The sequence below is a fragment of the Elephas maximus genome, chromosome 1, assembly GCF_024166365.1.
Source record: "Elephas maximus indicus isolate mEleMax1 chromosome 1, mEleMax1 primary haplotype, whole genome shotgun sequence".
NCBI classification, from domain to species: domain Eukaryota; kingdom Metazoa; phylum Chordata; class Mammalia; order Proboscidea; family Elephantidae; genus Elephas; species Elephas maximus.
Window position 1 is genome coordinate 189,608,691 of NC_064819.1, and position 72,089 is coordinate 189,680,779.

A 72,089-nucleotide genomic window follows, 5' to 3' on the forward strand; every position below is an offset into this window, starting at 1 on the left:
TGGTAACCAAACAGTGGAGGGAACTAATAGATACGAAGCAATAAGAGAATAATAAGAGGTAACACAACAAAACAGTAAATTATCTTTAGTTAATATAATTTAAGTGAATTCTTATTTGAGGATAAAAACCAAATATCACATAAAAATACTTCCACTCTCATTTTTTTGTTGTTTGTTTACCTTAGATAGGTATTAATTTCTAGACTGGAAAAACTGTCAGTGTTTCGTTGCTATTACAAATGACTGATGATGTCTCTTAGTAACAAGTTCCATTTCATGAAGTAGACTTTTTATCATATAGAATGAATCTATCTGATCCCTCAATCTATTATGATGATAGGGTGTGTTTTTCAATTATTATTGCTTGCCCTAAATTCTATAGTTAGCATTATATTTCTTCATTGGTGTATACCCATATATCACTGAATAATTTCAGGGCTGCTGAATTTTTATTGCCTAGCTCCAGACAAGATTAAAGTGGAAAAACATTCAAACAAATCTTTGATCACTGTAAGGGCTCTATTTAGTGTAATAAACTATGTTCTGCTTCTTGTTATCAAAAGCTTATTTTCTCAAGTCTCTTTAAACTCAATTCAGGGTGCCTCAAGCCATTGTAGGAAAGGAAACAGAGTTTAAACAAACATGAATAAAAATAAGCTCATTTCATATAAAGAGAATCCTCAAATTAATAACTTTAAATATTTATTTATTTACAAGAGAGAAATAAAAAAAATGAATTCAAAGGAACGGAAAACTACAGAATAATACTGAGCTGTAGTGCCTGGGAAGGTGTTGAGGAATATGTTCCCAGATTATAAAGCCTTGGGATTTGTAACATGTGACTGAGAATGCTCACACAGACATGCACGCACACACACACCACTTATTTCCGGTGAATAGTTAAAACTGATTCCTTACAAACAACTTCCACAGGTATGCATAACCACTCTAAAAATGAAAGAAATCTACAGTCACTGAATGATAAAATTAGCTGTCAGATTCCAAAAGCATTAGCTTCTGCCTCCACAATAAATAATATACTTTGACAAGTCTGTGTGCTATGTGGGCTTAAACACATCAAGGATTTAGAAATTGTAAATCATTAAACAAAGCCAAAACATATTCTTATTAAATTATCTGAGGATAAACATTCCAAGAGATCAAATTTCTCTCCTATTGCAAGCGCCTTTATAAAAACAAAAGGGAAGATACATGCAGAACATATTTGGGGTTGGAGGAAACCCCAAATGGTTTAAAACCACTTTGAAACACTTCAAACCAAAGCCCAACCAGCCAAGCTAGAAACCAAGGCAATGAAAGACATCTCTGAAAGAGCCACCATTGTCAAATTCCCTCAGCTGACTCTTAGAAATCGAGTCAAAGGGGTCTGAAATAAAAGGAAAGACTGAAAAAGATGATTGAACATTAGAGATTCCAACCTTGAACTCTTTTTAACCATGTGACAAAATTCTTTTGAAAAAAACATCAAACCTAAACTTTGAGCAGCCTAATTATTAGGATATTTCTGTTCACTCCGAAAAGAATCCTGTCCAGCAATAATGTAATAGGAGACTAAGGGTATGATGATTTAAGGATACCAGGAAATGGTAAAAAAAAAAAAAAAAAAAAAAAATGAAATAAAGAACTGATGATTTTAAAATAAATTGGTTATATAAGCCACTGGATGAGAATTTCTTTAATATAAAATAGAAATAGAGCAGAAAGGGATCAGCAGGCCAAACCAAAACCCACCAAAAAGACATCTGCAATTGTTACAAGTAAGAAAAAGAAAAACCCACTCCTACTTCATGAGCTATAAAATATAGAAAGCTTCATCTGAAATAAGTGAGAAAAAACAAAACTCTGAAAATAATCCCAACCTAATTATCCTTAACCCCCCCAAAAAACCCAGTGCCGTCGCTTAAGTACATAATATTATCATAGGAAAAACTGAAGTCATTAGTATTTGGCTAAAAATTTAAACACCAAATAACATTAAAATTTATCCCACTAATCCAGCTAATTTTCAATCTAAGTGTGAAAAATATACTACAAAGTGAAATTCTAGAATACAGGCTCAAGTTCCAATATTTTGAGTAAATTTTACAAGAAACTAAAACTTTTGTGCAAAATAAGATAGAATATTAAAAACAATATATTTGCATAATTATGGTAGTTTGAAATATTAAGATACATTTTTGGCAGGCTCTTTCATTCCTCGGTTAGTTTTAAAGGTTCTAAAGATAATTTTGAAACTATACCACTCTCCTGAAAGTAGAGTTTACTTTTAATATTGAAATTGCTTTATTACAAAATGTAAGAGAGAACAGTTTTAATAATCTACAATATAAAATTGGAAAAGCTTACCAGTTACCAAAACTTGATAATTAGGACATTATATTTTATTAACTAAGGAGAATACTGGTAATTACATTATATGTTTTTTGGTGTCTGAATAAGACAGGTGTGAATAAAACATATTTTAACTTCCAAACCTTTAGCATTCTAGTTAGGAAGACAGAATTGTACATAAACCCATCACTGTTGAGTTGATTCTGACTTATAGGGACCCTATAGGACAGAGTAGAACTGCCCTATAGGGTTTCCAAGGCTGTAAATCTTTATGGAAGCAGACTGCCACATCTTTCTCCCAGTGAACAGTTGGTGGGTTCAAACCATCCACCTTTAGGTTAGCAGCCAAATACTTCAACCACTGAACCACCAGGGCTCCTCAGTTGTACATGGAGGACTACAACAGCAACATTACCCACCAGCCTTGACTGGGCCCTCCATCTTGGCCATGTTTAATATTCCCCACTGTCTTCAAACCTCCAAAATTTCCTATAACCTACCCCAAATCTCCCATTTCATTTTCAGCAAGTGCTTGCCTACCTGGCAAATAAAGAACAACCCTGGGACAGGTACTATATTAACTGCCCGTTAAAAAAAAAAAAATCCCAAACCCATTGTCATTGAGTGGATTCCGACTTATAACCCATTACTTGCTTGTATCTGTACCAGTCTTTTCCTCCTTCCCTACTGATAATTTAAGGAAGACATCTTTCCTCTTATCTAATCATGTATTAATTATGAAATGAAAATAGTAACTGTACAGTGAAGAAAATGAAAACACCTCAGCCATGTGATCACACCTAATATTCCCCAATAGGGAACTAACAGACTCATTCATGTGCCTCAGGAAATAATGTCCTGAACTAGACACATCACTTATGTGGTATTCCAGCCAAAACTGTATAACCTGAATCTAATCATGAGCACACATCAGACAATTCCAAACTGATGAAAATGCTACAACACAACTGACCTGTGTTCTAAAGAACTATCCATGTCACGGAAGACAATAAAGACAAAGAAAGTGTACCAGACTACCAGACTGAGAAAGTGTACCAGACTAAATAAGGCTAAAGAGATATGACAACTAAAGGCAACATGTGATCCTAGACTGGATTCTAGACTGGAAAAAATTGGTATAAATGATATTACTGGGGGCCTAAAGAGGCAGAGCCAAGATGGTAGAATAGAAAGATGCTTCCAGTGAGCTATCTTTACAACAAAGACCTGAAAACACAAGTGAAACCAGTATATTTATGACAAACCAAGAGTCCTGAATATCAAAGGCAAGCTTAGAAAAGGAACTGAGGGGTAGGCGGAGGAAGAGATGGTTCAGAAGCGGAGAGAAGTTACTGGACCTCAATTGTGAGGAGCCCTCAGGCACCATTCCCTGAGTGGCAGCGGTGGGCTGGTACGAGCATTCAGCCGCAGTTTCCTCAGGGCGAAGCAGTCAGCCACACAGCCTACTCACACCTCCGGAACCAGTGAAGACCAGTGCTCTCGGGGAAAAGCTAAGTACTTGCGTTATTTTACTGCAGCCCCCCCCACTCCACCCCCCAACCCCCGTCCCCGCTCATATGCAAGCTACAGCAGCTGACTTCCCTGGGCCTGAGAAAGCCCCTGTTCAGTACCCAGAGCCATCCTCCTGGCCTTGGAGAAGGAATAAACTTGCAACTGGGGGAAAAAGATAATTTGCCAGCTCCACTAACCTGCAGAGCTCAGGACAGAAGCAGTTCCTGTCCAGGCATAAACGGTCCATGGACTCTGAGTAACTTTCCCCTCTGCATGGACCTGTGTGGGCCTATTTCAGGAGAATAGGCCCTTGTTAGCAGACTCCAACCATTCCAGCTGTGCAGCGGAGAGGTGGGTGTTTGATGTTGACATTGCATTGCCTATTAAATAGGGTCCTCATCTACCCACATCAGGGGCCTAAGGACTGGTAGCTCCACTCAGGTCACCCAGCCACCCACAACAGGGGTCCAAGGATAACTGGTACATCCCAGTCCTTACACCCAAAAACCCTGGGTGCCCATGGTCCTTATGCAGAACCCACCCACCTTTACACTCTAGGGAACAGGGACACACTTTCCTCAGAGATACGTGGGGGACGATTCTCAGGCCCCTGCCTTGTTCAGAGTGTGACCCTCTGCTGCAAACAGATGCCGGTACCTACACCAATCACCCCTGCCCCTCTAAGAGTGTAGGACAGGGCCTGTACCACACACTTGATGATCAGCTACCTGGACACCTGAGCTGAATTCATACAAGAAAAGTGAAAGGACTCCTAAACTGATATACCTGATAACAGCTCTAGCCATATGGGGACAGGATGTCAGAGTTCCAAAGGTGAAAATAATCAAGCTAGCTCACTCAAGCAACCCATCTGGGCATATCAAAACAAAACAAAGAAAGAAGCTATGACAGAGTAAGCAAACATAAAATGAACTAATACAATAACTTATAGGTGGCTTGGAGACAACAGTCAATATCAAGTCACATAAAGAAACAGACCATGATTGCCTCAACGAGCTCTCAAAACAAGGAATCCAGGGATCTTCTAGATGAAAGTGCATTCTTGGAATTACCAGAGTCAGAATACAAAAGATTAATATACAGAACCCTTCAAGACATCAGGAAGGCAATGAGGCAATATGCAGAACCACCCAAGGAACACACAGATAAAGCAACTGAAGACAATAAAAAGGTTATTTAGGTACATAATAAAAAATTTGATAAGCTGGAAAAATCCATAGACACACATCAGATAGAAATTCAGAAGATTAAGAATAAAATAACAGAAGTACACAACTTAACAGAAAGTCAGAGAAGCAGATTTCAACAAGTGGAAGGCAGAATTTCTGAACTTGAAGATAAAGCACTTGGCACTAATATATTGGAAGAAAAATCAGATGAAAGAATTAAAAAAAATGGAGAAACCTCAAGATTCATGTGGGACTCTATCAAGAGACATAACCTACGACTGATTATAGTACCAGAACAGGGAGGGGTAACAGAAAATACAGAGAGAATTGTTGAAGATTTGGTGGCACAAAACTTCCCCGATATCATGAAAGGTGGGAAGATATCTATCCACGATGCTCATCGAACACCACATAAGGTAGATCTTAAAAGAAAGTCACCAAGACATATTATAACCAAACTTGCCAAAACCAAAGATAAAGAGAGAATTTTAAAAGCAGCTATGGATAAACGGAAAGTCACCTACAATGGACAGCCAATAAGAATAAGCTCAGAATACTGGGCAGAAACCATGCAGGCAAGAAGGCAATGGGATGACATATAAAAATTGAAGGAAAAAAATTGCCAACCAAGAATCATATATCCAGCAAAACTGTCTCTGAAATATGAAGGTGAAATTAGGACATTTCCAGATAAACAGTTTAGGGAATTCGTAAAAACCAAACCAAAACTACAAGGAATACTAAAGGGAGTTCTTTGGTTAGAAAATCAATAATATCAGGTATCAACCTAAGATTAGAACACTAGGCAGAGGAATCAGAAGTCAACCCAGACAGGGAAATCAAAAAAAATAAATCAAGATTAAAAAAAAAACCCTCAAAACAGGGTAGCAGCAATATTATTACGTAAAAGAAGACAATATTAAAACAATAAACAGGGACTAAGAAATGTAGTCATACATCTTCCATATGGAGAGGAAGAAAAGGCAATAAACAGAAATAAAAGTTAGGCTTAAATTTAGAAAAATAGGGGTAGATAATAAGGTAACCACAAAGGATACAAACTATCCTACACATCAAAATAAAATACAAGAAAAAAATAGAGACTCAGCAGGAACAAAATCAACAACAATGAATATGAGGAAAAGACAACGTATAAAGATAATCTATTCAGCACGAAAAATTAAGTGGGAAAAAGAAACTGTCAACAACACATAAAAAAGGGCATCAAAATGACAGCACTAAATTCATACCTATCCATAATTACCCTGAATGTAAATGGACTAAATCTACCAATAAAGAGACAGAGAGTGGAGGAATGGATTAAAAAACAAGATCTGTCTATATGCTGCCTACAAGAGACACACCTTAGACTTAGAGGTGCAAACAAACTAAAACATATGGAAAAAAATAGATCAAGCAAACAACAATCAAAAAAGAGCAGGAGTGGCCATATTAATTTCTGACAAAATAGACTTTAAAGTTAAATCCACCATAAAGGATAAAGAAGGGCACTATATAATGATTAAAGGGACAATATACCAAGAAGATATACCCATATTAAATACTTATGCACCCAATGACAAGGCTGCAAGATACATAAAACAAACTCTATCAGCATTGAAAAGTGAGATAGACAGCTCCACAACAATACTAGGAGACTTCAACACAAGACTTTTGGTGAAGGAAAGGACATCCAGAAAGAAGCTCAATAAAGACACAGAAGATCTAAAGGCCACAATCAACCAACCTGACCTCACAGACATATACAGAACACTCCACCCAAAAGCAACCAAGTATACTTTCTTTTCTAGTGCACATGGAACATTCTCTAGACTGGACCATATATTGGGTCATAAAGCAAGGCTTAGCAGAATCCAAAACACTGAAATATTACAAAGCATCTTCTCTGACCATAAGGCTATAAGAGTGGAAGTCAATAACAGAAAAAGCAGGGAAAAGAAATCAAACGCTTGGAAACTGAACAATACCCTACTCAAAAATGACTGGATTATAGAAGACATTAAGGATGGAATAAAGAAATTCATAGAATCCAATGAAAATGAAGACACTTCCTATCAGAACCTTTGGGAAACAGTGAAAGCAGTGCTCAGAGATCAATTTAGATCAATAAATACAAACATTCAAAAAGAAGAATGGGCCAAAATCAAAGAATTATCCCTACAACTTGAACAAACAGAAAGAGAGCAACAAAAGGACCCCTCAAGCACCAGAAGAAAACACATAATAAAAATTAGAGCAGAACTAAATGAAATAGAAAACAGAAAAACAATTGAAAGAATTAACAAGACCAAAGGCTGGTTATTTGAAAAAATCAACAAAAGTGATAAACCCTTGGCCAAACTGACATGAGAAAAACAGGAGAGGAAGCAAATAACCTAAATAAGAAATGAGATGGGTGATATTACAACAGACTCAACTGAAGTTAAAAGAATCATATCAGATTACTATGAAAAATTATACTCTAACAAATTTGCAAACCTAGAAGAAATGGATGAATTCCTAGAAACACACTACCTACCTAAACTAACACAAACAGGGGTAGAACAACTAAATAGACAAAAGAAGAGATTGAAAAGGTAATCAAAAAACTCCCAATAAAAAAAAGCTCTGGCCCGGACAGCTTCACTGCAGAGTTCTACCAAACTTTCAGAGAAGAGTTAACACCACTACTACTAAAGGTATTTCAGAGCATACAAAATGACGGAATACTCCCAAACTCATTCTGTGAAGCCACCATCTCCCTGATACCAAAACCAGGTAAAGACACCACAAAAAAGAAAATTACAGACCTATATCCCTTCATGATCTTAGATGTAAAAATCCTCAACAAAATTCTAGCCGATAAAATTCAACAATATATCAAAAAAAAAAAAAATCACCATGATCAAGTGGGAATAATACCAGGTATACAGGGATGGTTCAACATTAGAAAAACAATTAATGTAATCCATCATATATATATATTTTTATAAATAAAACAAAGGATGAGAATCACATGATTTTATCAATTGATGCAAAAAAAGCATTTGACAAAGTTCAACACCCATTCATGATAAAAACTCTCAGCAAAATAAGAATAGAAGGGAAATTCCTCAACATAATAAAGGGTATTTATAGAAAGCCAATAGCCAACATCATCCTAAATGGAGAAAGCCTGAAAGGATTCCCCTTGAGATCGGGAACCTGACAAAAGGATGCTCTTTATTACTGCCCTTATTCAACATTGTGCTGGAGGCCCTAGCCAGAGCAATGAGGCTAGATAAAGAAATAAAGCACATCCAGATTGGTAAGGAAGAAGTGAAAGTATCTCTATTTGCAGATGACATGATCTTATACACAGAAAACCCTAAGGAATCCTCAAGAAAACTGCTGAAACTAATAGAAGAGTTCAGGAGAGTATCAGTATACAAGATAAACATACAAAAATCAGTTGGATTCCTCTACACCAACAAAAAGAACATTGAAGAGGAAATCACCAAATCAATACCATTTACAGCAGCCCCCAAAAGATAAAATACTTAGGAATAAATCTTACCAGAGATGTAAAAGGCTTATACAAAGAAAACTAGGAAACACTTCTGCAAGAAACCAAAAGAGACTTACATAAGTGGAAAAACATACCTTGCTCTTGGATAGGAAGTCTTAACATTATAAAGATGTCTATTCTACCAAAAGTGATCTATGCATTTAATGCAATTCCGATCCAAATTCCAATGACATTTTTTAATGAGATGGAGAAACAAATCACCAACTTCATATGGAAGGGAAAGGGGCCCCGGATAAGTAAAGCATTACTGAAAAGGAAGAACAAAGTGGGAGACCTTACTCTACCTGATTTTAGAACCTATTATACCGCCACAGTAGTCAAAACAGCCTGGTACTGGTACAACAAGATACATAGACCAACAGAACAAAATTGAGAATCCAGACATAAATCCATCTACATATGAGCATTTGATATTTGACAAAGGCCCCAAAACAGTTAAATGGAGAAAAGACAGTCTTTTTAACAAATGGTGCTGGCATAACTGGATACTCATCTGCAAAAAAATGAAACAAGACCCATACCTCACTCCATGCACAAAAACTAACTTAAAATGGATCAAAGACCTAAATATAAAATCTAAAACGATAAAGATCATGGAAGAAAAAACAGGGACAACGTTAGGAGCCCTAATACATGGCATAAACAGTATACAAAGCATTAGTAACAATGCAGAAGAAAAACTAGGTAACTGGGAGCTCCTAAAAATCAAACACCTATGCTCATCCAAAGACTTCACCAAAAGAGTAAAAAGGTTACCCACAGACTGGGAAAAAGGTTTTAGCTATGACATTTCCGATCAGCGCCTGATCTCTAAAATCCACATGATACTGCAAAAACAACTACAAAAAGACAAATAACCCAATTAAAAATTGGTCAAAACATATAAACAGACACTTCACTAAAGAAGACATTCAGGTAGCTAACAGATACATGAAGAAATGCTCATGATCATTAGCCATTAGAAAAATGCAAATCCAAATTACAATGAGATTCCATCTCACTCCAACAAGACTGGCATTAATCCAAAAAACACAAAATAATAAATGTTGGAGAGGCTATGGAAAGATTGGAACACTTATACACTGCTGGTGGGAATGTAAAATGGTACAACCACTTTGGAAATCGATTTCGCGCTTCCTTAAAAAGCTAGAAATAGAACTATCATATGATCCAGCAATCCCACTCCTCGGAATAGATCCTAGAGAATTAAGAACCTTTACATGAACAGATACATGCACACCCATGTTCACTGCAGCACTGTTTACAATAGCAAAAAGATGGAAGCAACAAAGGTGCCCATAAATGGATGAATGGATAAATAAATTATGGTATATTCACACAGTGGAATACTACTCATCGATAAAGAACAGTGATGAATCTGGGGAACATTTCATAACATGGAGGAATCTGGAAGCATTATGCTGAGTGAAATTAGTTGCAAAAGGACAAATATTGTATAAGACCACTATTATAAGAACTCAAGAAATAGTTTAAACAGAGAAGAAAATATTCTTTGATGGTTACAAGAGGGGGAACGAAGGAAGACTGGGAGAGGAGTATTCACTAATTAGATAGCAGATAAGAACTACTTTAGGTGACTGGGAAGACAACACACAATACAGGTGAGGTCAGCACAACTGGACTAAACCAAAAGCAAAGCAGTTTCCTGAATAAACAGAATGCTTCAAAGGCCAGCATAGCAGGGACAGTGGTTTGTGGACCATGGTTTCAGGGGACATCTAAGTCAATTGGCATAATAAAATCTATTAAGAAAACATTCTGCATCCCACTTTGGAGAGTGGCGTCTGGGGTCTTAAATGCTAGCAAGCGGCCATCTAAGATGCATCAACTCGTCTCAACCCACCTGGAGCAAAGGAGAATGAAGAACACCAAGGACACAAGGTAATTTCGAGTCCAAGAGACAGAAAGGGCCACATAAACCAGAGACTACATCAGCATGGGGCCAGAAGAACTAGATGATGCACGGCTACATTGGATGACTGCCCTGACAGTGAACACAACAGAGAACCCCTGACAGAGCAGGAGAACAATGGGATTCAGATCTGAAATTCTCATAAAAAGACCAGACTTAATGGTCTGACTGAGACTAGAAGGACCCCGATGGTCATGGCCCCCAGACCTTCTGTTGGCCCAGGACAGGAACCATTCCCAAAGCCAAATCTTCAGACAGGGATTGGACTAGACAATGGGTTGGAGAGGGATGCTGGTGAGGAGTGAGCTTCTTGGATCAGGTGGCCAGTTTGGACTATGTTGGGATCTCCTGCCTGTAGGGGAGATGAGAGGGTACAGGGGGTTAGAAGCTGGCAAAACGGGCAATAAAAGACAGATTGGAGGGAGGGAGCGGGCTGTCTCATAGGGGGAGAGCAATTGGGAGTATGTAGCAGCATGTATATTTTTTAGCAGCATGTATATAAGTTTTTGTGTGAGAGACTGACTTGATTTGTAAACTTTCACTTAAAGCACAATAAAAATTTAAAGTAAATAAATAAATGATGTTACTGGGATAATTGAGAAAATTGGAATATGGGCTATAGATTAAGCTATTGCGCTGTTACATTTCCTGAATTTTACAACTCTATCATGTTAATGGAAACCCTGGTGGCGTAGTGGTTAAGTGCTATGGCTGCTAACCAAAGGGTGAGCAGTTTGAATCTGCCAGGCGCTCCTCGGAAACTCTATGGGGCAGTTCTACTCTGTCCTGTGGGGTCGCTATGAGTCAGAATTGACTCGACAGCACTGGGTTTGGTTTTTTTTTTTTTTTTGGTATCATGATCATACAAGAAAATATCTTTATTCTTAAGAAATAGACATTGAAGCATTAAAAGAAGAGGCATGATGTATGCTATATACTATAAAATGGTTTAGAATATACTTTTTCAGAAAAATTGCATGTGTGTGTATACATGCATGCATATACACACACATACACACATATACATATATAAATGTTGTTAGTTGCCGTCAGGTCGATTTCAACTCATGGCGACCCCATGTGTGCAGAGTACAACTGCTTCATAGAGTTTTCAAGGATATGACCTTTTGGAATCAGATAGCTAGGCCCATCACCTGAGGTACCTCTGGATGGGTTCAAACTGCCAACTTTCACTTAGTAGTTGAATGTTTAACCATTTGTGCCACCCAGGAATTTTATGTGTATATACAGAGGAGAGAGAATAAAGCAAATGTGGCAAAATATTAAAAATTGGTAAATTTGAGTAAAGTCCTTCTAGGAATTCTTTGTACTATTATTGCAACTTTCTATAGGTCTTGCCGGGGGCCAGCCTCAGCAATGAACAGGGTTACCAGAGGAGGGGTAGAGTTCGGCGAAAAAGAATGAGAGGTAGTGTGTCTTATATTTTCATTCTGCAGAAAAAGAAGCCTCTCTGCTCTTTATTTTTTACATGGTCTTTTATATCATAAGCTTACAAAAGCATAACATCGCATGATCAACAAAGGGGCAATATAACATCATTTCCCAGAGACATAATTTTCCAAGTGACACATAGTACAGTTCTGCATACGCACACAAAGACAATGAGTTTTTGTTTAGTTGATTTAAAGTAACAATTGACTTCATACTGCTTTACACTTATGCTTAATCTTGCAATACCTTCCACAGTTTTTATAACAATTAATCTTTTTGCAAAACCATTGCCACATAGGCTTTGTCCATCTTGTCCAGGGTGGCCAAGTTCTTGAAGTCCAGCCACTTTGGGTTACGTCATATTGTCCACGATTATGCCAAGGACAATTAGCCCAATCTCTATACCCAAAGACCAGTCAAGCGCAGCAGTGAGCGGGGTAGACGAGAAGGTTGACCTGTAATTGGCTGAGAAATTGGCTGAGAGAACTCACTGCCTTTTGTTTTTCCACTTTTATGGGATCATGTGTGGGTGGTGGTTTAATCACAAAAGGGCCTCGGTAAATACCAGGATTCCACCATCCTGTTTTTGTTTTCCATAGTCGAGCTATTCGTTTTCCCCCTAAGACAACTTCATGTTGATCCTCAGGTAATACACGGGCTGTCCCTGCCCGGGATTTTACCAGGGGATTATGAGTAGGACGCCCCCCTCCAAAGGTCCCTAAATCTATAATGGAATTTTATGCTTATACATTCTGCTATACACAGGCTGAAAATGAAACAGAAACAGAACACAGATGACAGAGATATTCCTGACTTTTCAGGAATTCTTCGATGTTTATGCTAGGGGCAGTGGGTGCAGAGGGGCCGCCCTTGCAGCCTGGCTCCTCCTGACTTTTCAGGAATTCTTCGATGTTTATGCTGGGGGCAGTGGGTGCAGAGAGGCTGCCCTTGCAGCCTGGCTCCTCCTGACTTTTCAGGGATTCTTTGATGTTTATGCTGGGGGCAGTGGGTGCAGAGGGGCCGCCCTTGCAGCCTGGCTCCCAGCAAGGTCTGATATTGTTTCAAAATAAAAAGTTAAAAAATGTTGAATACATAAATTGGAGTTTTATTAAATAATGCTTTCATGTTTCCTTTATCTAATCATTTTCAATTTTCAAAACATGGTCACACACATTATTTTTTTCATTCTTACAGCAATCTCACAGAAAGAATATGCATGACTATTGTTTTCACCGCATAGACAAGCAACAATGATCAGGGAGGCTAGGTCACTTGCCCTTGGCCTCATAGCTATGACAAAGACTAGGGTAGAACCTATGTATTTTCACTCATTTTACAACGTTATTTCTACCACATTATTCTTTAATATATGACTAAATAAAGGAAATATTCAGAACTACCTCTAACATATAAATAGATTAAATTTTTTGGATAAAAAAATATGAAAAAGCATCCAGTAAAAGCAAACACCTCTTTACTTCAGAGTGTTTCAAAGACCAACATACACACAAAGCTAGGGCAATCATATGTTTAACAAAGATAAATGAAACGCGACCCAGAAACACAGTCTGTGTCACCACCAAGCAATATTCATAATTTTATGAATATTCAATCATGTATATCAGAATTGCAAATTTACCCACATTGTACTCAGATATGCAAAGAAATATACTGTCTCAATTTCTCAATTTCTCAAATATACTCTTCTCAGCCCCTTTTGGGTAACAGGGAAACTTAAAATTGTTGATTAACACAATCTCAGTCTCTTCTACATTAAACAGTCTCCTTCATTTAATACTTGGCCTATTTAAAGTTCAGCTCTGTATCTCGTGTGGTTTTAATAACTCCTTTGGATGACTCAGTCTCCCTAGGAAAACATTCAGTCTTCTAAAGTTTGGGCCCTTTATGTTCCTGTCCCCAGATGACATCTAAGTGGATGATGGAACGTGTAGTGTCTCCATGATCATCTGGTGGTAGACATTGGTGTAGCAGAAAGAGATCTTGGCCCCTTACCTGATCTCTGCTGGAATGAAGCTACTGCAGCCTGCTTTCTGCACAGTGACTATGATCTGACCTTTGTGGGTTCTCCTATGATCCTGCAGTTCTCCCCTGAGAAAGGATTCACCCTGCCTGGCCTTCCCAGTAATCCCCTATATCTGTCTGGATGTTTCTACAAGTCCCTACCCCATCCTTGAGTATGGCGCTGGAGAGCGGGAGAGTTGGAATTGGGAGAGGACACAACAAAGGTCCTTCCGCCAGAACTTACTAGGGCCTAAAGAGGTGGACTTTTTTTTTCATTTCTTCATATTTTTACCAGAATTTCCCCCTCATCTGCCTTCTCATATTTCAGAGTCATAACTCATCTTCAGGACATGATGCAGTGGAAAAAAAAGAATAAGGGGAAACATAATAGAGGCACACAAAGAGATTATCATACTTATTACAAATACATAAACCTTTGATAAAAGGGAAGTGTGTTTGAGTAAAATCCATGTATATATATTAATATATATAATACAATGTAAATATTAGATGTATATTAAATATACAAATATGAAAATAACACATAAAAAATCCAGGGCCAAGTATGTATACACACCATACACACACACAAACACACATACTTGATGTATGTATCAACCAAACCAAACCAAACCCATTGCCGTCGAGTGGATTCTGACTCATAGTAACCCTATAGGACAGGATAGAAATGCCCAATTCAGTTTTCAAGGAGTGGCTGGTGGAGATTGCAACTGCTGATCTTTTGGTTAACAGCCAAGCTCTTAACCACTAAGCCACCAGAGCTTGATATATATACACTTAGCCCTACATTTTTTTAACAGCATCATAATTCATTCTATGGTATGATTAACCTGTGCCTAGAAGTGGCCCTTATAACCCCTAGCTAACTGTGAGTCCAGGACTGAGACAGACCTCATTCTGTCCATGTTATTTTCAAAAAACAACTCCTTTACCCTGCTAACATTTGTAAACAGAGGAAAAGCATTTGTTTGGAGTTTTCATGTGAGGATTTGATTTTTAACCATCAAGCTCCACTCAGTAATCAAAAAGATTTAAATTTGGTCAAAACTCAAAGAGAAAAGCAAAAGGAGAGTAAGATCACCCTACTCCCACCATCACTCCATTTTGGCACCTAGAACGTGATCACATGTGATAGTCACAGGCATGGGAAATATTCCTCCTTTCACTGTCCAGGCTACAGCAATTAAATGGTACGAAACATCTTTGGTCCCTGTTGACTCTGCTGTAGCCTAAAGCTTTCATATATTCCTTTATACAAATGAGTTCCATTTGGCATTTTCTACCACATATTTTGAACATGAAATATACACCATCTTCACTAATTACATAATTAGTAATTTATTTGACCATATGCAAATATCCTTACGAAATCAAATTGAGTTGGGTGAGGCCTGATATACCTAAAAAAAAAAAGGAGCAGCATATTATTTCCTTTTTATGTCCTTAATTTCCATCTTTTCTAATGTTCTTTGCTTCCATGTAAACAAATTCCCCACGAAACTATACTTATTATTTCTTAGGTAATTTGGTGAGTCTTCGGAATCAAAAAAGAAGGCAAAATATAAAGTTAAACTTATCATCGTGAAGCCAAATCATACAAAGAATAAAGATCAGGTAAACTAGTGGAAAACTTACTGGACACAAAGAAAGGCATTGCATTAGTGAAAGGCACTATGAAAAAAGGAAAGTTCAGGTAGTTATGAACCTAAATCTTAACATAATCTTTGAATTACCAGGCATAATATTGAGTCTTTATTTAATTAAATATCACAATTCACAATTTGAAAGAGCCTTAACCTTTGAATAGTGGACGTGTGGTTCTGGTGGAAAAAGAAAGCCATGCTACCCTCACCTTTAACTATAAAAGCCATTTTTCATTGTTTTGGTATTAATAGGTTCTGAAAGATAAATTTAAATACAGTATGAATTACCAGTATCTCTTTTTTTTTTTTTTTCTAGGCTATTATTTTATTTGACACTTTTTTTTCCTTTTAGTGACAGACTTTTAAAGTATCTTAAGAAGCTTTCTATTCTAATACATCTTGTGTAAAATTAAGATAAATGCATAATGCAAATTAATCAGCCAATTAAGTCCATTAAGAAGATCTTTAGGAAACTACAATACTGTTTTCTATTTCTGATGCTTCTCTTGTCCAGAAAAAATATAAGTAAATAGTGTCTCCTTCAAAATGATGAAGACTGGAATTATGCAGTCATGTTGAGCCCAAGGTTGAGAAGCAAATGTTCGTAATTTTCTAAGCCTAAAGGATTTGTGCCCAAATGTCTGAGACCATGATCATTAGTTAACAGGTTATTGCTGTTTTATAATTATGAGGTCTTCCCATCTGAAAGTTGAATCTCGAAATATGTGTTTTCTTTTCCTCTGCTGTGTTTTCAATCCAAGGTTTAAATCTAGTTAGTGAGTTTATCTTGACATTTTATCTTAACAACAGGAGTCAGTTTTCCCCACCATGAAGTCCATTGGGTTTTTAGAGATGCCAGTAATCATCAAAGCCACAGAGTCAAGTAATGAACTGGCAGAAAGCTTGTTATAAAATTCTTTTGTCAAATTCACTAATAAAGCAAGACCAATAAAAAATGAATTCACATTCCCCTTCTCTGTTATTCCTACTTTAACTTTCATATCCTCCTTTTGTGCTTTACATTTAGGACTGAACAATAGTAGATATTATTTTTAGGACTTAAAGCTGTTTTCCAAAATATCTGAAACTTACAGCATGTATTTTATCTGTTGTGAGGTGATATCTATTTAGTAGGAGAAACAGACACCAGAAAATAATGTATCTGGTCTTTCTGTCTTATACATGCCAAGCCCTGACTGAAACAGAACAAACTTCCATACCCCATGAATAAATGATTTCTTTGGCATATTTAAAAGCATAGGTAAAAAAGTTAAAAACACATCATAGTGCATCAAATATGAAAGTTCATATATTTTACCAGTTAAGGACACATTCTTCACTGAGGACCTGACTAGGCAAAATTTAAAGTAATATTGATGGAAATTTTGTTATTTTGAAATACTGCTGTGGTGAAATGAATTCTTTACATAGCCTTTTGTCTTGGTTCTTTGGAAAACAGCTTGAGAGGCTTTTCCCCTATGCTGTGAGGAGTTACCTTTTTTCTACCCTAGTTTTCCTCCTCAGAGGGTTTGTTACTTTAGTCCAGGTTGATTGACATTTCCTGGGTAAACTGTAAACAACTTGTGGTTTGATAATTTTTGTTTGGCCTGGGCTGCAACCTCTCCTGTGATTGGTATGCACCTTGCAGAGATTAGTCAATACACTATGCAAAGGAAGTGACTATAGACTATGCAAATGAAGTGACTATATCCTACTATGCAAATGAAGTGCCTGTGACTTACTGAGAGGGAATTGGTCAATTTGTGGCCCTGATGGGAGGACCATGCCTTGAAATTCATGAGGAGTTGGCTTATACATGCAGCCAACACCACAGAGATGGACAGAGAGTGCAGAAGAGAGAAGAGAGAAGGAGCAGAGAGAGAGAAGGTAAGGAACCTCCTAAAGGAGCTGACACAAGTCAAGGGCTGTAACACTGAAGACAGTGACAGGACCAGAAAGGGCACAACAGCAGAGTCAGTGATGTTAGCGGAAACCTGCTCCTAGGAATGCAACTAAAAGAGTTGAACAAAACTGCTACACTGGCTATGAGCTAGTTCAGTTCACAGTGGAGAAGCTGATGTCAGAGAGGACAGGTAGGAAGGCCTGCTCTCAGAGGGCCAAGAGGAATCCTGTCCTGAGGGGACTTGAAAGGAAGCCTGTCCTCAGGGAGCCAAGAGGAAGCTTGTCCTGAAGGGACTGAGAGGAAACCTGTCCTGGGGGGCCCAAGAGAAGGCCTGTTCTGAGGGGGTCAGCAGAAGGCCTGTCCTAGGGGGCCAAGAAAAGGCCTGTACTGCTGAGAGGGGGCATATACAGCAGAGAAAAGGAAGGGCCTGCTTCCTTGCACAGCCAAGAAGAGCTGAGAGAGCTGTCCTGCACTAAAGAAGGGAGGAATGTGCTCTTCTCTTCAGGGGAGTCTTCCAGACTTTGCCTGTGTGCTTCTTGATCCTGATCCTGACTTACACCCTGTTGCTTCCTTAATAAATCACAACCATAAGTATGGTCTATGAGTTCTGTGTGGTGATTTCAATGGATTATTGAACCCAGCAGAGAAGTAGAGAATGCCATGGAAGGGAGGGCTGGTGCCAGAATTGGTTAAAGAGTTGGAAAGTTGAGGTATGTTTGACCTCTACCTCAAAGGGATCAGCCTTGGACTAATCTTGAGTTGAACTATATCCTCCCTGAAGTTAGGTAGGTTCTGACACTACTACTATTTCACAACTTCACTTGATTGTCCATAAAAATGGAGAACAAATGTGAAAAGTTTTAAAAATCCCACAGTTAGCCTTCCAAAGAGAATTCTCTCCACTTTTTTTTTTTTGCCTATTTTTTAAAACTACATCTTAAAAAAAAAATCTGGAATATCAGATTTAGCTTTCTATTTACCTGCAACCATACATCTTCTGACGGTGCACTAACAAGCATTGTCACTGTAAAACAGAGAGGAAGAAAAAGGATTCATATGATAAGTTCTGTCTAATTGATCTGGCTCTCTTAGTCATCCAATAGAGGATGGCAAATAGGAATAGTAAAAAAGTAAGGACATGGAAAGAGTTAAAAAGTCAAAACTATCTTCATGGAAAAAAATCCAGTGTTAGTCTGTTGTTTCACCATTGATGAGTCAAGTATTTTTTCCAGGAGAGCTCTTCATTTGATTTTATTTTGTTTTATTATCTTTCCTTAAGCATATTATAGATAAATGAGAATTTGAGAAACAAAATTATGGTTGTATCTATCTTTTCAATAAAGAAAGGATAGTGTAAAAACCAGTTATCAATAAAAAAAAATACGGATGATCTATTAAATTATGGATCCACATTCAATACATAAGGACTGGACAAGTATATTTTGAACTGTCCAAAATATATATATAGTTAAAATAATTACTATAGCAGTTTAATTTGGCAAGTCAGTTGAAAACAAATGAAGTAGTAGTTAATTGATAATATTGCAATTATATTTATACAGTAAAAATTTTGAAAAAGAAAATTCTGTTTCTCTGTACTACAATAACAAACCATAAGAATATTATCCAGTCAGGGACAATATAGACCAGTGGTTAGCAAATTTTTTCTGTAAACATCCAGATAATAAACATTTCAGGCTTTGTAAGCCACATACAGTCTGTCTCTCCCACTTCCCTGCCTCCTCCTCTTTCTTCTTCTTGTAACCACCCAAACCGGGCTAGGACTGGGTCAGGTTCAGATGCCTGCTCAACGCAGCCTGTCTGAACAGAAACAGACATGGCTGTTAAGGTAAAATGAAAGCATTTATTTAGCTGGCCAAGTAAAGGAGCGTGCCAGGACTCAAGTCACCAATGCAGCTCCCCAAAACTGGGCAGGGGTCAGCTTTTATGAGGTCATAGTAAGCAGAATCAGGAAGTTATACATATTTATGATTTTTGCTGATTATTCATTGTGCGGCAGAGCTAGGAATTGATACAGAAGTAACTGACAGACATTTTGCTTCTGAAATGGGCTTGGCTACTGCATATGACACTAGTATTACTGTTTTCCAATCATCATAACCTTACTATTCATTTTTTACTTTTATGCCTTTAAACTTGCTATTCTCCTCACCTAGACTGGCTTATCTCTTTTTTTGGATAATTTAAATCATACTATTACAGTCTATAATGGTGGAGGGGTAAAACAGTGCAAACATGCAGGGACCACTGAAAGCTAAAGATGAAACAAGAGCACTTATTACAAATTCTCAGGCTGCACTCTTAGCACAAGGTACCAACATCCCACCACTACAGGAATTTAAACACTTTGGTGCATGAAGATTTAGAAACAATCAAACCCAAATCCAGCTGAAGTATACACAATATCATTTCAATCCCCATTCTAACAACCTGACATCCTAATAGACACACAGAAGGAATGTGTCTATTTCTAAGAGTAAATAATTTTTACCTCAGTTTCTATTGTTCTACACACAATATTTGGCATTCAGTCAAAAAATATGAGAAATACAAAAAAGCAAGGGAAAATACTCATTCTCAAGATATAAATGTATCAACAATATCAGAGTCAGCAAAGTCCCATATGTTGGATCTATCAGACAAGGACTGTACTGGATTGAATAGCGTACCCAAAATTTTATGCCCATCCATAACCTGTGAATGTGACCTTATTTGGAAATATGGTCTTCGCAGATATAACGAAATTGAGATAAGGTCATAATGGATTAGGGTATAACCTAATCCAATATAACTGGTGTATTTAGAAGAAGAGAGAAACTTCATCACATAGACACACAGGAAGAATGTCATATGACAATGGGGGAAGAGATTGGAATAATGTATCTATAAGTCAAAAACCAAAAAACGAACCACTGCCATCGAGCTGACTCTGACTCATAATGACCCTATAGGACAAGGTAGAACTGCCCCATAGGGTTTCCAAGGCTGTAATCTTTACAAAAGCAGATTACCATATCTTTCTCATGTGGAGTAGCTGGTGCGTTCAAACCATTAACCTTTGGGTTAGCAGCTGAGTTACAAGCCAAGGTATGCCAAAACTGCCAACAACTACCAGAAGCTAGGAAGAGGCAAGAAAGGTGTCCTCCCTAGAGCCTTCACAGGGTGCATGGCCCTGCCAACGTGATTTTGGACTCATAACCCCCGGAACTGCAAAGGAATACATTTAGGTTATTTTAAGTCACCCAGTTTGTGGTACTTCGCTACTGCAGTCCTAAGAAACTCATATGGGGCCTTTGCAAAAAACCATGAATAACATATTAAGGGATCTAGTAGGAAAGATGGACTATATACTAGAACAGATGAGAAATTTCATTGGTGAAACTGAAACTATAAAACAAGAGTATATAGTGATCCACTATTATAACCTAATCATTGATCAGTTGTTCGAATGAATATAGCATGTTCTCAATTTTGGTGTTTTGGGTTTCTCTTTTTTTCTTAAAAGGTGTCATAACTTTTTTTTTTAGAGGCATTTTTTGGAATTAAGATATCTGGAATAAAAATATACTTATTCCTATCTGACAATTTCTTAAATTTCTCTTTAATTCTTTTACTATAGCTTAATCAAAATAAGAGTAATTACTTTTTTTAGAAATAGAATTTATATTATCATCTATTTTTTAAAGTTATTCTCATTTATATTTCTTTTCCTCAATGAAACTAGCTGTTTCATCTAATTATATAAATAATATTAATTCAATGTAAAAATTTCAAAAGATATACACAAACAAAGAAAGCAAAAGTCACCTGTATTTTACCATCCTAGGAAAGCCATCATCAATATTTTAGAAGCTGATGATCAAGCCTTACTTCTGATGCACCCCTGGGTGCTAAACCATTTGTACCACCCAGGGATCCATGTGGAGCATATATATACACACACATACATATACATATAAAATAGATATGCAATTATTTATCCACTTTATCAGTTATGTTTAGATATTAACTGTAGGTGTCTTTTGGTGTTCTCTTATAAAGGCACTTGGGGATAAAACTGAACTGAGTTAGTTTTAATAAAAAATTTAAGCACTATAAACATTTTGTTTATTATATCAATATATGAGGGGAATTTGTCCACAAAATCTGTTATTTATAGCTTTCATTGAAATTAAGTAAAGCTTATCGGTGCTACTTATGCATTTCTTAGAATTACAAGACATACGTAAATGAGGTAGAATAATATTAATGTCAATTATTATTCTCTATTTTTATTTTGACATAAAAATAAATCACTGAGTTAAAAATCAAAACAGTTGAGATAAAACATTTGGTATTCAGAAAAATGCTGCTTACAGCAGTGATTTTCAAAAGGCAGGCAAAAAGATCAGAATCATTTCTGGAAAAATTCAATGTACATCTTCTCTACACACAAAGAGATTTTAACCGGAGCCATAAATTAGAGCAAGACCTTTGCAGAGAAACAGATCTGTCTTTTAATTTTAACCTTGTGCCTTACTAGCAATGTAGCCTTTGACAATTTGCTCTAAGCTGGGATCACAAACTTAAAAGGCTACAGTGCCTGCCAAACTTAATGAGGCTGGCAGGTTGGGAATTTGATGATCGGGAGTGTGTGCACTTCATCAAAATTGGATGCCAACTGTTTGTATGCCAGGTCCAATGTTGCCAGATATTTTGGTTTCTCAAAGGAAGGTGGATCTCTGGATTTCTGTGTTCAACCCTAGTGTTTAAAAGTTGGTAAGTAATTAAAACATTTTAAAATATCTCCTCCTGGACTGGAATTCAGCCAGTGGGCCCCAGATGGTGACTTCTACAATAAATTTCTAAAATTGATTTCTCATTGTCATTTCTGCAATGAGATATCTTCAAAGTTCCTGATATGTTACAGGTGTTTTAAAGGTTAGTTCCCACTGTTCTTTCCTATTCAGTGTTCAACTTCACTTCCTCTTGTCAGTAGAAATAGTCAATAAGAGCTGGATCTTCTATACAGCTTGTAGCTTTTGTATTTATCAAAAAACATGGATTCAGCTTTTGCATTTATTAAGTCATGTTGTAATTATTTACATCTTTTAAAGAGAGCCTGGGAGCACCTTAAATGGAAAATTACGGAAAGCCTTTTGACACACTGATATTTGAGGTGAAAAATAAGAGAGGCTTTCTAAGTAAAGATCAGGAGGCAGAATGCTCCAGGTAGAGGAAACATGCATTTCATTAGATAGCTGTGAGGATTAAAGGAAATGATACTACAAAGGCTTATCATAGTGGCTGATGTATAGAAAATATTCTAAGGAAAATATTCTCCTAGCAATCATCCCCGTAACATACATATCTTCTCCACGAAACATCTTTGAACATAAACCACTACATAGGCATATAATTTACATCTATTCATTCCTTAATAATCCATACTCTTTTCTTTGTGATAGATTATTAAGGAATGTCATGTATTCTATTAACAGCATTCTTGAAATTCTGACTATTAATTCCAGAAAACAATGTATAAGGAAACTCAATATGACTGGAAAAGACATAACAGTCCAACAGAAAAAGAATTATCAGAGAAAAGAAGAGGAAGATTTGGGGAAATGACTCTAGATTAGAAGAGAGATAGGGAAGAGGGTTTTAGGAGTTGTGGCCAAAAGAAAACCTATGAGCCAGGACGTCTATTTCCAGTTCAACCTCAGGCATGAACTCACTCTATGTGAAAAGAAGAAAGGAAGGCAAGAGATGTGCGTGTGTGTGTGTGTGTGCGTGCACGTGCAAGCATGCACACAGCCTAATATGGCCAGTTATTTTTAGTACAATATCTGATTTATCATTTACAAGAGTACTATTGTAACTATCATTGTGTCTCCACTAAACAACTGAGTTTACATAACTGTATCAAAAAAAAACAAGTTGCTATGGAGTCAATTCCAACCCTATAGGACAGAGTAGAACTGCCCCACAGGGTTTCCAAGGAGCAGCTGGTGGATCCCAACTGCTGACATTTTGGTTAGCAGCCAAGTTCTTAACCACTGGGCAACCAGAGCTCCACATAACTATATGATCTTAAAAAAAATACAGTTGGCATTGAGTCAATTCTGACTCAGAAGAGAGTAGAACTGTGCTCCATAGGGTTTTCAATGGATGATTTTTTGGAATAAATTGCTAGGGCTTTATTACAAGGTGCCTTTATGTGGACTTGAACCTCCAGCTTTTCAGTTATCAGCTGATCACATTAACAGTTTGCACCACTCAGGGACTTCAGATAACACATTTTCCTAACATGTGCAATAGGAATTGACTAGATGATCTCAAAGCTTCCATATAGTTCTAAAAACTCATAATCTGATTACAGGAGAATAAAAGTATCTGTATAAGTATATAAAGATCCTAAATAATAATTGAAACCATGCAGTATTCCCTTGTTCTGTCCAAATAACTGCCTCTTGGTCTATGCACAGGTTCCGCATGAGCACAGTTGGAATTCCCATTCTTTGTGATATTATACATAATTTGTTATGATCCACATAGTTGAATGCCTTTCTTTATACAGTCAATAAAACACAGGCAAACATCTTTCTGGTATTCTCTGCTTTCAGCCAAGATCCATCTGACTTCAGCAATGATATTCTTTGTTCCATGTCTTCTTTTGAATCTGGCTTGAATTTCTGGCAGTTCCCTGTTGATGCACTCCTACAGCCACTTTTGAATGATTTTCAGCAAAATTTTATTTGCATGTGATATTAATGATATTGTTTGATAATTTCCACATTCTGCTGAATCACCTTTCTTTGCAATGGGCAAAACTGACTCTTGTAGCCAGTTGGTCAGGTGGCTATCTTTCAAATGTCTTGGCATAGACAAGTGAGTACTTCCAGCATTGCATCCATTTGTCGAAACATCTCAATCAGTATTTCATCAGTTTCTGGAGCCTTGTTTTTCACCAATTCCTTCATTGCAGTTTGGACTTCTTCCTTCAATACCATTGGTTCTTGGTCATATGCTATCTTCTGAAAAGGCCGAACATCGACTAACATTTTTTTTAGTACAGTGATTCTGTATATTCCTTCCATCTTCTTTTGAAGTGGACTATATGAAGAAGAAAGCGGCATCAGGATTGGAGGAAGACTCATTAACAACCTGCGATATGCAGATGACACAACCTTGCTTGCTGAAAGTGAGGAGGACTTGAAGCACTTACTGATGAAGATCAAAGACCACAGCCTTCAGTACAGATTACACCTCAACATAAAGAAAACAAAAATCCTCATAACTGGACCAATAAGCAATATCGTGATAAATGGAGAAAAGAATGAAGTTGTCAAGGATTTCAGTTTACTTGGATCCACAATCAAAGCCCAGAGACAGCAGTCAAGAAATTAAATAATGCATTACATGGGGAAAATCTGTTGAAAAAGACCTCTTTAAAGCATTAAAAAGGAAATACGTCACTTTGAAGACTAAGGTTCACCTGACCCAAACCATGGTATTTTCAATCACATCATATGCATGTGAAAGCTGGACAATGAATAAGGAAGACCAAGGAAGAGTTGATTCCTTTGAATCATGGTGTTGGTGGAAAATATTGACTATACCATGGACTGACAGAAGAACAAACAAATCTGTCTTGGAAGAAGTACAGCCAGAATGCTCCTTAGAAACAAGGAAGGTGAGACTTCATCTCATATACTTTGGACATGTTATCAGGAGGGACCAGTCCCTGCAAAAGGATCTCATGCTTGGTAAAGGAGAATGTCAGTGAAAAAGAAGAAGACTGTCAATGAGATGAATTGACATAGTGATTGCAACAATGGGCTCAAGCATAGCAATGACTGTAAGGAAGGCTCAGGAACAGGCAATGTTTTATTCTGTTGTACACAGGGTCACTATGAGTTGGAACTGACTTAACAGCACCTAACAACAACAACAACAAATAATAACAATTGGTCATATAACCTACCAGTCTTTGTATAAATAGATTACCAGAATATTAGACTGGGACCTGCAGTCCTAACAACAGGCAACTCAGTTTCTTAGGAGATGAAGAACAACAACAAAAAAGAAATATTCAGACAGGAAAGGCCTGGAAACAGGGCCTCTGAAATCCTGGTGAAAGAATAGCCATCCAAACTAATCAAGGTTTATCCAAACCAAATATCCAGATCTTTTGACGTTTGCCAGTTATTAATCAAAACTCTACTAAGCTCTTAGTATCTCAGGCAGTTTTAAATAACATAAAACCAGCTATCATGTAACATAACAAGTAAAACCAAAGCTAGATTTTGTCTTAGAGCTACATAAACATACAAAAAAATTTGTCTGAGGTAGAGCTTGCCAAGTAAATATTTAACATAATTTTAATTATGCTTATATTATTTTGGAAACCTTGCTGGTGTCTTGGTTAAGAGCTACCGCTGCTAACCAAAAGGTCAGCAGTTCGATTCCACCAGGTGCTCCTTGGAAGCTGTAAGGGACAGTTCTACTCTGTCCTATAGGATAGCTATGAGTCAGACTGACTCGACGGCAATGGGTTTTTTGGCTTTTTGTTTACGTTATTTTACTCTTAAAATCATCCCAGTGATTTTTTAAAAGAATTAAGAAAACCAGCTCTCCATTAAAATGAAATTATTAATGATAATTACTGGAAAATTAATAGCTAAGACTTTGAAATTATTGTCTAATACCCTGTTGTAAATACACTGTAAAAAACTTAAAGATACACTAAGGATGAAACGAAAGCCTTAAATGTCCAAGGTTACTCTTTTACAGGGCTGAGTAGACAAAATTTTTCATTTAAAATGAATTGATACTGCTACGTTGATATTAATGCATTTCATTTTCTTTAAAAAATAAAGTTGTATTATTCAGCTATCAGCATTATCCATTTGCAAATTTTCCCATCATGCTTACAGAAGCTCAGTGTTCCCTAAGCAGTGAAAAAAAAAAAAAAAAAAAGCAGTGAGTTCCTCTAAAGTAGTATCACAATAATATTTTGTCATAACAGAAGCTGTGATATAAATCAGCTTTTTCCAACCATGGTATAAATCAACTTGTTGGGCAATTTTCTTTAAAAAAAATCTTCAGAAATCTCAACAAGACAATGAAAGTATTTAAAAATAACCTTTACATATTTTATTGATTAAATTTAACATGAAATAAGTACATTACAAAAAAAATGCTATTGTCATTCCTTCCTCTTAATCATCTCATTTCTTTCCTTGAAACAAAAGTAATAAAATGCCATAATGAAAAAAAAAAAAAAAAGTTTTACTAAAGGAAAGAAAATCTAGTTTTACTGAAACATACATGTTCTCTTTTTCCTTTCACAAGTTCAATATGCACATTATGTCAAAAAGAGGAAAAAATAAAAGTCTACCCATGCGTGCACGTGTAAACTAACCTAGGAAGGACAAAGCAGGAGTAATTCTGAGGAGATGGTGGCCAGGCCACTGACTTCCTCTCGCTCAAGAGGCACCTACCAGGAAATGGGATCTGGTATAACCCAAAGGCCACTTCTAAGAAACCTCCCAGTCACTTGCTGTTTTATCTTTCTCTTTTAATTCTCTGCATAGCATTTACCCAGTATTTTCTTGCTTATTTAATTATTACTTATTTATTGCTTGGTTGTTTTCTATCTGTACCCACTAGGATGTAAGTTTTGTAAGAGCAAACGCCTTACCTATTTTGTTCACTATATATATCCTCAATGGCTGGCAGATAATTGGTCTTAATTTGGCAGTGAATGAATAACCACCAGCAAAACTGAGAAGCATAAACTTCTAAATATATAAGAGGAAAAGGGTAATAGAGTAAAACTTGATCAAGTCACAAAAAATAAAATAAAAAAACAAAAAATAAATAAAACAAGGGCAAAAGTAAAATGAAATAGAGTAAAAACAAATTTTTCTGGGTTTTTTTTCAATAAAGGTAATAAAGTTTCCTCCTATCAAAAGACAGATATTGAAAATTTTTAAAGCAGCTTTTTGTTGTTTAAAAAAAACCCAAAAAAAGTGATAAAGAAAAGATTATATATTTAACATTAGAAATTAATAATTAGATAAATAAAGTTTGAGAAAAATTAAATTTAAAGTTAATACACTGAAATAGAAGAGGGACATTAAAACATATTGTCAAATAATATAATTCATTTAGATGATGAAACAGTAATAAATACTTAAGCTCCAAAAAAGTAAAAATGTTTTCTTTTAAATTAAGAACTCCTAGAATAAAAAATACATAATTTGATTAAAATGTACATATAGAAAAATATCTTCTCATATTTTTTTCAGAATTTCACAGAGTAGGCCAAACATTACCAAGGATACAGATTATTCTATTAATTAAATTAAATGTGAGCACGTATAGCTAGAAAGATTTATACTACTTTAAAAAAACTACTTTAGGCATTCAAAAAAGAACATTTTTTTATATTTGTAAAATTTAAAAATACATGTCAACTTCATAACACCAACCATTCAAAAATTAATAAATTCTAAAAAGTAGAGATTTCATAGCTCTTATTCTTTAATTGGAAACCCTGGTGGCATAGCGGTTAAGTGCTATGGCTGCTAACCAAAAGGTCTGCAGTTCAAATCCACCAGGCACTCCTTGGAAACTCTATGGGGCAGTTCTACTCTGTTCTATAGGGTACCTATGCAATGGGTATTTTTTAATTATAATCCAATAAAAGTTTACATTAAAGGATAAAAATTTATAAATTAAGAAAATTTTCCTGTGGCTCAAAGAGAAAAACAGAATGCACAATTTTTCAGAAAGTAATTTTAAAATCATATCAAATCATATTGGTCACAGCTAACATAAGACACAGATGACAATTTATAGCTGAAATGAATTTATTGCGAAGTAAAAATAAATGTTCAATGTAAGAAAAAGAGAAAATAACATAAACCAAAACAGACAAAAAGAATGGAATTCATAAAAGAAAAGTTGGAATTACTGACACAGAAAAGGAAAAGGGATAAAACAAAAGCTGCTTCTTTGAAAAGACATATACAATAGATATGTCCCTGAGAAGCCTGAATTATGTTAAAATGAGAAAGGAAGAAAATAGAGCACAAAGACATAGTTTTACAAAGGAGATGCAACGCTGAAACCAAAGAGATTTTTTAAAAATATGAGAACATGTAAAAAATTACATGGCAATACCTTCAAAAGTCTAAAAGGAATTTTTTTTTAATCAAAATTTTAAAAATTGACCAAAATTGACTTAAGAAAAAGTACAAAGTCTGACCAAACTACCAACCATAGAAAAGATTGGAAGAACAAAAACCTCTACTTGATATTTATTAAAATTATCCCAAACTATGGAAAAAGAAAAAATTTCCTTAGTACATTTTATTAAGCTAGCATGACATAAATACTAAAACTCAATTTTAGACAGTCAAAAAAGAAAGAAGGGAGAGGACAGAGGAGGAGAGGGAAGGATAAAAAAAAAGGAAGAAAGGAATAAAGGGTAGGAAGGAGGGAGAGTGAGAGACAGAAAAAAAGGAAATGATAAAGTAAAATTCAGCATCCCTTCCTTATAAACCTCTAAACAAAATGGTAATACAAAAAAAAAAAGCATGATATACATGATTTTCCAAAGCCAATAGCAAAATCATGCTAAAGATAAAATATTACCACTATTTACATTAAAATCAGGAGCAATTCATAGGCTTTCATTATTATTGTAAAGATTTAGCTCACTATGATAAACTTGGAAAACAATATATTGTTAACATATACTAGAAAAGAAAAAAATATTTTATTTGCATATATAATTGTATACCCCATACTAACAAGATAATCTAATTTTTTTTAATTGAAAAATACTCCTAAAACTTATTAAAGAAATGGGTATGGTGATCGTATATAAATTAAAAAATAATAATAATAAAAATATATATTCAAATATATATTTCCATAGTTACAATGATCTATCATAAATTTAAAGTTGGGGAAGATATGGGAGAAATCCCAATCGGAATTAAAACTATGAAAATACTAATAAATTTAGCAAAAAAATTTTATAGCTTTTTATGTTCCTAAAAGGACAGGCATTATTTAAATGTTACTGTATGAATTCAGTGCAATTCTAATAAGAATCCAAAGGCCATTTTCTAAAATTGGATGAAACTATTTTTAAAATTCATTCTGGAATACTCTGAATTATGTCTTCTCACATATAACAGATTGCCTGCAAAAATGCTAAAAATGTCCTTCCAGGGTACCCTTTATTTTCTAAGCAATCCAGCCACATAGAAATCTGTTTTTATAACTAAGCATATATATAGTGTAATTTAGAAAGGTAGCAGCAGCTTTTAATTACTCTCATTTTCTCAAACAACTGTATTTTCTAAGTAGTGTTTGGTTCTTTTCGAAAGTGGTATTAGTGGAACGATCATGACTTTCTTCCTTTATGTGTACTACAATCTTGTCATAAAAGTGTTCATTGAACAGATCTCAGTATCTCCCCTACCAAATTCTTTCCTTTTTTACTTACAGGGTTTCAACTTTGCTATGTTAATTTTCAACCGGGCCTTTATCATTGGTCCTGTCTAGTCTGGTGCCTACATATTTATTTACTTAATCAGTTCCCATTTAGCACCATTTCTAGGCAGAACTTTATTTTAGTTGAGATAATTTTCACACCATAAAATTTACTTTTTAAAATTCATGAATTAGTGGTTTTTAGTAAATGCACAGAACTGTGCAACCATCAGCATTATCTAATCCAGAATATTTTCATCACTCTAATCCAGAATATTTTTATACCCATTAGTAGTCATTCCCCATTTTCCCCTTCCATCCAGGCACAGGCAACCACTAATCTTTCTATCTTTAAGAATCTATTCTGGACACTTCCTATAAACGGGATCATATAATATGTGGTCTTTTGTGACTGGTTTCTTTCACTTAACAAGGTTCATCCATGTTGTAGCATGTATCAGTACTTCATTCCTTTAACTCATTGTTGTCGAGTGGATTCCAACTCACAGCAACCCTATAGGGCAGAGCAGAACTGCCCCGTAGGATTTCCAAGGCTCTAAGTCTTTACGAAAGCAAACTGCCACATCTTTCTCCCACAGAGTGGCTGGTATGTTCAAACCACCAAACTTGTCGTTAGCAGCGGGGAGTGCTTAACCACTGCACCACCAGAGCTCCTTTCATTTCTTTAATTGCCTAATAAAATTCCATTGTCTAGATATAAATTTAATTTATCCATTCATCACTTGATGGATATTTGTTTCCACTTTTTGACCATTATGAATAATGCAGCTATGAAACGTGTGTACATGTTTTTGTGTGGGCTTAAGTATTTATTTCTCTTGGCTGTATACTTAGGAAGGTCCTTAGGTTTGTGCTAGACTGCTAACCTAAAGGTTACTGGTTTGAACCCACCCAGCACTATTGTGGAAGAAAAGGCCTGGCGATCTGTTTCCATAAAGACTACAGTCAAGAAAACCCTATGGAGGTCTGCATTACCAGATCCACTCACGGGCAACTAAAAACAATATACTTAGGAGTGGAATTGCTTTGCCATGGGTTAACTTCCTGTTTTTTGAACTGCTGACATTTTGGTTAGCAGCCGTAGCCCTTAACCACTGCACCACCAGGGTTTCCTTAACTTTTTGAGGAACTGTCAAATCGTTTTCCAAAATAGCTGTACTATTTTACATTCCCACCAGCAATGTATAAGGGTCTCTCTACATCTTCATCAACACTTGTTATTGTCCATCTTTTTTGATTATAGCCATCCTAATGAGTGTGAAGGAGCCTGGGTAGCGCAGTGGTTAAGTGCTCAGCTGCTAACTAGAAGGTCGGTTGTTAGAACCTATCAGCCACTCCTCGGGAGAAAGATGTGGCAGTCTGCCTCCTTAAAGACTGCAGTCTTGGAAACTCTAGAGGGCAGTTCTACACTGGTTTTATGGGGTTGCTGTCAGAATTGACTTGATGGCAATAAGTTTGGTTTTTTGTTGTTGTTGTTTTTAAAGGGTATAAAGTGGTCTCTCATTGTGGTTTTGACTGCATTTAACAAAGGATCGCTGTATTTTTATGCAAATAATGCACACCTTCTATGTTTGCTTGCCACCCTTCCCCTGGGAGGTATTTTCATAAGTGCCACTATGTCAATTTTTTTTTTTTTTTGCTGTAAAAAAATTCAGCATAGCATGCTTACAAAAATACCTTGCAGGGGGAGGACTAGTTGGCAAACAGAGAAGGTGCATGTTATTTTTTTAAAAATACAGCAATGATGTTGAGCATATTTTCCTGTGCTTACTGGACACTTGCATATCTTCTTCGGAGAATTTTTTTTTTAATTTCATTTTGATAAAACATATATAATAAAAAAGTTGCTATTTTTAAGTGTACAATTCAGTGACATTAATTATATTCATAATGTTGTGCAACCATCACCACTATCTATTTCCAAAAGTTTTTCATCACCCCAAGCAGAAACCTGGTATCCCTTAAGCAATTCTCCATTCTGTCCTCCTCCCAACCACTGGTAATCACTAATGAACTTTTGTCTTCATGCATTTGCCTATTCTAGATAGCTCATGTAAGTGGGATCATACAAAATTTGTCCTTTTGTATCTGGCTTATTTTATTTTGCACACTATTTTCAAGGGTCATCTGTGTCTTCGTAAATATCAGAACTTCATTATTCTTTTGGCTAATAATTCATAGTATGTATATACCACATTTTGTTCATCCATTCATCTGTTGATGACACTTAAGTTGTTTCCATCTTTTGGCTATTGTGAATAATGCTGCAATGAACATTGGTATATGGCAGCTGGGATTTTGATAGGGATTTTATTGAATCTGTACATCGCTTTAGACATGAATATGGAACATCTTTCATCTATTTAAGTTTTCTTTCATTTCTGTATTAGTTTCCTAGGGCTGCCACAACAAATTACGTACCACAAATTGATTAGCTTAAAACAACAGAAATATATTTTCTCATAGTTCTGGAGGCCTGAGGTCTGAAATTAAGGCGGCAGCAGGGTCACACACCCTCTGAAGCTACAAAGCATGCAAACTAGCTGCTGTTGAGTTGATTCCAATTCACAGTGAGCCCATGCATTGCAGAGAACTGCACTCTCTAAGGTTTTCAAGGCTGTGACCTTTTGAAAGCAGATTGCCAGGCCTTTCTTCTGAGGCACTCTGAGTGGGTTCAAAACCTCCAAACTTTTAGTTGACGATCACTAGCTTAACCTTTTTGCAGCACCCAGGGACTCTTCTGAAGGATCTAAGGGATAATTTTTCCTTGCCTCTTCCAGCTTCTAGTGACTCCTGGTGTTCTATGGCTGTGCAGTATAACTAATATCTCTGCCTCCATTTTTACACAGCCTTCCTTTCTGTGTGTCCCTGTTTCTCCTCCTCTTTCCTTCTAAGGATTTGCCATTGAATCAGGGTCCACTCTAATTTAGGACGATCCCATATTGAGTTCTCACTTTAATTACATCTGCGAAAGACGCTTTTCCCAAGTAAGCTCACATTTACACATTCTAGAGGTTAGGACATGAATATAACATTTTGGGAGTTCATTATTCGATCCACTAAAACTTATTTCAGTTTAGTTGTATATTTTTCAGCGTAAAAACCTTAAACTTCTTTAGTTAAATTCATTCATAGTATTTTATTCTTATTCAGGCTATTGCAAATGGAAGTTTTTTTTTTCTTATTTCAGTTTTGGATTGTTCATCGGGGTGTAGAGAAATACAATTGATTTTTGTATCCTGAAACCTTTCTGTACTCATTTAATACCTCTGTTACCAGAGAATAGCCTCGGTTCTTGTCTTCTGTGTAGGAAAGAATTCAAACACTGAGACAAAGTATGCCAAGCCAGCAAGGGGTTTTATTAGTTATCAGAGGGTTAATAGCAAAAGTACACTTGACCAGAAAGCATCAAGCAGGCTCCTCAGAGGGAGAGTCTGAGAGTCCCCGAAAGTCATTTTCTTAGCGTTTTATACCCTTTTTCTCTAATCTCTCCCCGTTAACGTTTAACAGCCAAGTCAGGGACCCTATCAAGTTAGGGGCTTTATCAAGTTAGGATTCCCTATAGGGACCATTTCCTTGGCTTAATGTTTAACTAACATAGGGACCATCTTGTTGAGGAATGTCACCACCCCTTGTCTCTTCCTCCTCCCAAGTGCAAGCTCTCCCCCTCCCCCTTACACCTCTAATAGTTGTGCGTATGTGTGTGTGCACACACACGGACACATACACATGGATTCCTTAAGATTTTCTATATAAAAGATCATATCATTTTCAAATAGAACTAGGTTTACTTCTTCCTTTCCAATCTGGATGCCTTTGATTTCTTTTTCTTGCCTAACTGCCCTGGCTAGAACCTATAGTACAATGCCAAACAGAAATGCTGAAAGCAGACATCCTTGCCTCATTCCTGATCAGAGGCGGAAAGCTTTCAGCTAGTCACTGTTAAGTATGATGCCAGCTGTGGGTTCTTCATTGATGCCCCTGATCAAATTGAAGAAATTTTCTTTCATTCCTAGTTATTGAGAAGTTTTATCCTAAAAGTTTGTTGGATTTTGTCAAATGCTTTCTCTTCATATACTGAGATAATCATGTGGATTTTTTTCCTATATGTTATTAATATGGTATATTACCCTGATAGATTTCTGTATGTTGAAGTCATCTTGCATTCCTGTGAAAAACCCATTTTGTCATGCTGTATTGTTCTTTCTATATGTTACTGGACCAATTAGCGATATCATGATAAACTGAGAAAAGACTGAAGTTGTCAAGGATTTAATTTACTTGGATCCACAATAAACATCCATGGAAGCAGCAGTCAAGATATCAAAAGACACATTCCATTGGGCAAATCTGCTGCAAATGACCTCTTTAATGTGTTGAGAAGCAAAGATGTCACCTTGAGGACTAATGTGTGCCTGACCCAAGCCATGGTGTTTTCAATCACCTCATAAGTATGTAAAAGCTGGATGATGAATAAGGAAGACAGAAGAATTGACAACTTTGAATTATGGTGTTGGTGAAGAATATTGAATATACCATGGACTGCCAAAAGAACAAAGAAATCCATCTTGGAAGAAGTACAACCAAAGTGCTCCTCGGAAGCAAGGATGGCGAGACTATGTGTCACATACTTTGGACATGTTATCAGGAGGGATCAGTCCCTGGAGAAGGAGACCATGCTTGGTAAAGTACAGGGTCGGTGAAAAAGAAGAAGACCAACAAGATGGGTTGGCACAGTAGCTGCAACAATGGTCTTAGGCATAGCAATGATTGTGAGGATAATGCAGGACAAGATGGTGTTTCCTTCTGCTGTACATAGAGTCGTTATGAGTTGGAACAGACTTGACGACACCTAACAACAACATATATTACTGAATTCAGTTTGCTGGCTTTTTGTTGAGGATTTTTACTTCTATATTCATAAAGCAGATTTCATCTTCTTGTGTTGTTTTGGTATGAGGCCTTGTAGGATGAGTTAAAAAGTGTTCCTTCCTCTTCTGTTTTCTAGAAGAGTTTTGTGAAGGATTGGTGTTAATTTTTTCTTTAAATGTTCGGTAGAATTCACCAAAGAAGCCATCTGGGCCTGTGCTTTTCTTTGTAAAAAGGTTTGTTTCACTGATTTAATCTTTTCACTTGTTATAGGTCTTTTCAGATTTTCGATTTCTTGTGTTTGTTGGATTAGTTTTATTAGTTCGTATCTGCTAGGAATGGGTTCATTATATCTAGGTTATCTAATTTGTTGGCATGCAAATGCTCATAGTATTCCCTTATGACTTTTCTTTTTTTTTCTGGAAGATCAGAAGTAATGTCACCTCTTTTATTCCTGAGTTTAGTAATTTGAGTCATTTGTCTTTTTTTCTTGGTAAGTCTAGCTAAATGTTTGCCAATTCTGTTGCTATTTTCAAAGAACCAACTTCTGGTTTTGCTGCTTTCTCTATTGTTTTTCTATTCTCTACTTCATTTATTTTTGCTCTAATCTTTATTTCCTTTCTCTGCTTTCTTTAGACTTAGTTTGCTCTCCTTTATCTAAAGGCAGAAGGTTAGGTAATTGATCTGAGATCTTTCTTCTTTCTTAATATAGGCATTTACAGCTACAAATTTTCCTTTAAGCACTGCTTTGGCAGGATCCCATGTGTTTTGGTATGTTCCAGGACTGTTCTTATGGGTTACTAATCCATGACAAGTGGCTATCAAGTAATAAGAATTTTTAAAAGTCTATGTTTAGATTCCACCACCCATCTGTCAGTTTGTTATGATGCTGGAAGCTATGCCACTGGTATTTCCAAATACCAGCAGGATCAATCATGGTAGACAGGTTTCAGACGAGTTGTCTAAGACAGGCTAGAAAGAAAGGCCTGGCAATCTACTTCTGAAAATTAGCCAATGGAAAATATGGATCACAACAGAATATAGTCTGATATAGTACTGGAAAATGAGTCCCCGATTTGGAAGCCACTATACAAGAGCTGCAACAATAGACTCAAACATATCAATGATCATAAAGATGACATAGGACTTGGCAATGTTGTGTTCTGTACATGGGATTGCCATGAGTCTTCAGATTTAAAATTGGGCAATTTTTAATTATCCAGATTAACATTCCACTCATGAAACTTTCTACAGTTTCTACTTTGCTGCTGTCACCAGAATACAAAGAGACAGAGAGGGAAAAGTGTTTGACAAAATTCTCCACATGCCAAGTCAGCTAAAAGCTTTTTTTATTCTTCATTCCATTTTGGAATTTTAAAATAAGTTAGACAAAGTTGATGAAGTATTCTGACAGAATACTTTGATAAAGGGTGGGATATACATTGCTGTTATTGTTGTTAGTTGCCAATGAGTTGATTCCAACTCATGGTGACCCCATATGTGCAGAGTAGAATTTCCCCATAGGGTTTTCAAGGCTGTGACCTTTCAGAAGATCACCAAGCTTGTGGGTACAAACTGCCAACTTTTTGGCTAGTAGTTAAGTGCTTAACTGTTTGCGCCACCCAGGAACTCCACATCACCCCACAGCTCTCCATTTTCTCACAAATTCTTCACCTTCACTGCCTTTTGTCCTGCTTCCTATCGCTTGCATGAGGAAATAATACAGTACTAGACTTACATCCCAGTAGGTATATGTATACATCTTCTCAGACAAAGATAACTCTTGACTCAACAACAACAATAAAATAAAATAAAAAATGATGATGCTTGAAAGGTCCAGTTGTTTTTTAAAAACATATAGAAAAACCCTGACAAAATATACTAAAACTAAAGAATCGAAATTGAAACTGTCAAGACTACTTTATTTCAAGGTGTTTAATTACTCTCATGCTGAAAAATGGGCCTTTTCCTAAGTTACAATTTTAATAGCTGCAAGCTAAGATAGCAGTTTTAGAAAACTGAAAAAATTACTTGAATCCTTGCCTTTAGATTTAACTGAAAAAAAAAAATGAAGAAATGTCTAACAGTCTTTTATTTATTTATTTTGATTCATATTTTCCACTGAACTTCTGAGACTCTTCCCTTGAATATTCTATCCATGGCTTGAAAACTTTATTTTTTTTTCTTTCCTAATCCGGTTTGCTCTCTTTTGAGGTTTCACATTTTTAATGGGGTTTTATCTGTTCTTTCTTTATTCTCAGTAGCACTCATTTTCTTGGCCATGATTACCTCAATACTTTGTAAGAATTCACTTGGTTTTCCTTCTCTCTAGATTGCCTCTTTTATATCCTGAAAAATTTGATCAATTAGAGTTATCAGTTTTAAAATTTATGAAACTTGGAATATTTTCTTGCTTAGTCTTTTCTTTCTAGCTACTGGCCATTCTTTGAAATTTTAGTAATCTATAAATCAGGGACAAAATATACACTTTCATTGGGTCCAGTTTGGCTCTTAGAACACAGTCTGTTTCCCACAGGAGGGAACCTCAGACTTTCAATTTCCTTTACCTCATGTCTTGATCCAATTAAAAAAAAAAAAAATCCAATTAAAAGCAAAGTGATAATCTCTGAAGTGTTACAAACTTTTCATACCTGATATTTCACCTTAAGATAATAGAAAGATGCTCTTTCTCAAGCAAAAAGGAACATAAGGGTGCATATCTTGAGCTGTAATAAAAGTTTCTGATTCATTAGGCCTTTATACTTTCTTCAGTCTCACATCTATTCCTAGATCCTATTGACATTGTTTATTTAGATTTCCTTACAATATACATCTTGAGATTATAAATGGTGGAAAGCCAAATAATACTAGCCTTCTTGAATGTAAGGGATACCTGTATTTTCAACTGATAAAATGTGTAGATTAAATCTTGTATCTGCCTCAAAGAAAAAAAGAGAGATGAACCAAATTCATAAACAGTTCTTTGCCTCTGTTACATACAATTAAGGATCATAGCACTAAAAGCAGGCAAACTAATGAAGGCTATTATATACTATTATTACATTTCTTCTCTATAATTTACTAGATATGAATAAATATTCAGAGACCTTCACTTATCAGCTTCCAAATAACTAAAAATATTTTTCCTATGCCATACTTAAGACCTTCATACATAAATTGAAATGTTAGCAATTCTAAATCATGAGAAATTTAAACAGAACTTTCAGACTGAAAGAGGCCTTGGAGATCCAACCAAACACTTGCAAATGAATAAAGTCAGGCACAGAAGTCCAAAGTCTTCTCAAGATTACACACAGTGGCATCTAACAGATTTGACCACAGGTCTCTACAATACAGTTGCGTTCATTCTCATCAATCATCCTATTGTACAACAGGGTGTCTCTTAACCTTAGAATATGCTTAACACTTAAAAAACCATTGAAGATGTAATACGAAAAATAACTCCAAATAAAACTCTTAACCATTTGGTTACAGATTTTAAGAATTTTTCTAGGATGAAAATATTCAAATAAACTATAATTCTACTGTAATCACAGCTATTTCTAGCTATATAACTTAAATACATTTTTTAAAAAACATATTTCTTCTTTCTTAACAGGCTCCTTTCAAAGTTTACTAAACTCAAAATTAAGTAGGTCAGCCTCTACTTCTTTGACTACATCTGTTCTTTTGAATTTGCAAATTATAAACTCATGTGTTGTCTAGTGTTAACTATTGTCCCATAAATATGCATTATCTATAGTGTTCATGTGTTATACAGTATTATCTTTCTTAAGTCAACGATTTTCCTTTGGTAGGACTGTTTGCATTAGAGGGAAAATATTTATTATTCTGGAGCTTGTACTGAGGAAAACACATTTTAGAAAAATTATTTTTCCCCACTATAGTTCCTCAATTTTGCCTGACTACTGTTTTGGTTTATACTTGCAACCACAGGAATAAAGTCTAATGTTTATAGTCCTTTCATTTTAATTTTATTTCTCTGGACTGCCCATAATCCCTTTTAATCATTTCAGCTATGGCAATTTTACCCACTGTTATAAATGCCTGTTCCAACGTTCAGGCTTTCTGTGTGTTTAACTATGTTATCCCACTGGCTTGGCACACTTGCGTTATATCAAGTCTGAGTTTTCTCAGTGGGCCTTCTTTTATCTTTACAGTCATTAATTTGAAGCACTACTTCTTGCTGAAATGTTGGTTCTGTAAAAACAGTCCACTATAGTCCTCCTGTTTTATACGATATCATTTTTCTTTGTCAGAGAAAAAATTTTAAACATGGACAAAAGGTGCTCCTATTTGCCCTTGTCTTTCAGCCTTACATTTAAGGAATAATCATAGTTCCATAATATCAAAAGAATTTATTATAAAGATATCAATTTTTAAACATCTAAACCAAAGCCAAAGCATGCCAAATAAAGTGGAAGCATGCAGGATATTTCTAAATCAAAATCAAGGTAAAAGGTCTTCAAAAAAAATATCAAGCCAAAAGCCTCAACAAAATATCTGAGATTCAACTTTGGAAATAAAAGTACAAAATCAAATTATCAGCAGAAAAACCATTGAAGCGTTTAAGCTTTCTGTTTCAACAAAGACCTTGAGACATTCAAAAAACTAATAGCAACTGCCATTCAAGATTGGCTTCCAAGTTCAAAAATATGTATTTCACAATCTGCCAGAGCCTACACCTTCATTTTGCAGAATGCATAAATGAATTGCCACCCTTGTCACTACAGAGAAATTGTAGAGCGATTCTGAGGAAAGAGGCTGGATGATCTGAAGATGGATGGCTGGGTGTTTCCCAGGCTGCTACTCTCTCACGTTTCACTTGGGATTTTAAGCAGCAGCTGCTGTGACTGACAGTCACATGTCATTTTCAAATGCCATTGTGACCCACTGGGTCTCATATTTTTCCTGGTGATAGAATTCTAGGGACCCAGCCCAGGAAGCACTAAGAAGACATGAGATTAGACCACAATGCTGAGTGCCTCAGGGACACACACTTGGCAGGAAGCTCAAAGTCAAGGAGCTTTAAAGAGAAAAAGGCCACTCTTGAGGTTCCACAGATTCAAAATATTTCTGAGAGGCTCCTGGTCAAATTATGGGGAATAAAACATTGTCAAAAGGATAAGCACGGTAATTCAAATCTGTAAAACATCTTTGAGGCAATTATTGAGATGGCAATGAAAAAAGGGCTTTTAGTTTTTTTCTAGAAATCAGCTATCTCCAACTGAAGAATTATCCTCAAATAATGCTCAATGATCAGTAATAGATATGCAGTAGTCTCTCAGAATCTCCCTTGACCCTTCTAAATTTATATAAGAAGAACAGAGTCAAAACAATTTTAATGATTGAGCAACTAATCAAACTTTAACAAAGGTCACTGTCATTTAGATGACAAAATCCAGCAGCCCTTCAGGACTAATTAGGTAATATCAACACTCCATCACCTTTAATAAGGCATTGGTAAGTCTTAGACCCATTTAACTTCCTAAAATTGAAAGCCACAGAGATCTGTCAGAGTCCATTCTTTTAATTGAAGTAAGATTTTCTATTTCGCCTTAACACAAATGTTAAGAAAAGGCCCTGGCAATAAAAATTCAACGCCAATGTAAATTAACAGGGAACTTTATGAAAGAACTTAAAACAGTTCTCCAACACACAGGGGACAAGAATTGCCTATGAAGCTTCAGGGAAATGTTTTAATAATTCATCTTTCTATTGTGTACCTTTTTAATTATTTAACTCTAAAAGCTAGACCCATCTCAACTACATGTTCTTCATCTTCGGTTTTTACAAAGTGATTCAAAGTCCAAGTAATGTTTTTAATGAGTGTAACATATGTGGAAAGATGTGGTCATTTGTAATCCATCCTGTGCCTGAATATTACTGACCACCTGGAAATGAATCAGAGATTGGGCTATGCTATTCTGTTTCCATCATGCCTGATGAATTTGGTAGTCTGCTCATTTTCACCCGAAACAGGCAATTTGAAATCAGAGGATTATGTTAACAAATAAACATTTGTTTTTAATTCCTTAATTAGAGAATGCTATAATTTCATAATAAAATATGAATGTTTCATTTTAAAAGCTAAAGCAGTATCTACATGTGGGACTTGTTATGAAAGATTTTCAATTTTCTCTCTGTATACATTTGTTTGGAACAACACAAAACATTAGGTCATCTTTGAAAAAACGGAATTAAAAAGGTCCTGTGCTCAGTCCCACACTATGAAGGCCTAGATAAATCTTGAATGCTTCTTAAGATTATGTAACAATGCCACACATAGACTCAGGATCATTAAAATTAAAAAAAAAAAAAAAATTGGAACTGACCTTTCAGACACTTTTTCTCTTCTTTCTCCCTGATGAAAATATTTGTTCCCATTGAGAGCTAACCAACCTACACTTTAAGTAAAATAAAGTAATATTTATAGATATATCCTCAGCATGTAGAGATACATGCTGTAGAGAAGAAAATTACTTCTTTAAACCATCTTTTCAAAATTTGAAGAGTCACAAAACTTTATTATGTGCCTTATTTTAGCAATATCTGTGACCCAGGAATGTGAAAGCATATATACCCATTGTATTAAAATCCATTAAAACTAAGGTTTTCTAAAATTAAGTATTTAGTATTCAAAGTTGTTAAGGATTCTGTGCAATGGATATTTTTATTATCTTGAATGGTTTGTGATCTTTACCTTTGTCTGTGAAAAACTACAATTGTTACCAACAGTATTTTACACAATAGGATTGCATAAAAGCGTTTTATTTTATTTAAATGACAGAAAATGTTTTTAAACCCTATGTTTTCTGTGCTGCTGTTTTACACTACATAGGTAGAATATTAATCTCAATAAATACTAAACCTTCCTTCTTAGAGGAAAATATTCGGTTTTATCTGTCTTAGTTATCAAGTGCTGCTATGACAGAAATACCACAAGTAGATTGCTTTAACAAAGAGAAGTTTATTTTCTTACAGTAAAAAAAAAAAAAAAATAGTGTCTAAAATTCAGGGTGTCAGCTCCAGACGAAGGCTTTCTCTCTCTGTTGGCTCTGGAGGAAGGTCTTTCTCATCAGTCTTCTCCTGGACTGAGAGCTTCTCTGCACAGGAACCCTGGATCTAAAGGATGCACTCTGCTCTCAGTGCTTCTTTCTTGGTGACATAAGGTCCCGTGTCTCTCTGGTCTCTTCTCTCTTTTGTATCTCAAGAGATTGCCTCAAAACACAATCCAATCCTGTAGATTGAGTCTTGTCTCTCCAACACAACTGCTGCCCATCCTCCCTCACTAACATGACAGAGGCAGGATTTACAAAATGTAGGAAAATCATACAATACTGGGAATCATGGTCCAGCTAAAATGATACACACATTTTTGGAGAAACATAATTCAATTCATGACAGCATCTAAAGAAACATTCAGCATAGGCTAAATGTTTATTTCCTAAGTAAACAACCAACTTTTATTTCCTAAGTAAAAATTTAGAAGTTGATATTAAAAGTATTAGCTTTTTGGAATCCTAAAAACAGCAATGGCAGCAATAAAGGTATACATTAGTGGTGGTTTATTTTCATATTTAGGTGCCATGATGGTCAATTTTATTTGTCACCTTGGCTAGGCTATGGTGTCCAGTTGTTTGGTCAAGCACTATTCTAGACGTTGCTATGAAGGTATTACCATGTGATTAACATCTAAATCAGCTGATGTTAAATAAAACAGATTTCCCTCTATAATGTGCATGGGCCTTATCCAATCAGTTGAAGGCCTTAAGAACAAAAACTGAGGTTTCCCAAGAAAAAGGATTCTGCCTCAAGTCAGTAACATAGACATCTTGCTGGAATTTCCAGCCCATGGTCTCGCTACCAATTTCAAACACAAGACTGGCCTACAGATTTGGACTTCCCAACTCCCACTAACGGTTAAGCCAATTCCTTAAAATAAATCTGAGTGTGTGCGTGTGTGTGTGTGTGCGTGTGCATGTGTGTGTGCCTTATTGGTTCCGCTTCTCTGAAGAGCCTGATTAATACAGGTACTAATGGTAAAATCTGGAGGTAACTACAGGGAGGAGTAGGTAGGAATAGTCCTAATTCGTTGTTTACTTTGCATCATGCCGGACATCCATGAGCATGGGAAAACCATGAAGATAGCACTATAACACAGACAGAGGAAAATTTAAACACTGGGCAATAATTAATAAATCTTATAAATAATAGCTTCGATACTTGGTATGGTAGCACCTTTATCCTCAATCCACTTTCACTCTGCCCTACTCTCACTACACTTTCAGGCGATGAAAGTTAGTAGAACATGTCCATGTCTTCAGGCTGAGTAGTGGGCCCAGCAAGTTTGAAACATGTTAGTTGTTGGATCCCAAAAGATGCTCAGGAAATAAGAATTTGGTTTTTATTTTTTTAAAGTATGAAATAGAGGACAGGCAAGACTGAGGGAGTGATTCAGAGGCAGAACTTTCTGAGATCGCCTAAATAGAGGTAGAGTGGCCATTTATACATAAGATGCCCGTGGCTGAGGGCCTGTTCCCAATAGTTTTTTTGTTTGTTTTGTGTGTGTGTATTAAAATGCATTAAGTGTTAAAACCTGCAAAAATTAGACTTTATCACCCACTATATTATACATTGACCTGAACCAATATAAAAATCATAAAAGTTAAACTTAAAACACTCCCCATGATGCTAAACAGTAAACAGAAAGGGAAAAATTCAGTCAATCTTAAATACGCTTTCCAAATTTCATTCGCTTATTTGCTATATGTGAAAACATATAAACAAGGACCTAAATTTGTAGATTTTGGTCTAGATATTGAGATTAAATTTGGGAGGGTATTTTAAAAAACCATTCAGTTTCAATCAGAAAAATTACTGATACTGAAAACTTTTCTATGGGTATGTGATGTTTAATTTTTAAGAATTACATCTTCTAGATTTCAGACAGAGAACTTTGGTCTTAAACTAAGAAATTCCATATGCAGTTTTCAGAATGGCATACCATACATCGTATCCCACATGATGATTTTAGATCAGGAACAAAGAGCAGATCAGCCCTTTAAAAATAAAGATTCATGTTTACTCAGGAAAACAAAATCCATCTGTTTAATAAAAAAATAAAGAAAAGTAAGCCCCAAACACAAAGAATCAATTTTAAAAACTTGTATCAGCAGAATTATTGCCCCTCCATACCTTTTATCAGATGCCAGCATGTTCTTTCAGTAGTTACCACCCATTTCTGTTGGAAATTCTTATTTTTGGATGAGTGATCAATTGTTTCATGTTTTTCCCCAGCAAGCTATAGGTTCACCCCAGCTGCAAACGTTTTCTAAACTCTGAGCAAAGGCTCCATATGGGAAGTCAGGATATGACCTTTCAAAGCAAACAGTGTGACTCTGTAGGGGTCTGCCCAGGAATTTGAGAAAGAGCCTTTATGAAAAAGGTAAATTAGTAGAACGCATCAGAATTGACTCAAGCAATAAGTTTGGTTTTTGATGGCTCTTTGCCAACCTAACACAAGAGTGTTTTAAATCCACATACAAATGACTATACTTTTAGGATTTTTGATATACTAAGTTTTAATTTAACAAAATTTCTCCTAGACTAAATAAATATTATTAGCTATGCTGCAAAATAAATGAAGTCAGAAGTTTGGAGCAAGTTGTTCAGGAGGTGCCTATGTTACTGCCAAGTTGAACAAACAGCTTCTAGAGTGCCAACCAAAAGTCAATTAAAAAAAAAAAATTGCCATTAAGTCGATTCAACTCATAGCGGCCCTACAGGACAGAGTAGAACTGCCCCATAGGGTTTTACAGTGTGATGGATCACTTTTGTATGGCCTTTCTAGCTTGGTCTTATAACTCCCACCCAAGCGATTGGACAGGACTGCACAGATATGGTAATTGTGGTCTACCAAAGAAATTGGTCAGTATTTGCCATTCCACTAGGCTTGACGTGAACCATCCCAGAGGCAGGAGAGTGAAGATAACCACCATCAGCAAGGAAGAACAGCCAGGAGACAGCACATCCTTTGGACCCAGGATCCTTGTGCTGAGAAGCCCCTAGAAGCAGGGAGACCTAAAGAGAGAGTGAGCTGTAACCCTGAAGACAGTGAGAGGCAGTGGCAGAAGAGACCCAGCAGCAGAAGAGTGCGTGGTGCGCTTCCTATGAGAAAGCTGAGGCCCAGGGCCAGGGAGAGGCATGCCTGTGAGCACAGCTGGGAAGTGGATATCCTCATGGAAGAACTGTGTCCTTGAGTGTTCCTGAGCCTAAATGTAACCTGTTACTTACCTATTAAATCCCATAATTTTAAGAACTGTCTGTGAGTTCTGTGTGGCCATTGCAATGAATTATTGAACCCAGCAGAGAAGCAGAGAGTGCCATGGAAGGAACAGTTGATGTTAGAATCGGTAAAGAGAGCAGAGAGAAGAACCATGTCTGACCTCCACCTCATGGAAATAAGCCTTGGAATGTTGATCTTGAGTCTCCTTCCCCCTTGTGAAATCAGAGTAGGTCAGATGCTGCCCTCATGCCATTTTTATAGGTTACAAAGGAGCAGCTGGTGGATTTGAACTGCCAACCTTTTCGTTAGCAGCAGAGCTCTTAACCACTGCACCACCAGGGCCCCAAAAAGTCTAAAGTACTTGGGATATCGCCATAGCAAATATTGATAATAAACAGATTTCCCCCAAATAAATGGATTTATTTACTTATTCCTTTTCTCAAAAAAAAAAAAATGGATGTTGAATATGTGGGAATTTCAACAGAAGTAAATATAAGAAATAATTTGAAATATGTGTACGTAATTACCATCCCATTCAGTTCTACTCTGCACGGATGGGGTTGCCATGAGTCAGAATGGACTCAACAGCAACTAACAATAAAAACAACAGATAAGTTTGATAAAAATAAAACCAAATTCATTTCGTATGGCCTTAACAGATTCTGCAAGGGCTTACCCAGTTGCTTCCTAAACTACCAGAACCCAGCAAATTCCAGTGGATTTTGTATCCTCAATATGACTCAAAAAGACTCTAAACCAAGATGGAAACAGCATCAAGATTCCATTGCTGCCCATTCATAACAATCATAGCTATAAAGTTAAGTAAACAATCCTACCTCCCTCTCTCACAAATGTTTTTCCCATTTTCCCTCATCCAAAGATACCTCTTGACTAGACTAAACTATGTAAGGGCATATCGTATATTATTGCAGGCTGAAACTTCATTACACAAACGTATTTAGATGAAGTGTCAGAGCTTTTAAGTATCTCCTAGTTTCCTTTCTCTTTTCCTTACTTTTAGGAACACTCTTTTCCTTCTGGGAATGTAGCAGAGCACATGGTCACTCAACTTGTTGCTGGGTACTGTCAAGTCTGTTCCAACTCATGGTGACCCTATGTACAACAGAAGGAAACACTGCTCAGTCCTGCGCCATCCTCACAATCGTTGTTATACTGGAGCCCATTGTTGTAGCCACTGTACCAATCCACGTCATTGAGGGTCTTCTTTTTTGCTGATCCTCTACTTTACCAAGCATGATGTCCTTCCTTAGGGATTGGTCCTTACTGATAACATGACCAAAGTACCTGTCTTAGTTATCTAGTGCTTATATACCAGAAATACCACAGGTGGATGGCTTTAACAAAGAGAAATTTATTCTCTCACAATTTAGGAGGCTATAAATCCAAATTCAGGGCACCAGCTATAGAGGAAAGGTTTCTCTCTCTGTTGGCTCAAGGTCCCTGTCATCAATTTTCCCTTGGTCTAGGAGCTTCTCAGCACAGGGACCCTGGATCCAAAGGACACATTCCACTTCCAGATCTTCTTTCTTGGTGGTATGAGGTCCCTCTCCTCTCTGCTCGATTCTCTCTTTTATATCTCCAAATAGACTGACTCAAGATACAACCTAATCCTGTAGACTGAGTCCTGCCTCATTAATATAACTGCCTCTAATCCTGCCTTATTAACATAATATATGTTAGGATTTACAACATACAGGATAATCACACAATATTGGGGATCATGGTCTAGCCAAGTTGACACACATTTTGGAGGGACACAATTCAACCCATAACAGTACCTAAGACAAAGTCCTGCCATCCTCCCTTCTAAGGAACATTGTGGCTGTACTTCTGTGATGGTTAAGGTTGTGTGTCAACTTGGCTGGGCCATTATTCTCAAGTGGTTTGACAGTTATGATGTACTCTGGCAGCTATGTAATGTTGTAATCACCTCCATAATGAGATCTGATATAAGGTAATCACCTCTAGGATGAAATCTGTTATGAGCAGCCCATCAGTTGAAAGGGAGTTTCCTTACAGGTGTGGCCTCCATCCAATATAGGTGTACTTTCTGGCAAAGCTCACTGGCTTTTGCTTGTTCTGGATCCTTCAGCTAGCTTCTGTTCATCTGACCTCCAGTTCTTGGGACTTGAGCTAGTAGCCTACCGACCAATCTTGGGATTTGTCAGCCTCTGCAGCCTGTGAGCCAGAGGCCTTCTGTCTGACCGGCCAGTCTTGGGTTCACCAGCTCCTGCAGCTATGTGAGTCAGGAACTTGGGACTTTCCAGTCTCTACAACCATATGAGTCATTTCCTTGATATAAATCTTTCTCTCTATATATTTATACACGTCACTGGTTTTGCTTTTCTAGAGAACCCAGCCTGAGACATCGTCCAAGACAGATTTATTCACTCTTCTTGCAGTTCATGATATGTTCAATATTCTTCACCAACACCACAATTCAAAGAAGTCAATTCTTCAGTCTTCCTTATGCATCATCCAGCTTTCGCATGCATATGAGGTGATTGAAAACACCATGGCTTGGGTCAGGCACACCTTAGTCTTCAAGGTGACATCTTTGCTTTTTAACACTTTAAAGAGGTCATTTGCAGCAGATTTGCCCAATGCAATTCATCTTTTGATTTCTTGACTGCTGCTTCCATGGGTGTTCATTGTGAAACCAAGTAAAATGAAACCCTTGACAACTTCAATCTTTTCTCCATTTATCTAGATGTTGTTTATTGGTCCAGTTGTGAGGATTTTTGTTTTCTTTATGTTGAGGTGTAATTCATACTGAAGGCTGTGGTCTTTGTTCTTCATCAGTAAGTGCTTCAAGTTGTCTTCACTTCCAGCAAGCAAGGTTGTGACATCTGCATAACAGGAGTTGTTAATGAATCTTCCTCCAATCCTGATGCTGCATTCTTCTTCATATAGTCCAGTTTCTCAGATTATTCGCTCAACATACAGACTGAATAAGTATGGTGACAGAATACAACCCTGACACACACTTCTCCTGATTTTAAACCATGCAGCATCCCCTTGCTCTGTTCGAACCACTGCCTCTTGGTCTAAGTACAAGTTTCATGTGAACACAATTAAGTGTCCTGGAATTCCCATTCTTCACAATGTTATCCATAATTTGTTATGATCCACATAGCCAAACGCCATTGCATAGTCAACTAAACACAGGGAAGCATCTTCCGGGTATTCTCTGCTTTCAGCCAAGATACATCTGACATCAGCAATGATATCCCTCATTCCACATTCTCTTCTCAAACCAGCTTGAATTTCTGGCAGTTCCCTGTTGATGTATTGCTGCAACCGTTTTTGAATTATCTTCAGCAAAATTTTATTTCCCTGTGGTATGAATGATATTGTTTGCTAATTTCCATTTTCTCTTGGATTACCTTTCTTTGGAATGTGCACAGATTATGAATCTCTTCCAAGTAGTTGGCTAGGCAGCTGTCTTTCAAATTTCCTATAATAAACAAGTGAGTGCTTCCAGGGTTGCATCTGTTTGTTAAAACATCTCAGTTAGTATTTTGTCATGCCCTGGGGCCTTGTTTTTCACCAACGCCTTCAGTGAAGCTTGGACTTCTTCCTTCAATACCATCAGTTCTTGTGCATATGCTACCTCTTGAAATGGCTGGATGTTGACCACTTCTTTTGCCACAGTGGCCCTGTGTATACTCTTCATCTTCTTTTGATGCTTCTGGCATCATCCAATATTTTCCCATAGCATCCTTCAATATTGCAACTGGAGGCTTGAATTTTTTCTTCAGTTCTTCCAGCTTGAGAAATGCCAAGCGTGTTCTTCTGTTTTGTTTTTCTAACTCCAGATCTTTGCACATTTCATTATAATATTTTACTTTGTCTTCTCCAGTCACCATTTGAAATCCTCCATTCAGTTCTCTTTCTTCACCGTTTCCTCTGTTCACTTTGTTTATTCTACAGTCAAGAGCAAATTTCAGTCTCTTCTGACATCCATTTTGGTCTTTCTTTCCTGTCTTTTTAATGACCTTTTACTTTTTCATGTGTGATGTCCTTGATGTCATCCCACAGTTCATCTGATCTGTGTATCTTTGTTGATGTGGTATGACTCAAAATGAGAAGAAAGAGCTACAAACATCCATTGGTAACTGGAATGTGGAATGTGTGAAGTATGAACCTAAGAAAATTGGAAGTTGTCAAAAATGAAATGGAATGCTTGAAGATCTATATCCTAGGCATTATTGAGCTGAAATGGACCAGTATCGGCCATTTTGAATCAGGCAATCATATGGCTACTATGACGGAAATGAGAAATCGAGGAGAAATGGTGTTACATTCACTGACAAAAATAACATTGCAAGATCTATCCTGAAGTACAATGCTGTCAGTGATAATAACCATACACCTACAAGGAAGACCAGTTAATATGACTATTCTTCAAATTTATACACTAACCACTAAGGACAAAGATGAGGAAACTGAAGATTTTAAAACTTCTGAAGTCTGAAATTGATCAAACGTACAATCAAGATGCATTGATAATTACTGGTAATTGGAATGGAAAAGTTGGAAACAAAGAAAAAGGGTTGGTAATTGGAAAATATGGGTTTGTGGACAGAAACAATGCCGGAGATTGCATGACAGAGTTTTGCAAGGCCTATAACCTATTCTTTTTTTTTTTTTTTATAACCTATTCATTCCAAATACCTTTTTTCAACAACATCAGTGGTGACTATACACATGGACCTCACCAGATGAAATACACAGGAATCAAATTGACTGTATTTGTGAAAAGATACGATGGAGAAGCTCAATATCATCAGTCAGAACAAGGCCAGGTACCAAAGGGGGAACAAACCATCAATTGCTTATATGCAAGTTTAAGTTGAAGCTGAAGAAAATTAAAACAAGTCCATGAGAGCCAAAGTCACTCAACTAGAGACTACATTTCTCAGCTCTCCTTTGAGCTATATGTGAACATGTGATTGATTTCTTGCTAATGGTATATGAATAATTCATCCAACTTCAGCCTCTCCTCTTTAAAATAGGAAATCACTTGTCTTATACTTCTGTTTCTCACATCTCACAGTCTAGAAAGTTAACTTGGTGGTGGTGAACCAGTCTCCATCAGACAATTGAGGACAACTTAGGGAAAATCAGAGCAACAATATAAAATGAAAATAGGTTTCTGGATGACTAGGCAGCCTCCCTCTGGACCGTTACATGAAACATCTATCTTATTTCAGTCTCTTGTCTCCATTCCTAGAATACAGGCAATTATTTTAAATGGAACTCCCTTCACCTCATTCCTACCACTTCCACATGTGTTTGAAACATTGCTGCTGGTGACAGTACTGCCCAGCTATCTAGTAAAAGCTATTGTAGAGTCAGTCTTTTTCTTCTCTTTGGACGAATTAAAGCTATTTTGTGGTATGTGACTTGAGCCACTGGGCTTAACCTTAGGTCACCTAAGCTGCCACACTTTAGCTCCATGGTATTTGTTTTATATCATTTGTCTATACCTTCACATTTTTGACGTTTTGTCTTTGACAAGCTTGTTGTACTTTGATATTCTTCTGTCTCACTATTGTACACCCTATTCTCCTTTCTCAGCAGCCTCTCCTAGAGATAATACCTTACATCCCTGTCCAAAAGGTCCATGTTCCTGAAGAGCAATCTGATGGGTTATAATTCATCCCCTCTTCACCCAGAGGTGAGGAAAACTATGAGGATTTTTTAAAACTTGAATAAGCCAAATAAATATATTTGTAACAGTGGAATGGCTAGTACTGTGGCAGGTAGAAGTGGACATAATTTGGGGGATAGGAATGGTTCCTTAGATACCCTGACATCTAAAATTATAGGCCTTTGCCTATTCCAACTAGATTGATTTTTGTAAGTGGAAATAGAGAATTTAAACTGACAGTATACAGCCCATATATGACATAGTCTCAAAGAGTTAAACAAACAATTGTACCTATTCTTAACTGACATTTGATAGACCCTCCCAAGCTTTATTGTTAGAATAATATCACCCTAAGCCCTAGAGTGGTAATGTTCTGCAAGTATCACCCCAAGTTACTGTAGCCCCAGTAAACACACATTTCTATCCCTGGTGTAAGATTTTTGACACCTTACAACCTGGATTTCTTGCAAACAAAAAGATCACTCTTCTCTTTTGTTCTTTAATTCCTTTTTTAAATAAAAGGAAAAGACTACAGTTTCAATAAAATAATGCACAAAATTCATCAAAAAGCCTTAAATAATATTTGTGGTTTCCAATCTTTTTACAGCTAGGAAAAAAAAACATTCATCTTTGGTCTCACGAATCAGAGTATTTTAAAAAGGAAAAAAGCCTTAAATATTATCTTGTCTAGAAGTTTTAAACCGTGTTCCCGGCACCATAAGACTCCAGGGAAAGTACTTTAGGGTCTGCCTGCACATGGAGTGGGAAGAGGAGAAGGCTGAGTAGAAGGCAGCAGGCTCTCCCTACCCTGCTCAAGTGCAGCAGATTTTATCTTTTAATATACTACTAAGGTTCAGTTTAAGATTTCATTTTTCTCTGTTTGTCTGTTATTGTTTAAAAATATATAATTTGGGGGTAGATTTAAATAATACATGTAATCTTCCCCACAGTGGTCTGTTTTCTGGAACAATCTAGTATTTCTCAAATCACATCTTCTTAAGAAGAAATGAATTCACAACAAATGTCAACCTCCCTTTAAGATTTACAGGTGCTTAAGATTTTTTTTTTTTTTTTAAGAAAATATCAGAGATATAAGATAGACCTGTTGCATGAGCTTAACTCCTCTGTGGGCAAAGTACCGTATGACCTACTCAATATAAATCAAAGAAAACTGATCTTTGCTATATCACTGGTAATAATGTCTCAGATATGTTTTTAAAAAATAGAAGCCCAAAACTGAAGCAGATGTTAACCATTTTTCACAGGGTGATCTTTAGAATATAGCGTAGAGTACTAAGAGGTGGAAAATGCTACTACTCTATGTTTTTGTTTTCTTTTTTTCTTGTTCTTTTTTTTGTTTTGTGTTGTTTTATTTTTGTTTGTTTTGCCATTAAGGAAAAACTTTTATTTTGACTGCATAACATTTAGAAACATTTAAACAACAAAGAACACCTTAAAATAACAAAGGCCAAAAAATTTTACAAATAAACGAATGTTGCCAAATGTCAACTCCCTTAAATCAATCTGTGAATTCAGGGCTAAACTAATGAAAATTATCAGATGACTTAATATTGTTAACATGTCAATACTACCTAAAGGAATGTATAGATTCAGTGCAATACCCATCAATATCTCAATAGCCTTTTTTCAGAAATGGAAAAGCCAATCCTCAAATTCATATGGAACTATCAAACCGAAAAAAACCAAACCCATTGCTGTCCGACTCATAGTGACCCTATAGGTCAGAGTAGAAGTGCCCCACGGGGTTTCCAAGGAACACCTGGTGGATTCGAACTGCCAATCTTTTGGTTAGCAGCACTATGCCACCAGGGTTTCTATGGAACTGTAAAGGGCCCCAAATAGCCAAAGCAATCTTGAAAAGGAGAACAAAATATCTCAAAACATATTATAAAGCTACTGTAATCAAAACAATATGGCACTGGTATAATGATAGACATAGAGGCCAATGAAAAAAACTGAGAGTCCAGATATAAAACCACACATCTATGGTCAATTGATCTTCAGCAAGGGTGCTAAATCCATCTAATGGGGACAGACCCATTGCAGTTGAGTTGCTTTTGACTCATAGCGACCCTACAGGACAGAATAGAACTGCCCCAAAGGGTTTCTAAGGAGCGGCTGGTAGATTCAAACTGCCCAACTTTTGGTTAGCAGCAGAGTTCTTAACAACTCACCACCAGGGCTCCAGGGAAAGAATTGTATCTTTTATAAATGATGCTGAGACAACTGAATCTCTACAAAGAATAAACCTAGGCCCATAGCTCACACCATATACAAAACTAACTCAAAATTGATCAAAGAACTAAATATAAGGTCAAAAATCATAAAACTAGTAGAAGAAAACATAGGGGTAATGTTTCAGGATCTAGTTTTCAATAATGAGATTTCGTTTTCAAAAGGGTCCCCTAATAAAATGTTTGTAAAGCACTGATCTGATCCAAACCAGAGGAGTTAATTAAGTGTTAAAGAAAGTAAGATTTACCTAAGATCAGAGAGCCAGTTGGTGGTAACGTTAAGACGGGATCCTGGTCTTTTGACATGTGGCTCAGAATTTTTACACACATGCTACAGTGATTATTTAATAAAATGTGGACACCTAAACCACACACAAAGTTAAATGGGCATAGCTACTCTGGTGCTCATGCAAACCATATGTGCTGCAACATCAACTTCAAATTTCTCTATAATTTCCAGTTACCTTATAGTTAAGAATGTTGTTGGTAGGGGCCGTCAAGTCCATTTTTGATTCATAGCGACCTCATGTGACAGAGCAGAACTGCCCCCACAGGATTTTCTAGGCTGTAATCTTTACAGGGGCAGATCGCCAGGTCTTCCACCGAGCCACTGGGTGGGTTTGAACTGCCAGTCTTTCAGTTACCAGCCAAGCTTTTAACCATTTTGCCATCAGGGCTCCTTGTATTTAAGAACAGCATTAAAAATTATAATACCACATTTGTATCCAGCAATTAATATATAAAAAAATAAGATAGTATTTTTTCATTTTATAAAAAGCAACTATTTTAATTAGAAGAGAAAATGATGTGATAGCACAGGAATACAAGTTAGGAAATTTGATTTTAAATACCATTCTGTCACCAAGAAATTGCTTTATGCCCTTTATCTGCTAGTCCCCCTATCTCGCCACGCCTCAGTTTTCTCGGCTTTTAATATTTGGGATCTGGGTAGTCTACACAATTGCCAAGGTTTCTTCCATATCTAAAAACTAAGATTCACTCTTGCAGGGAATTTTGTTTTCTTAAATTATACTTCAATATATAATTATTTAGAGTATGTCTCTGGGCACAAATTTATGTACACATTAGCATATGCCCATAAACAACAGAACCTTCATAATTTTCATCTTATTGTTGTACTTTATAATTTACCCCCTTTGTTATTAAACTTATTTATATACACTAAAATTTACCCTTTTAAGTGCACAGTTCTGTGAGTTTTGATGAACATTACAGCTGCACCAAAAAAAAAAAAAAACCGAACCTACTGCCGACTCATAGTGATCCTACAGGACAGAGTAGAACTGCCCTATACAGTTTCCAAGGAGTGCCTGGTGGATTTGAACTGCCAACATTTCGGTTAGCAGCCATAGCTCTTAACCACTACGCCACCAGGGCTTCCACACAGTTGTGTAATACCATCAAAATCAGGATATATAACAGTTCCATCATTTCAAAAAATTTCCCCATTCCCCTTCATAGTCAACCCCATCCCCATCCCTAAACTCTGGCAACTACTGCTCTGTTTTCTGTTGCTGTAGTTTTGCCTTTGCTTTTTTATGCTTTTTCCCCTATACTGAATTATTTTGAGCTTTCTTACTTTGAAAGTCTATAACTTTGGAAGTTAAATAATATATATTGAGCTACTCTGATGGTTGCTTTGTATAAGTTATTATGTTTAATATTAACATCTCCACGATGCGTGCACCATTGAACTTACTTTATATTTGAGAAAACTGAGACTCATCACAAAAAGTAATTTTCCGGGGTCATGCAGCTAATAAGTGATGAATCCCCAGGTCCTCAGTGACCAGAGCACCACAGTCCTGGCCCTGGTTCAGCTTACCTCCAACCTTCTTTTATTTCACAGAGAAACTTCTGTTTAAGCCTCTGCTATGCTGAGTTTCCTATTAAATGAAACCAAATCTAATCTCAGTTTCTTTGGGTCCTCTCTTTTGGAGCATCCTCTTCTCAGGACACATGCTACCTATCTCTGGAGCAAGTTTATCAGAGCCAGGGAGAAGTCATAGCTTAATTCATGGTGCTACATTTTTGGAGCCTTGATTGTGGCCACAGGTCAAGGTGAACGCCCACATTCAGATCTTTTTATTTTTTATTTTCATGTATCACACTCTGTCTATATTTAAATTGGTTCTAAACCCAGAGAAAGATAAGGATGACATTTATTGGAGTTTCTAAACCCCAACATTTACTTCCATTTAAAATTTAGTAGATGATTGCCCATTCTCCAATTCAATTTGTTGTACAGAATTAAAAAAAAAAAGAAAAAAACTGCTTAGTCTTGATTTTTGCATACACATTAGAAGTCCATTTTATGCCATACTCACATTCATAGAAGTGGGTTTGCTTTAGCAAAGGCAACACTGATGCACAAATAGGACAAATCAACCTCACACTCACAGATGCAATATCCACAGGCTAAAATTCCCTTCATTTTTGGTCTCTCAGACCTTCATGTATAATAGAAAACAGGTCTCTAAGTCAGCCCCTTCATCTTAAGAATACTGACATAAGAAGGGTGTCTGCTATAGGGAAAGAATGCTAGAATGGCTTACAAATAAAAAAAGATGCCCATGAGAAGCAAAGCCCACATTTTAAAATCTTGTACCTCCCACGTATACATCTATATTAAAAAAAAAAAAACTGATACAAATTCATAAATATTACTTCACATTGCAATTTGCACATATATTCTTACATAAAATATAAGAAGAATACAATTAAAACACCATTACAGGAGCATCAATGAACAAGCAAGATACCTGAATGAATGGGTAAAAAAAAATATATATATATAAGGGGAATTGTTGATTTGCTAGTGTCGGAAGCACAGACTTAGGAAGGAAAGATGTTATTTAGTATTGTTAGACATTATTTATCTTGTAGAAACAGAAAGGAAGTCATAGTGTATATATTTCTCAGGGAAGGAATTTTCCTATATCCTCAGTACATTCTCAAAATGCATGCTCAAAGCACAGCAGAGGAAGAGTTGTGCTTTTCATGAGTAGAGGCTTTGTTTTTAGCTTATAGGCTCTCTGACTTTTGGGCCTGATTATATTTTCCTCTCCTTTTGCTTGCTTAAACCTTAGGGACATATTTACGTCCTCCTTCAAGCAAGCACCCAGAAATTCATGACCTATGTTTTATGTTCTAACATCATTCGTGGACCCATCTTTTCTTCCTAATGTTATTTTCCTTTAGGTTCTCTTAACTTATTTTAAATCATTCATCTTTTTAAATGTCATATTTTTGTACTTTGTCTTAAATCATTTGTGGAACAAAATAAATTCTAAACTAACTAGTAAATTGTGCTTACATTATTATTTTTAGTTACTTAAGATATCTGAAATAATATAGCCATTAGAATGGGATCTGAACAATAATAATTGTATCATTTTAATTCTACAGGATCAATAATTAAAGAATGTTTATAGAATCCTTGACTGTCAGTGGTATAAATTCTATTTAAGGCATAAAGAAGACATAGAAAAGCAAACAAGCCTAATGGTCCAAAAAATAAGAAACCTGATATTAATACACTAAGACTGACTCCAAGTTCAGATTAGGATGGCAGTTGTTCATCAACAGAATTAAAGTTAAAATTAATCAGCTTTATTATTTTAAAGGTGTAGATATATTTAAATATAACCATACAAATGTGTTTTGGTTGGTTCAATTTCTTATTATAGATTAACTCAAATAAGGGAAAAAGACATCTGCTATAATATTTGTGTGGATATATGAATCACTATAATAATATTTTACACAGAATAAAATAACAAATCAAAAATGCTTAATGCTGACATAGTTTTCACTCACAGTACAGGAAGAAAAGAGAAGAGCAAACACTTCTTTTTAGAATCTTTTCGTTTTTAGGTTCCTAGGAAATGCCAATACATTGTTTATTCTTCTCTTCACCTGTTTGGATAGTTCCTGATTTAGATTTTCAGATTCTTCTGGTTCTGATGAAGTTGACTCTACCTTCAGGTCAAAGGATGGGATTGTTGTTGTTAGGTGTCATCAAGTCGGTTTTGACTCATAGCAATCCTTTGTACAGCAGACGGAAACAATGCACCATCCTCATGATTGTTATCCTTGAGCCCATTATTGCAGGCACTGTGACCATCTTCCTGTATTTTTGCTGACACTCTACCAAGCATGATGTCCTTCTCCAAGGACTAGTCTCTTCTGATAACACGTACAAAGCATGTGAGATGAAGTCGTGATCACCATCCTTGCTTCTAAAGAGCATTCTGGCTGTACTTCTTCCAAGGCAGATTTGTTCATTCTTCTGGAAGTCCATAGTATATTCATTATTCTTTTCCAATACAATTCAAAGGTGTCAATTCTTCTTTGGTCTTCCTTATTCATCACCCAGGTTTTACATGCATATGAGGCAACTGAAAACACCATGGCTTGGGTCAGGTACATCTTAGTCCTTAAAGTGACATCTTTTTTTTTTTTTTTTTTTTAACATTTTAAAGAAGTCTTTGCAGATTTGCCCAGTGCAACGCAACTTTTGATTTCTTGACTGCTGCTTCCATGGGTGTTGATGGTGGATCCAAGTAAAATGAAATCCTTGACAACTTTGGAAACTGTGGTGGTGTAGCAGTTAAGTGTTATGGCTGCTAACCAAAGGATCGGCAGCTCGAATCCACCAGGCGCTCCTTGGAAATTCTACGGGGCAGTTCTACTCTGTCCTATAGGGTCACTACAGGTCGGAATCGACTCAACGGCACTGGTCTTTGGGTTTTTGACAACTTTAATCTTTTCTCCATTTATCAAGATGTTGCTTATTGGTCCAGTTGTGAGGATTTTTGTTTTCTTTATGTTGAGGTGTAATCCATACTGAAGGCTGTAGTCTTTGATCTTCATCAGTAAGTGTTTCAAGTCCTCTTCACCTTCAGTAAGCAAAGTAGCATCATCTGCATACCACAGGTTATTAATGAGTCTTCTTCCAATCCTGATGCCCCGTTCCTCTTCATATAGTCCAGTTTCTCAGATTATTTGCTCAGCATACAGGTTGAATAAGTATAAGGAAAGTATACAACCCTGATACACACCTTTCCTAACTTTAAACCTTGTTCTGTTTGAAGACTGCTTCTTGGTCTATATACAAGCTCCTCATGAGCACAATTAAGTGTTCTGGAATTCCCATTCTTGGCAACATTATCCATAATTTGTTATGGTCCACACAGTCAAATGCCTTTCCATAGTCAGTAAAACATAGGTAAACATCTTTCTGATATTCTCTGCTTCCAGTCATTATCCATCTGATATCAGCAATGATACCCCTTATTCCGCATCCTCTTCTGAATACAGCTTGAATTTCTGGCAGTTCCTGTTCATGTACTGCTGCAGCTGGTTTTGAATGATTTTCAGCACAATTTTACTTGCATGCGATATTAATGATATTGTTCAATAATTTCTGCATTCAGTTGGATCGTCTTTCTTTAAAATAGGCATAAATATGTATGTCTTCCAGTTGGTTGGCCAGGTAGTTATCTTCCAAATTTCTTGGCATAGACAAGCAAATACTTCCAGCACAGCATCCGTTTGTTGAAACATCTCAATTGGTATTCCATCAATTCCTGCAGACTTGTTTTTTACCAATGTCTTCAGTGCAGCTTGGACTTCTTGCATTATCATTGGTTCTTGATCATAAGCTACCTGTAGTATATAGCCTAAAATCAGCCAATTATTGCAATTTTTCCTTTGGCCATAGGAGTTGACCCAAAGATAGACAAGTGACCAAAACCTTAAAGTCTCAATATTTACACTTGGAATTCTAGAACTTAGGCTGAAAAAGAACATACATTGTCCTGGAAGCTACTGCATCTACCATACTTTTCCACAAATGACACTCATGTTATACATTTTTTTGCCAACCACACCTCCCCTCCCCAGGTATTTTGGAATGCATGTTATGCTAATTTTTTTTTTTTTTTACAGCAACATTTTTTAAAAGTTTGCATGACGTACTTATGGAAATACCTGGGGGGAGGACACGGTGGCAAAAAAATATATATGTATATATATAAAACGTGTGTGTTCTTTGCTTAAAAATACAGTTTTAGGGATTTTAAACACTACAAGATGCAGAGCAGGGATATAGAAAGAAACTGAGTCCTAAATAGCATTTGATAATAACTGGATCAATCTCCACCTGCATTTGGCTCTTTAGTTATATGAACAAATGTTTCTCGTATTGTTTAAGCCAGCTTTCTGTTACTTGCAACTGAACTCTTCAAAACTAATACACTATGAATAACACTATAGAATCAGGCCTGTGATGAGGGCAGTCTCCTAGAAAAAGTGATGTTTACAGAGGTGAGATATGCCACATCATAATTTTACCAAGGACTCTGTAGCCAATAACCCACAAAATGATTTTAACTCTAAATTTCAATATCTTCCTTTATCTTATAAAGGCCATTTCCATATCTTATTTCATTCTATCCTCATAACAGTGCTAACCTAAGGTATGAATTATGGTTCCTGTTTTATAGACCAAAAAAAAAAAAAAAAACTGAGGTTATTTTCCCAAGATCATAAATCTATCAAGTGAATAAGAACGAGGATTCAAAATCAGGTCTTCTGAATCAAATGCTTTTTTATTTCTACTACTCCAAGCAGAATTGGATTTCACTTACACATAAAATTGAACGATGGACTGTAGTTCTCTAAGGTAGCTGTAAACCATTGCAAGTTCTGCCAATGTACTAGTACTCTGAAATGTTTCCTGGGAATAAAACACATAAATGATGCTTATGAAAGAAATTTGTGCTTAACTATCTATACTCTGCCTTTAACACTAAGTAAAAGTGTTGGATTCTGCCCTTGAATCATCTAAGTGGGCTGTGTCTAGGTTCCTCCACGGTAATCCATCTCATCAGAGGATTCTCTACACCTAGAAAGGCCTCTTTGATAACCTATGGGTTTTGCCAGTTCCTGCTGTTTAATGGAATATTTAATGGAAACAACCCAAACTACAACGCTGGCATTCTACTTAATTCAAAAAGGATGCTGTGGTGTTAACATAGCAGTATAGACAAGTTAATGTCTATAAGTTGTCTGAGCTCATTTGCAGTCACCCTAAATATGTACAGAACTTTTACTGCTGGGTTCCTGTGGACTTGCCCTAAGGTGTTCATGTGCCTGATCCCTAAGAAACATCTTCCTTCTCTAATACTCAATAATGCTTCCATCATTATGCTCTTTCCCAGAGCATGACCAGAAATGTTTTGAGCATAATAAACATCCAAACTATCACCAAATCTTCTCAGTTCTGTCTCCTAAATATTTCCCTTATCCCTCTATTTCTCTCCACCCCCACTGCCACCATTCTAATCCAAGCTACCAGGCTCTCTGACCTACATTCTGGTAATATGCTCATAATTGATCCCCTTTCTCCCAATCATACCCACTTCCATCCATCTTTCACTCTGCAACTGAATATTTTTCCAAAAAGCATCAACCTAATTATGTCCTGTCCCTCCCCACTAAGACACTTCTATGACTTCCCATTATCCTCAGAAAAAAAAAAACCAAACCCGTTGACGTCCAGTCAATTCCGACTCATAGCAACCCTATCGGGCAGAGTAGAACTGCCCTATAGGGCTTCCAAGGAGGGGCTGGTGGGATCGAACTGCCGACCTTTTGGTTAGCAGCCATAGTTCCTAACCACTGTATCACCAGAGCTCCCCCATTCTCTTTAGTATAAGGCAAAAAGGCTTAATATATACTACAAAACATAAGAGCACTTGAGGTCTGACTACCCCTTTCAATTCTTCTTGCTTTCCCAGTATTTTAGCTCCCCATGCTCACCATGCTTTTTTTTTGCCTCCAGAACTTTGAAATGCTGATCTCTACTTACTCTCAACTACCGCACATACCCCACCTTCAAGTACCCTCTCGACACCTGATCTGCTCACTTCTATTCACCCTGCAGCTTAACTCCACTTCCCCCACAGAGATTCCCTGGCCACTGGTCTAAGTTATATCCTTAAGATCTATTTTCACTGCACCCTTTACTTCACCTGTCATGATACTCTTAACAATTTAAATGATTTACTGCCTATATTCACAGCTACACATTAAGCTCTGTGATGCAGGGCCTGTGTCTACACCTTACTTGTCAATACATATACCTAGTGCTTAGTATATAAAACCCAAGCCCATTGCTGTCAAGTCAATTCTGACTCACAGCAACCCTACAGGACAGAGCAGAACCACTCCATAGGGTTTTCAAGGAGTGGCTGGTGGATTGCAACTGCCAAACTTTTGGTTAGTAGCCTGAGCTCTTAACCACTGTGCCAAGTAAGCCCAATAAATATCTGTTGAGTGAATTAATAAAAGTGGTTAATGTGTTATTTCTGTTCTAATAGCAGAAGTCAAAGAGAAAAATTTGCCAAGTTCTAGAGTGAATGCCCACCCACTTGTCACTGTTTTCAAAAAGAGGTTCTAATTTCTATTGAATTTGCAGAATTCGAGGTTGCCATTGGAAACATAAATAGAATACAAAGTCAAACGAATATATTAAAGTCAGTTATATGCTCTGCCTAAGAAAAAAAAATAGGTATGTAAATACATGTGAATATATATGTATCAGCGGCCCTGGTAGTACAGTGGTTAAGTGTTTGGCTGTTAAGCAAAAGGTCGGCAGTTTGAATTCACCAGCCACTCCTTGGAAACCCTACAAGGCAGTTCTACTCTGTCCTACTGGGTATGTATGAGTTAGAATTGACTCGATGACCACTGAATTTTTTGGTGTATATGTATATACTCATATACCTTCAGTCTTAGAATTATGTCCAATGCTAATTTCTTAGGGAAAAAAGTTTGGAAGGGAAGAGTAAAACTGTGTGTGTGTCTGTGTGTGCATGTATATTTATGTCAGAAATGCCTATATATTAAAAGTGTTACCACTTCTGACTTATCTAATTTGTTCAGGGGCAGTCTTCTCTTTGCTTTCTCTATCATCTCTCTTTTATCATGGAATTTTCCATCAACTTTGCTGGATCCTAGCAGAGGTCATTTGCTGATTTAGCAACAATTACATTCAAATTTAAAATTTTCCAGAGTCTTATCCCTGAACAATATGTTCCTCTGAGACTTTGCTTGGTAAAGAAACAGCAGGTTTAGTTTAAAGACAGTAGACAGAACACCAAGGAAACTACCAGAAAAATAAACACTGCTGATGAACCAAGAGCTGCCAAAACATGCTCAGATAACTATATAGTATTTTGACCTACATGTTGCATAAATGATAAATATACACAATAGCACATTTTCATTTTTGTTCTAATTTTTTATATTTTTATTATGAAAATACTATCTCATAAACAAATTAAATATCTTAATGAACTGTATACCCATCCACCTTCAATAATTACCAAGATTGTGCAACATTTGTTTCACTTTTTTCCCCAGACGTATCATTTCTATATTACATAATTCAATATTCACATCTAAAAAAATGACTTTGCAATCCCCTCACAATGCCATTATCATAACAAAAATGGCAATCATTCCTTGATATTATCCCTTTAAATATGGTTTGTTTGAATCAGGATCCAAACAACTCTCACACATCACATTTGGTTGTTATGTCTCTTAAATCTTTTAATCCAGAATGGTTGCCCCTACAATTTTTATTCAAGGCTTTGAATTATTACAGAGACCAGAACTGTTTTCCCATAGAATGTCCCATATACTGGATTTGCCTTTTTGTGGTGATATTTAACTTGTTCTTTTAGCCTTGTAATTTATATGTAAAATGAAATATAGTTAAACAGAAATACCTGTTTGCCAAAGTGATTTTAAAAGATTCAAAAATAATAATGCACAGTACTTATTCTATAGTTTGACTTTTCCAAGGGATTTGTTTGTAGATAAAAAGCTATTATTGTCAGTGTTAAGTCTTACTATGATAAAGTATAAAAAAAAAAGTATAGATAACAAATTTTTGACATTTTAACCAGTTTTAGGTATACAATTCAGTGACATTAATTACATTCATAATGTTGTGCTACCATCACCACTATTTCCAAAAGTATTTCATCATTCCAAACAGAAACTCAACTACCTCTTAAGCAATAACTCTTCATTCTCACCTCCCCCAACCCCTGGTAACCACTAATAAATTTCTGTCTCTACACATTTGCCTATTCTATATATTTCATATAAATGGGATCAGATAACAGCTGCCCTTTTGTGTTCTAATGTATTTCACTTAGTGTACTGTTTTCAAGGTTCATCCATGTCAAAGCATTTCACTTCTCTTTATGGCTCTGTAATGTTCCATTGTACAGATGTACCACATTTTGTTTATCCATTCATCTATTGACAGACATTTGAGTTTATTTCTACCTTTTGCCTGTTGGGAATAGTGTACAATGAACACATGTGTATATTGTTGGTATTTTTATCCCATTGTTTTCAATATTGGTTAGGAACTGACGCAACCAACCCTGATCTCTTAGATTGATGCTATCTAAGAGATAGCATCAGAAAAAAACACAGGGGCTGGCAGACTTCAATGTAACAGAACGGAAAAGGCTATGGAGTCAGGCAGTCCTAGATCCTAATTCTGTCTTTGTTACTTGCTAATTGTGTTACCTTGAATAGGCTATTTAATTTATTTGAGTATCACTTTCTTCTTCTGTAAAAAATAGAGATGAGTATAATCCTACCTACATTATAGAGTTATTGTGAGGATAAAATTAAATAACATACATAATGGGCTTGGAAAATCACCTAGCATATTAAAGGTAGTGTTTTTAAGATACAGGAAATTTAAATATTATGTATATAGTTTTATAATTTCTTTCCATGCTATCAATAATTCAAAAACCACTAATTAAAATTTCATTCTATACAGGACAATGCAAAAAAATAATAATGATAAAAAGACAATTGCATGGGTTAGTTTATTTACAGTGCCTTTCCCCTGCATCTATTCAAATGTCATTAAGATAGAGCTATTGCTTCCACTAGCTTTATGATATCATCATTGCCAAAAGCCTCCTGGTCACACTGCCACTTTATATGTCCACCATTTATTTCCTGTTTTTACTTATTTTCACTTATTGTCGTTTTATATATTTTTTCTTGTATGTATGTGTTTTCTTACTGTTGAATTCTCCCTCTAGATATAAGCTCCATGACAGCAGGGACCTTAGTCTGACTTTGATCACTGTGATACCCCGAGTGCCTACAACAATTACTGGCACACAATACGTGTTCAATAAATATTACAATATGAATAAATTGTCCTTGTTTCTTATAGCTAAAGTAGATAATTTTAAAAATGTGAATCACAGGAAGGCCTTAGAGATGGACAGATTTTGCATGATTTAATGGTGAGGTTGCTCAAAATATTTTTCCTATTCAGATGTCACTGTGCATGAACACATATCTGTAACCCTATTTCCTACTCAGGGTTTCACTTTAGAAATACAGACTAGGAAAAGTTACATGAGTTAACTAATTTACACCAAGGTTCAAAGGACTAGTTCTTTTCCATTTGGCAAAGGGAACCTAGGTAATAATAAAAAATGCTTTGAGTGGCCAGAAGATGGAGCGGAAAAATGTCACCAGCTTCAAACTTTTGCTGGTGCCCTGCTTGTTTAAAATCCCAGACTGACAGTTTTAAGAAAAGACACTGAAAATCTGGGCCATCCAAAAACAATAAGAAGCAAGGCCAAGATGGTGAATTATTCAGATGCTTCCGGTGATCCCTCTTACAAGAAATACCAAAAAAAAAACAAGTGATGCAATTATATGACAAGCTAGGAGCCTTGAACGTCAAAGGCAAAGTCAGGAAATTGGACTGAGTGGCAGGGTGAGGGAGAGACGGTTCAGAAGCAGAGAGGAGTTGCCAGACATGACTTGGCAGAAACCGGCGCTCCTCAGGCAGGATCCCATGGAGCAACCGTGGCAGGCCTGGTGGTAGCATTCAGGACTCAGTTTCCTCAGGGTGGCACAGCCTACTCACACCTCCGGAACCAGAGAAGAATGGTGCTTTTGACGAAAGCTAAGTACTTGCATTTATTTGACTGTGCTCCCAGCCCGCAACCTGCTTCAGTGGCTGTCAATTTCCCTGAGCCTGAGATAGGTCCTGCTGTGTGCCCTGAGATATTCTCCCAGCCTTGGAAAAGGAATAAATTAACAAGTGGGGGAAAAGATAATCTGCCAACTTCACTAAGCTGGGGAACTCAGGACAGAAGTGGTTCCTGTCTAGGCACAAATGGTCCATGGACGTTGAATACCATTTACCCCTGCATGGGGCTGTGTGGGACCATTTCAGGAGATTAGGCCTGGTTGGCCCTGTTTCGGCTGTGCAGTGTAGAGGGGGATTTTTGATGTTTGACACCACTTTGCCTTTTAAACAGGGTCTTCATCTACCCACATCAGGGACCTGAGGACTGGTGGCTCTACCCATGTCACCTGGCCCCCCATGACAGGGGTCCAAGGATAAGTGGTGCCTCCCAGTCCTTACAAACAAAAGCATTGGATGCCCATGGTCCAGCTGCAAAACCCACCCACCTGTGTACTCTAGGGAACAGAGACACGCTTTCCTCACAGACACTCAGTAGACAGTTGGCAGCCCCCTGCCTTGTTCAGAGCATGATCCCCTGCTGCAACCAGATACCTGTGCCTACACCAATCACCTCTGCCCCTCTAAGACTGTAGGACAGAGCCTGTACCACACACTTGATGATCAGCTACCTGGACACCTGAGCTGAACCCATACAAGAAAACTGAATGGACTCCTAGGCTCATATACCTGGAAACAGCTCTAACCATCTGGTGACAGGACATTAGAGCTTCAAAGGCAAAAGTAATCAAGTAAGCCCACTCAAGCAGCCTATTTGGGCATATCAAAACAAAATAAAGCAAGAAGCTAGGATACAGTATGAAAACATGAAATAAATTAATACAATAACTTATAGATGGCTTGGAGGCAACAGTCAATATCGAATCACATACAGAGGCAGACCATGATCACTTCAACAAGCTCTCAGAACAAAGAATCAAGGAATCTTCAGGTGAAGACATCTTCCTGGAATTACCAGATGTAGAATACAAAAGATTAATACACAGAACTCTTCAAGAGATCAGGAAGATCAGGCAAAATGAAGAACAAGCCAAGGAACACACAGAAAAAGCAGTTGAAGAAATTTAAAAGGTTATTCAAGAACATAATGAAAAATTTAATAGGCTGCAAGAATCCATAGAGAGACAGCAATCAGAAATTCAGAAAAGAAATAAAAGCCTTTATACAAGTAGATATATGGCACCCATGTTCACTGAAGCACTGTTTAAAATAGCAAAAAGATGGAAACAATCAAGGTGCCCATCAACAGATGAACGGATAAATAAATTATGCTGTATTCATACAATGGAATACTATACATCAGTAAGGAACAATGATGAATCTGTGAAATATTTCATAACATGCAGGAATCTGGAAGGCATTATGCTGGGTGAAATTAGCTGCAAAAGGACAAATACTGTATGAGACCACTACTATAAGAACTCAAGAAACAGTCTAAACACAGAAGAAAATATTCTTTGATGGTTATGAGAGGGGGGACAGAGAGAGGTATTCACTAATTAGATAGTAGATAAGAACTATTTTAGGTGAAGGAAAAAACAACACAGAATACAGGAGAGGTCAGCACAACTGGACTAAACCAAAAGTAAAGAAGTTTCCTTAAGAAACTGAATGCTTCAAAGGCCAGAGAAGCAGGGGTGGGGGTCTGGGAACCATGATATTAGGGGACAATTAGGTCAATTGGCAGGATCAAATCTATTAAGAAAACATTCTGCATCCCACTTTGGTGAGTGGCATCTGGGGTCTTAAATGCTAGCAAGCGGCCATCTAAGATGCATCGATTGGTCTCAACCCACCTGGAGCAAAGGAGAATGAAGAATACCAAAGACACAAGGTAATCAGGAGCCCAAGAGACTGAAAGAACCACATAATCAGAGACTACATCAGCCTGAGACCAGAAGAACTAGACGGTGCCCAGCTACAACCCATAACTGCCCTGACAGGGAACACAACAGAGAATCCCTGATGGAGCAGGAGGGCAGTAGGATGCAGACCTCAAATTCTCGTAAAAAGATCAGAATTAATAGTCTGACGGAGGCTAGAAGGACCCTGGAGATCATGGTCCCTAGAACTTCTGTAAGCCCAGGACTGGAACCATTCCTAAAACCAACTCTTCAAACAGGGATTGGACTAGACGATAAGACAGAAAATGATACTGGTGAGGAGTGAGCCAAGAAGCTCACTATGAGACTATGTGGGCAGCTCCTGTCTGAAGGGAAGATGAGAAGGCAGAAGGTGGCAGAAGCTGGCTGAATGGACAAGGGGAATACAGGGTGGAGAGAAGGAGTATGTTGTCTCTTTAGAGGGAGAGCAACTAGGAGTACATAGCAAGGTGTGTATAAATTTTTGTATGAGAGACTTATTTGATTTGTAAACTTTCACTTAAAGCATAATAAAAAAAAGATGGACTGAGAATTATGTTAAAAATCAAACTTTATTAATTATGATCTCTTGATGAATTTGAATAATAGCAGACTATATATTAGCCATTTCCAAAAGCACAGAAATATAGAAAAGTGACCAATTATTGTGGCCCATGTTCAACTAGTGAGGGTTATTCAAAAGGATATAGGGAATAGACTTTTCACCTCCATATTTGGGTACAATTCAATCCTTTGTTCAGCTACCAGGAAAATAATTTTATAACGTTTCATTGGAAATTATGGATTTTTCCATACTCTATGATTTTTTGAGAATTAGGGGCTGGATGCCTAAATGATTAACTTCTATCCCACTTTGGAGAGTGGCGTCTGGGGTCTGAAACACTAGCCAGCGGCCATCTAAGATGCATCAATTGGTCTCAACCCACCTGGAGCAAAGGAAAATGAAGACTACCAAAGACACAAGGTAATTATGAGCCCAAGAGACAGAAAGGGCCACATAAACCAGAGACTACATCAGCCTGAGACCAGAAGAATTAGATGGTGCCTGGCTAGAACCGATGATTGCCCTCACAGGGAACACAACAGAGAACCACTGAGGGAGCAGGAGAGCAGTAGGATGCAGACCCCAAATTCTTGTAAAAAGACCAGATTTAATGGTCTGACTGAGACTAGAAGGACCACAGAGGTTATCGTCCCCTGATTTTCTGTTAGCTCAAGACAGGAACCATTCCCAAAGCCAACTCTTCAGACAGGGATTGGACTGGACCATGGGATAGAAAATGATACTGGTGAAGAATGAGCTTCTTGGATCAAGTAGACACATGAGGCTATGTGGGCCTGTCTGGAGAGAAGATGAGAAGACAGAAGGGATCAGAAGCTGGCAGAATGGACACGAAAATACAGAGTGGAGGGAAGGAGTGTCCTGTCTTATTAGAGGTAGAAAAACTAGAAGTATACAGCAAGGTGTATGTAAACTTTTGTAAGAGAGACTGACTTGATTTGTAAACTTTCACTTAAAGTACAATTTAAAAAAAAAAAAAGATTAACTTCTCTCAAACAATATTCAAGACAGTCTCTTTGATTTTCCTCTGTAGCTTGACTGTTCCACATTTTTGGATGCTGACTCTCAATACAAAAACAAAACTAGCAGTGAGCTTGTACTCTGAGGAAGATGATATTATTGCTTCCAGCAGCACCTCAACTGAATGCTTTTTAATGTAGTGAATTTTTATCCACCCAGAGAATTTTGGCAATATAATAACTTTCAGAATTTACTTGGATCTGGGGATATCACGACCACAAAATTACTTTTGTGTTACTATGCCCAAATTGAAATAGTTATTAATCTTAATTTATTACAGAAAAAAAAAATCTTAGATTATTACACTAAGTATCAAGAAACCACATTCTCAGACTTTTTTCTATAATGATGAATTTTTTAAATTATATATTTCATATGTAGTAGAAAAAGCATGTATTTTGGGATGGCAAGAGTTTATTTTAAGCCCCAGATCCATTACCTACTGATACAGTCAAGTTACTTACTTGACCTGTTTGAGCCTCAGTTTCCTTATAAAATAAATACTAACACCTACTCTATGAAACTATTGTATCATCAAGGGAAATTATGGAAAATACCTGAAAATATCCTGGCACATAATAGGTGCTCAATAAATAACAGAAAAAAAAATAGCCGTTAGGTTCAGATCCAGCGTTATATCCAATGAGCAAACGATTGCTATCTTTTCCAAGACTAGCATAAAACCAAAACCAAAAACCAAACCCACTGCCGTCAAGTCGATTCTGACTCATAGTGACCCTAGGAGACAGAGTAGAACTGCCCCATAGAGTTTCCAAGGAGCGCCTGGTGGATTCGAACTGCTGACCTTTTGGTTAGCAGCTGTTGCACTTAACCACTACAACACCAGGGTTTCCAGAGTAGCATAAGCTGACCATAAAATGGTGATACAGGTCTGTATATGGCCAGCATGATGGTAGGACATATTGAGTCACTATCTTAAGATCTAGCTCAATGTTTTTAATGAGAATTTGAATGAAGTCATTTTATCATGTCGGCATGAAACTGATCTGTCAGTTTTGCTCGCATTCATCCACCTGATGGACAGAAAAATAATATCAGAGCTTATTCCTGTTCTGAATGCCATACTTAGACATGGGACACAGATTCAGTGAAGGTCAGGAGGTTAAAAAAAAATTTTTTTTAATCTTTATATCTTTTCTCTAAAAAACTCAATGCACTCTGCCTTGTACCATTGGTTCTGCGGTTCAGCTTGATCAGTAATCTTAATAGAATTATATCGCCTGCCCCTTGAAGATAGACTGGACTTAGTGACCTGCTTCCAAAGAAAAGGATATGGAAAGGGGGAAAACTTGAAAAAACTACCTCAGCCACATGATCAGGTTAACATCACCAGTGACAAATCACATTGACAGCATGTACTCTCTGATATGATGTGATAAGAAAGGCAGCTCCCCCTCTGTGGAATTCTTCCCCAAAATCAACGTAACCCCAGTTTTATCACGAGAAAATATCAGAGAAGCCTAAACTGAGGGACATTCTATAAAATACCCGATCATTATTCCTCAAAACTGTAAAGGTGATGAAAAATAAGGGAAGATTGTCCCAGATCAGAAAAGACTAAGGACAGACATAACAACTAGATACGATTCCTATTCTAAGATTGGATCATGGGGTAGAAAAAAGACATTAGTGGGAAACTAGCTAAATCTGATGGCATTTAGTTAATAGCAAGGAACCCTGGTGGCTCAATGGTTAAGGGCTTGGTTGCTAACCAAAAAATCAGCAGTTCAAACCCATCAGCCACTCTGTGGGAGAAAAGAACTGGTGATCTGCTCCCATAAAGGAGTTATGTTGTTAGGTGCCATCAAGTTAGTTCTGACTCATAGTGACCCTATGAACAACAGAATGAAACACTGCCTGGTCCTGCAGCCTCCTCACAACTGTTGTTATGCTTGAGCCCATTGTTGCAGCCACTGTGTCAAATCCATTTCATTGAGGGTCTTCCTCTTTTTCACTGACCCCCTACTTTAGCAAGCATGATGTCCATCTCCAGGGACTGGTCTCGTCTCATAACATGTCCAAAGTATGTGAAATGAAGTCTCGCCATCCTTGATACTGGCTGTATTTCTTCCAAGACAGATCTGTTCATCCTGTTGTCAGCCGATGGCATATTCAATATTCTTCACCAACACCATAATTCAAAGGCATCAATTCTTCAGTCTTCCTTATTCTTTGTCCAGCTTTTGCATGAATATGAGGCAACTGAAAACATCATGACTTGGGTCAGGTGCACCTTAGTCCTTAGAGTGGCATCTTTGTTTTTAACACTGTAAAGACGTCTTTTGCAGTAGATTTTCTCAATGCAATGCCTCGTTTAATTTCTTGACTGCTGCTTCCGTGGGTGTTGATTGTGGATCCAGGTAAAATGAAGTTTTTGACAACTTCAATCTTTTCTCCATTTATCATGATGATGCTTATTGGTCCAGTTGTGAGGATTTTTGTTTTCTTTATGCTGAGGCGTAATCCACACTGAAGGCTGTGGTCTTTGATCTTTATCAGTAAGTGCTTCAAGTCTTCTTCACTTTAAGCAAGGAAGGCTGTGTCATTTCCATACGGTAGGTTGTTAATGAGTCTTCCTCCAGTCCTGATGCAGAGTTCTTCATATACTCCAACTTCTTGGATTATTTGCTCAGATTAAATGCTGAGCAAACGACTTGATTATTATAACAAATTCTATGCCATTGTCACACTGACATGAGTATATACCTCTGTTCTACTGTCTTCACTTGGTATTTATGTGGCGTCATTAACATTCATTTATGTATTCTGTTATAATATCTTGCATTTTTGTAGCCAGTAATAATTCGCTAATGAATAAAGGCAACTGCTAAAATTAGTGCTACCCAAGCAGGAATAGGATCAATGACAGATGAAGCTGATTCAGGCAGATGGCTGTGGCAGAATTTGGGACAAGTCACTAGCAGATGGGAGGAGCCAACCAGTGGGGATGGGAATGATAGTATAAGAGATAAGTAGAAATAACTAATTAGGAAGATTGGTGACCAAATCGTGTGACCATATGGAATGGAGCAGGGCCTGTCAAAAGAACTTACAAAAGAAGAGTTTTTTTCAGAGAGGAAGGGATTGGATGGGTGCCATAATCTAGTTAACAGTATGAAGGAATGAGTGAGAATATCACCAAGCCACCAAGCCCTTGGCTAGTGAACAGGAGAGTCAGAGAGGCAGGGGAGGTTGAAGTTGGATGGAACCAACATCTG